At 45.0% G+C, this 72,089-nt stretch overlaps 2 protein-coding genes and 1 long non-coding RNA gene across 7 annotated transcripts; 2 read left to right on the forward strand and 1 right to left on the reverse strand.

Annotated features, from left to right (window-relative positions):
- Positions 1 to 417: 417 nt before the first annotated feature.
- Positions 418 to 23,014, reverse strand: LOC118212972 (cytosolic purine 5'-nucleotidase-like). 4 transcript variants are annotated; one of them, XM_035391549.1, is made up of 18 exons: positions 22,670 to 23,013; positions 18,952 to 19,025; positions 15,604 to 15,721; positions 13,922 to 14,017; positions 12,003 to 12,094; positions 11,462 to 11,519; positions 9,199 to 9,292; positions 8,942 to 8,995; positions 8,641 to 8,724; positions 7,663 to 7,704; positions 7,428 to 7,535; positions 7,045 to 7,111; positions 6,130 to 6,300; positions 5,122 to 5,173; positions 4,667 to 4,727; positions 3,674 to 3,850; positions 3,083 to 3,178; positions 418 to 2,515 (listed from the first exon to the last, which is right to left on the reverse strand). In XM_035391549.1, exons 1-18 carry the CDS (start codon positions 22,807 to 22,809, stop codon positions 2,486 to 2,488), a joined length of 1,614 nt encoding a protein of 537 aa, XP_035247440.1. In that variant the 5' UTR covers positions 22,810 to 23,013; the 3' UTR covers positions 418 to 2,485. The 4 variants fall into 4 exon arrangements, with proteins under 4 accessions (XP_035247440.1, XP_035247441.1, XP_035247442.1 ...); XM_035391550.1 differs by lacking the exon at positions 6,130 to 6,300 and having other exon boundaries at positions 22,670 to 23,014; XM_035391551.1 differs by lacking the exon at positions 18,952 to 19,025 and having other exon boundaries at positions 22,670 to 22,756.
- A 1,593-nt stretch (positions 23,015 to 24,607) lies between these two features.
- On the forward strand, positions 24,608 to 41,981 carry btc (betacellulin, epidermal growth factor family member). Of its 2 annotated transcripts, none has more exons than XM_035389851.1 (6): positions 24,608 to 24,943; positions 34,730 to 34,834; positions 37,678 to 37,795; positions 38,873 to 39,019; positions 39,655 to 39,794; positions 41,596 to 41,981. In XM_035389851.1, the coding sequence occupies exons 1-5, from the start codon at positions 24,898 to 24,900 to the stop codon at positions 39,788 to 39,790; spliced, it is 552 nt and encodes a 183-aa protein (XP_035245742.1). In that variant the 5' UTR covers positions 24,608 to 24,897; the 3' UTR covers positions 39,791 to 39,794; positions 41,596 to 41,981. The 2 variants fall into 2 exon arrangements, with proteins under 2 accessions (XP_035245742.1, XP_035245741.1); XM_035389850.1 differs by lacking the exon at positions 24,608 to 24,943 and adding an exon at positions 30,432 to 30,959.
- A 2,655-nt stretch (positions 41,982 to 44,636) lies between these two features.
- Positions 44,637 to 46,170, forward strand: LOC118212189. The gene is made up of 3 exons (XR_004762183.1): positions 44,637 to 44,805; positions 45,001 to 45,064; positions 45,302 to 46,170. It is a non-coding gene; the product is annotated as an uncharacterized LOC118212189 (long non-coding RNA).
- The last annotated feature ends 25,919 nt before the right edge of the window (positions 46,171 to 72,089 follow it).

A 72,089-nucleotide genomic window follows, 5' to 3' on the forward strand; every position in this document is an offset into this window, starting at 1 on the left:
TATACTCCATAATTTGATCTTCCATTTGACCTGGACCATTCTCTGAAAAATGCTTTGTCATATAGCGTGCTACATAACAGTAAGACCACAGCCCAACGGTTAGAGAGAGGAGCAGAACATGCCCTCTTGAACACTTCACAGCAAAGTTATAGGAACAATGCAGGATCAATAAAAAAATCACTCTTCTAAAAGTCACAATTACTTACCAAATATCATAAAAAACAATCTCCCCATCACTCCCCAAATTAAGCCAAAAGCTTATATATATAAAAATCTATATTATCTAATATCTATATAAAATATAGAAGATAATCAATGGGTACCTTCCTAATCTCTGTGAATGCAAACATAACCACTCCCCCAGATGACACATCTGTGACTGAGGCATGGACACACCAACCCACGGCGACAGGATCAGCATCCAATCATAACTGACACATCCACCCACAGCGACAGGATCAGCATCCAATCATAACTGACACATCCACCCACAGCGACAGAATCAGTATCCAATCTTAACTGACACACCCACCCACAGCGACAGAATCAGCATCCAATCATAACTGACACACCAACCCACAGTGACAGGATCAGCATCCAATCATAACTGACACACCAACCCACAGGGACAGGACAGCATCCAATCATAACTGCTGTAGTTAAAAAAGAAAATGTCCTCTAACAGAAACTTATTTCCTGTTTACTGCTTTGATAAACAACTGACATCTAAATGAACAATACAAACCTACAGTACCTACTGCACCACAAAAAATGCAAATGCTGCTTAACCACAATATGGCCACAATTTCAATGCACTCAGTCCACATATAATAAAGGCATTTAGGACAATGTGATATTAAAGGGAGATCTTCATGTTTTTAACTGATCTGCTTTTTCATCATAATATTGGTGGCCAGAACATTTTACCATCAGAAATCATTTAAATTCCTTAAATGACTGTGGAATGAGTAGCACGGCTTCTACATTTATGACGTTCTAATGCAGCTGCTTGAGTTTCTTTTGCACACAAACTGAAACTTAAAACAAGCCAGTCACAGGCAGCAGCTGTCACCACGGTAACCAAGGCACAGGGTCAAACGTTTCCGTTTTGACTGGCGTTTACCTTCAAAGGCTGTCGCGAAACGGTATGAATGGTTTCCGCCAAATGACTCATGCGCCACACTGAAGACCCCCTGATCTGGAGGAGAACAGCACATTCTAATCTACGGTTCCGCCCCCAAACTAATGCGCTGCCAAACTACCAATGAGTCAGCACCCCCACAACGTGCCGCCCACCACCCAACCAATCTTCACATGAGATGCCTCACAGAAGAAAACCAATCTGGGGGAATGGCTCATTTCATGAAAGGCAAAATAAATAAAAAAAACTATACTTTTAAACTGAAACTCCCACAGATAAAACGCACACACGCACTCACTAAATACTATGACGGGCGATGATGGTGGATGTGTGAATGGACTGTTAAAGGGAAATAAATATGTAACACTCCAACAGAATGCACACTTAACTGCAATGGAAGTGCCCAATAGAGAGTGTAGTGGTAGTGAGGACAAACATAACCTACATTACTGAACTATTTTACATTTTCATGAGTTTATGAACAACCCACATTAGGTCAGGAGTAGGCAAGAGAGAGGGTGGAATCTATTTCTGGGTTAACCCTAACCCTAACCCGAACCCTAACCCTAACCCTAACACAAACCCAATCATTTCTGTGACCTGACATCCTCATAAGGTCATGAAGAGCAGCCTGCTCGTGTCCCTGTACGGACAGGCTCTGATCTGAGGGTGAGGTGCTGCCATTGGTGCGCTGACGCACATGCGTGTGGGCTGGTCGTCACGCTCAGTATGACCTGAATGAGTGGGATGCATACACAGCATCGCCAAGGCAACAGGAAGAGGTCAATCTCTGACAATCAGCGACTCTTCTATGTATTCAAACCTCAGAATTATACATGAAGTTCGTTATTCACTAATGAACACACTTAAATCTGGCTAATGCTACACAGGTGAGTTCAGTCCCAAAACAGAGAAAAAAAAGATAATATTTGAGGCGATAGAACTGGCCAGACAGAAACGTAGCAACAAAATGTGGAACGACCATTTAAAAAAAAAAAAAGTATTGGTCACTATTTCAATTAATTTTAACTGAGTTATGCGTTGAAATCAAGCTACTCTATAAAAAAACCTGCGCATCGTGTGCACAGGCACCCGTACGTCCCCAGGGAAACGCAGGACATTATGGGCTGTGTGTACATCACCCCACCCCCCCCCCCCCCCCACACTCTGCACATTGCTGATGATGGAGACGATCTGTGGGATGCTGGAAAGCTGTCTTTCTCTCTCTCTCTCTCTCTCTCCCTCTCTCTCTCTCACACCCACAGTTTCATTCTGTTTCTGCAGACACAAACACACGCAGACACGGTCTACAGAACACTGATGGGCGCCACCTCCATGCTCGTGTCATTTCCTGTCACTGCTTTCTACTTCCTCCTGTGCAAAGACAGAAAAAAAGAAAGAGAAATTAAATCATCCAGGCTCTTCTCTGAACAAGTGCTAATAATATCTGCAATTTTCTCACAAAATACAGCTAAAATTATGTATAGTTCACATTCAGCAACTCATTTCCTACACAGCTAAGTTAGACATTTCAGTATTGGGTCGTTGGAAGACAATGCCCTGCATTTGACATGAATCTTTCAATTCAGTAAATATTTACAGGGATAGTCACTGAGACGCATCCTCAACCCACTGACACTGCTCAGCTCTAGCCATGTGACCAACTGTGCTAAACAAATGTTATTAGTTAAAATTAAGGATGAGCAGCCGATTGCCTACATTGTCTGTTTGCAAACCCTCAATAATTAAAGTCTCTTTTATGTTTCTCTTATAAAAAAAACTTTGTTAGAGGACCACAATGGAAATGAGCGTGCTGGCTTTCTTGTGTTTCTATCCTCGACAGTTTTTAAAGGATTACTGTCTCCTATGCAGTTTTATGAAATCTCGTTTTTAAATTATCAAATAAATTCATTCATTCATTCAACAGGAAAAATACGAAACCTTGGCATCTGTGACCTTCAGTACATGGTTGGCCACGGACAGTTCAGACAAGTTGAGGTCGAGCGGACAGTGTTCCAGAGCGGACTCATGGGGCATCTGTAGGGAACATCAGACCCAGACTGCTGTACTCTCATTCGCACCTTTACACCGCCAATCCTAATCCCTGTAGGTACTGAACTAATCCCCTAAAGGGTTTTGGGTACTGAACTAATCCCCTAAAGACTTTTGGGTACTGAACTAATCCTCTAAAGGCTTTTGGGTACTGAACTAATCCCCTAAAGGCTTTTGGGTACTGAACTAATCCCCTAAAGGCTTTTGGGTTATGAACTAATCCCCTAAAGGGTTTTGGGTACTGAACTAATCCCCTAAAGACTTTTGGGTACTGAACTAATCCCCTAAAGGCTTTTGGGTACTGAACTAATCCCCTAAAGGCTTTTGGGTTATGAACTAATTCCGAGGTACAGAGAGAGAGAGAGAGAGGGGGCGGGGCTCACCAGCATGGGCGGGGCTCTGAACAGGTAGTTGAAGGGGTAGTAGAGCAGGTTGAGAGAGAGAGAGAGAGAGAGAGAGAGACAGAGGGGCGGGGCTCACCAGCAGGGGCGGGGCTCTGAACAGGTAGTTGAAGGGGTAGTAGAGCAGGCTGAGGCAGGACTCGGTGTACAGGTCGGCGTAGCGCATCAGCTGACTGGCGAAGAGCGTCTGGCGCGAGCCGCAGCGCATCAGACTCCCCATCATTCCGTAGCACATGTCCATCCCCCGCGTGAGCTTCTGCACCGGGGGACGCACACACACACACACGCACACACACACACACACGCACACGCACACACACACGCACACACACACACACACACATGCACACACGCACGCATATACGCACGCACACGCACGCATATACGCAAGCACGCACACACACACGCACGCGCACACACACACACACACACACACACACACGCATGCACACACGCATGCACGCACGCACACACACACGCACGCACACACACATGCACACACAAACACGCGCATATACGCGCACACACGCACGCACGCACGCACACACAAACACGCGCATATACGCGCACACACGCACGCACGCACGCACACGCGCGCGCGCACGCACACATATACGCACGCACGCACAGGCACACACGCACGCACGCACACACACACATGCACGCACACACACACGCGCACGCACGCACATGCACACACACGAGCGTGCATATACGCACACACACGCACGCACGCACGCATATACGCACGCACGCACACACGCACGCACACACGCACGCACACACGCACGCACACACATACACGCACCCACACGCACGCACGCACGCACACACACACACACACACACGCACATCAAACACAGCGTCACCATCACAAGATATGCAGCATATACGAGATTCTGAAGGTCTGATGGTTTTCACCAGCAACTACACCCATCGCTGCAGTGGTAACTGGAGCTGTTGCTATGGCAACTAGATCATTATATCTATGATGATAACTAGCACATTAGCTATAACAGTAAGCAGTGCTATAGGTGTAACAGGTGTGTGTGTGTATATGGGGGGGGCATACCTTGATCTCTGCCTGGATGGTGTTGATGTCTGGACACACCTTGCTGCCACTGTCCAGGTGCCTGACAGGTGCATGGGGGGGGGGCAGTTATACATTAGCACGTTTTACAGAGTTTTGCTTGAGTACAGGGCTTAGCGGTACAGTGGCAGTGCTACAGCTGAAATTAGAACCCGCAGCCTCCACATGACACGCCCAGTTTCCTATTCCACCACCCGGCCACCCAGAAAAATGCAGGGACCCCCCACCCAGGCGCAAAGCCATCCAGGAAGCCCCCATCATGAGGTAAAAAGGGTTTCATATTTTGAAATATTTTCCAAAACCCATATATGGTCATTGCATTCATGGACCCCCCAGGGGTCTGCAGATTTTTGAAGACATCAAGAGATATGAAAATAAAAAATCAAACTTCAGAAGTGAAGAGGCTGCCGCAGCAGCAGGGGGCGCTGTGCACTTACTTGTACATCTTGGCTAAATAAATATCGAGGTTCTTCAGCTCCTCAAACAGATCTGTGAGGACACCGGGAGACAGACAGAGGGCAAAATGTCACACACCGCTCAAGAAAAGTCCCTTAATGCTTAAAGTAAACCTGTCATATTTTAATAACTTGTCATATTTAAAAAAAACTGCATTGTGCTAAAGTATGTTTAAAGAACATTTTTTCAACAGCCTTAATTGTTCATGAGGTTGGCTGGAACTAGAATCTAGCAACTAGAACCACAAACAGAGTCTGACAGCACAGTATGTCTGTGGGGGCCACAGGTATTTGGCTTTATTACTGGAACTTTTCTCCTGCTACAGGAGCTACTCGTGTGTGTGTTTATGATTAAGACACAAGCAGACACACAAGCCCTCTGACTCCTGTGGCCACTCACTCCCGTGGGTCCGCTTTCACAGACACAGATTAAGCCTAGTCCTGGACTAAATGGAGAACCTCCATACAGAATAAAATTTAGTTTCGGCTTAACCTCTGTCTGTGAGCCTCACTCATAAAGTCAGTGTCCAGTGATGAAAGAGGAAAATGGCGTCCGTGGGGATGAGCCCAGTACTGAGTGATGAAAGAGGAAAATGGCGTCCGTGGGGAGGAGCCCAGTACTGAGTGATGAAAGAGGAAAATGGCGTCCGTGGGGACGAGCCCAGTACTGAGTGATGAAAGAGGAAAATGGCGTCCGTGGGGAGGAGCCCAGTACTGAGTGATGAAAGAGGAAAATGGCGTCCGTGGGGATGAGCCCAGTACTGAGTGATGAAAGAGGAAAATGGCGTCCGTGGGGAGGAGCCCAGTACTGAGTGATGAAAGAGGAAAATGGGTCTGTGGGGATGAGCCCAGTACTGAGTGATGAAAGAGGAAAATGGGTCTGTGGGGATGAGCCCAGTACTGAGTGATGAAAGAGGAAAATGGGTCTGTGGGGATGAGCCCAGTACTGAGTGATGAAAGAGGAAAATGGGTCCGGTTAATGGGACTCACAGCTATTCTCCGTCCACACCTGCAGCTCCTTCGCCAGCTCTGGCACCACCAGGCACGTCTTCCAGCCCTGCCGCTTCTTCGACTTCAGGATGTCCCCGAAAATGTGGTCCCCCACGTACAGGATGTCCTTACCCTTCACGTCCAGGAGATCACACACCATGTCCGAGGAACCTTGAGCCAGGAGAGAGCCATGGGACAGGGACAGAGAGAACACGGACTATGAGTGTGTGACTGGCAGTGTGTATTCATAGAGTACACTAGGAGTGTGTGACTGGCAGTGTGTATTCATAGAGTACACTAAGAGTGTGTGACTGGCAGTGAGTACTTATAGAGTACACTAAGAGTGTGTGACTGGCAGTGTGTACTTATAGAATACACTAAGAGTGTGTGACTGGCAGTGTGTACTTATAGAATACACTAAGAGTGTGTGACTGGCAGTGTGTACTTATAGAGTACACTATGAGTGTGTGACTGGCAGTGAGTACTTATAGAATACACTAAGAGTGTGTGACTGGCAGTGTGTACTTATAGAATACACTAAGAGTGCGTGACTGGCAGTGTGTACTTACAGAATACACTAAGAGTGCGTGACTGGCAGTGTGTACTTATAGAATACACTAAGAGTGTGTGACTGGCAGTGTGTACTTATAGAGTACACTATGAGTGTGTGACTGGCAGTGAGTACTTATAGAGTACACTAAGAGTGTGTGACTGGCAGTGTGTACTTACAGAATACACTAAGAGTGTGTGACTGGCAGTGTGTACTTATAGAATACACTAAGAGTGTGTGACTGGCAGTGTGTACTTACAGAATACACTAAGAGTATGTGACTGGCAGTGTGTACTTATAGAATACACTAAGAGTGTGTGACTGGCAGTGTGTACTTATAGAATACACTAAGAGTGTGTCCTTACCTCCGGAGTACACTGTCCCGTGCTTTAGACCCCCTGTGTATGTCCCAATTCTCAGCTTCCCTGTGTCCTGGAGCCAAAAATACACACCTCGTTTAGTGATGGAAAATGAATGATTAACAGCACACAGGTGTTAGCCCCCAAAAAGCGAATTCATTTGGATTAATCTGTGAGCAGCAGGGTTACCCATACTGCCTTGCTCTTGTACAGAGCATCCCGTACGTGCAGGGCCTGGGATGGGTTCTTTATCAAATTAATGACATTTTTTGTGCAGAGTGGCCAGACACATTTTAGCGTGTTTACCCCCCCCCCCCATCTCTATCAATGCGCAACATTCTGTTGGCACGGTGGGCGGGGTCAGCCAGAAATCGACCAATCAGCCTTACCGTGTCCACCTGCCTCAGCACAGTCCCACCAGCAAAGAACAAAGGCTTCCTGGTATCCACGACGATCAGGTCGAAGTAGGAGCGCCAAGAGCGCTTGGGTGTCCCGGGCTGTTCAAGATCGAAATACAGAAATGGGGTTTATTATTATTATTATTATTTGTATGTGATATCTTTTTTGTGTCCGTCCCTGAAATAGCAGACCCTCAGGTTTAAAGTGATACGCTCTGTCGCTTACCTTGTGGAACTGAGGGAAGTCTAACAGGTATTCCATGATGGCCTGGCAAAAAAAAAAAAAAAAGAGTGAGACTGGAAAGCTAAAATGGCCTCTGAACCACAGCGGAACAGTTTTAACAAGGCTGGACAAATGGACAAATAAAAGATATTCACTACTTTCACTGATCGCATTGGCAGTGACACCAACACCCTTTTCAACTTAACATACAGCAGGCTCTTCCCAGTACTGTATGCACTCTCTAAGCAATCAAAAAACATGATCAGATATGTTCTGTCCTACCCTCAGAATGATTGGTGTATATGATTAGATCTGTATTTTATGTAGAAATCTAATCTTTCATCTGAATCTACAAAAGACGTATCTGGTTTACACACTGTAACTAACAGAAGCATTAGAAGTTGGTAATCCTTTCCACTAGCAAGTGAAAAGCTCAGCCACCAGGGGGCACCAAACCCATGCAACATAATTTAGAGCAGTGGTGTCCGATCATGTGCCATGGAGGGCTGAGAGCATGCAGGTTTCCATTCCAACCAATCACTGCACCTGCTGATTTCACTAATGGGTGAAATCAGCAGGTGCAGTGATTGGATCAGAAAGCCAACCTTCTGAAGGAGTCTGTACCTCGAACCCTGGAGAGGTCTGCTAGTTTTTCTTTTCCCCTAAAATCAGAAACCAATTCAAACCCCAGAAAGCAGGTCAAAATGAGTGTCATCAGTAGCTTAGGGAAACAAAGAGGACCTGGGTTACAGCTCCTGAGTAAAGACACCTGTTCTGAGGCTTTAGTTAATAATTTGACAAGTAAAATACAAAAGCACTGCCTACATGTAAGTGCAGAGTAGCCAGCAGGGGGTGCCAAATCACTACAGGTTCTGTTGGTCACTAGCGCCTGTAATGTTACAAGTGGAACTTTCCCACGTACATTTACACAACTACAACACACACGCACACACACACACACACACACACACAGCAGCTCACCTCTGTGTAGCTGTAGTCACTGTTGGTAGCCAGGAACACTTTGGCCACCTCTTTGATTCGACTGAGGAGGAGCGGGAGACGTTCCTGAGAGAGAGAAGAGGGAACTCATTACATCACATTACAATACATTACATCACATCACATTACATTAAAATACATTACATTATTTATATAGCATGGAATCCTGCTCACACGAAAGGGATGCAGTAACACTAGAGTCCAATGTTCTGAATGTGTGATTGAACTTTACAAACATGTGACAGTCAATGAGGACCCATGTGATAATGAAACCGTATCTTACATCTCTGACAATGTACTTCTCCATGTTCCGCAGCGTCTTCTCCTTCAAAGTGCCCTGCAGGACGAGCAAAAGGCCAAAATGCTTCAGTCCGGATCAGGATCAGTCAAAAGCATGTTTACGAGCAGAATAAAAACTCAGCATTCTGCAGCTCCCGGGTATTAATGGATCATACGGGGAGCAACATCAACACAGCCCTGAAAACCCCTAATGAGGATCATATTTAATAATCAAACTGAATGTGTTGAACTGAAACTCACGGTCTCGTGCATGTAGTCCATGGCGTCACGCACGTCCTGGAACATGCTTTTGAAGGACATGAAGAGGTCGCCGTGTTTGTATCCCGTCTGCCAGCTGCACACAGAAACACAGAGAGATGCCGAGTTTGTGCTGGACCAGCAGCACTGAGCTCACTGTGAGGCCCCAGCACTGAGCTCACTGTGAGGCCCCAGCACTGAGCTCACTGTGAGTCCCCAGCACTGAGCTCACTGTGAGGCCCCCAGCACTGAGCTCACTGTGAGGCCCCCAGCACTGAGCTCACTGTGAGTCCCCAGCACTGAGCTCACCGTGAGGGCCCCAGCACTGAGCTCACCGTGAGGGCCCCAGCACTGAGCTCACCGTGAGGGCCCCAGCACTGAGCTCACTGTGAGTCCCCAGCACTGAGCTCACTGTGAGGCCCCCAGCACTGAGCTCACTGTGAGTCCCCAGCACTGAGCTCACCGTGAGGGCCCCAGCACTGAGCTCACCGTGAGGGCCCCAGCACTGAGCTCACTGTGAGGCCCCCAGCACTGAGCTCACTGTGAGTCCCCAGCACTGAGCTCACCGTGAGGGCCCCAGCACTGAGCTCACCGTGAGGGCCCCAGCACTGAGCTCACTGTGAGGCCCCCAGCACTGAGCTCACTGTGAGTCCCCAGCACTGAGCTCACCGTGAGGGCCCCAGCACTGAGCTCACCGTGAGGGCCCCAGCACTGAGCTCACTGTGAGTCCCCAGCACTGAGCTCACTGTGAGGCCCCCAGCACTGAGCTCACTGTGAGGCCCCCAGCACTGAGCTCACTGTGAGTCCCCAGCACTGAGCTCACCGTGAGGGCCCCAGCACTGAGCTCACCGTGAGGGCCCCAGCACTGAGCTCACTGTGAGGCCCCCAGCACTGAGCTCACTGTGAGGCCCCCAGCACTGAGCTCACTGTGAGGCCCCAGCACTGAGCTCACTGTGAGGCCCCAGCACTGAGCTCACTGTGAGGCCCCCAGCACTGAGCTCACTGTGAGGCCCCCAGCACTGAGCTCACTGTGAGGCCCCCAGCACTGAGCTCACTGTGAGGCCCCCAGCACTGAGCTCACTGTGAGGCCCCAGCACTGAGCTCACTGTGAGGCCCCCAGCACTGAGCTCACTGTGAGGCCCCAGCACTGAGCTCACTGTGAGGCCCCAGCACTGAGCTCACTGTGAGGCCCCAGCACTGAGCTCACTGTGAGGCCCCCAGCACTGAGCTCACTGTGTGGCCCCTATATTACACACTGGGGCTGCTGACGGAGAGGAAACCACAGATTCTACGGCTCTCCAGGACTGGAGTTAGACAGCCCTGCCGCACAGCCTCCAGCCTGCACTCTGGTTCCCAAAGTCAAGATCATGAATTCAATAAACCATCCATCCATCCATTATTTATACCGGCTTATCCTGAGCAGGGTCGCGGGGAGTGCTGGAGCCTATCCCAGCATGCATTGGACCAGAGGCAGGAATACACCCTGGACAGGCCGTCAATCTATCGCAGGGCACACTAACCATTCACTCACACACTCATACCTATGGGCAATTTGGAGTCCAGTTAGCCTTCTTGCATGTCTTTGGACTGTGGGAGGAAGTACGCGGACATGGGGAGAACATGCCAACTCCACACAGAAAGGCCCCAAGCCGAGATTCAAACCCACAACCTTCTTCCTGTGAGGTGACAGTGCTACCCACTGCAGCACCGTGCCACAAATTCAATAATACAAATGCAAAATAATATGTTTGAGTTCATGTTTTCCCTGAAAAAAATATGCATATATTTTACATCTTTTTATGGTCATAGGTACCCATGCTACTAGAGAAAGATTTTGGCACGTCCAAAATCAGAAACAAATCCATGTCCTAACCGTTCTTCAAGCTGCAGAACACAGCCGTGAACTCGCCTTAACCCTCAGACTTACCGTTTTCCTAACCCTAACCCTAACCCTAACCCTAGTTTGAGCCCTTAACCCTAATTGAAGCCACCCAAACCCTAATACTCCATTTATACTCAAACACTACGCTGAGCACCTTCCAGACGTGCCGGTAATCTTTAAGAACTCTCATTGGCTCGTGTGCCCAGAAGGCGGATCATTTAAGTCAGCAAATCATATTACACTGTATTCTCTGACTCTGGTAACTTGGGAACATCTTTGAGCAACATCTACACTCCTACTTTTAACTCAAACTGAAACCTTGTGAACCAGAGAAGGGAAATTGTTTCATTTAGTGTGTCAGGGAATAAGGAACAATGAACTTACTTTACATATCTGGAGCAGTTGGTGAAAAAGTCAACGAGACAGGCGTACAGGTAGGTTTCTGCAACAGAAAGATGTCACTTTTAAACCTGAAAAATCAACACTGTGCTTCAGTGCTCTTTTCTCGACAGAAAGAAACTGTCATGATCTTACATTGTGTGTGGTTTCTGGTAATGTGTTTCTCTTTTGAATAAAGAATTTTTTTGAAGTCTAATAAATGCAATTTTCACTATTCACCTTGGCGAACCGGGTAATTTGGATAGTAGAAGATGCATTATTTGGCTTTAGCCTGCAGTGCAAAAAAAGCATTTAACAGCAAGACAAAAACAATTTGCAGAGCATATCAAGGTCATCTGCAGTCTATTCAAGTTCAACTTTGAAAAAGTGAAAAAATGGCCTATCCATAGGCAAAAAAAAGAAACGATAGGAAACGATAGGACTTATTTAGGCAACGTGCTTTCATTTGTGGCGATGTGTCAGGGCATGAAAAGGTGGTTTAAAACACAGAGAGCTGGAATAAAGGTGCACACAGCAGTTAGGATACCTGAGAGGTTGAAGAGTGTGTTGAGGATATAGAATCGTTCAGTGTTGTATCTCTGGATGAACCTGTTCGGGTAATAGTCCTCGATCTGCTCTCTGAGGGAGACAGGACGTTAATGACATCACTGCTGGCTTTAAAAGACCCATGTGCATGAACACACTGAGAGGCCAACAAGCTCTACCTTCAATGGGATCCCCATCCATCCATCCATCCATCCATCTATTCATCCATCCATCCGTATATCCATCATCCATCTATTCATCCATTCATCCGGCTGTCCATCCATCTGTCCATCCATCCGTCCATCCATCCATATATCCATCCATCCTTCCATCCATCTGTCCATCCATCCATATATCCATTCATTCATCTATCCATTATCTACACCTGTCTTACCTATCTACCTGTCTTTTTCCTGGGCAGGGTTACAGAAAGTGCTAGAGCCTATCCCAGCATGCATTGAAGACAGGCAGGAATACACTCTGGACAGTTCACCACTACATCGCAGGGCACACACCTTTCACACATATTCACACCCTAGGGTCATTTAAACTAATGGGATCCCCAGCATCTCTTAAACTACCCACCTGAGTCTAAGGGTTACAGGAACCGAGATATTTTATAAATAGAGCACGCCACGCAGCCCTTTCATAAGACCTGGGCTTCATCATCCAGCTTAGCTCAACACCACTCGTGTCAGTCATAACACGAGGATGAGCCGGTGGAGCCAAGATGGTGGACTTTTCCACGCTCCACTTTCTGAGGGTGTTGATCTAAGGAGTGGCGAGGCAGATAATCTGAGGATCGACTCTTAAGCTTCAGAATCGCTTCGTTCTATTTTTGGTTTAATGGCAGTTGTCTGTGTGTGTGTCTGTCTGTGTGTGTGTGTGCGTGCGCGTGCACAGGGGGGGCAGGAGGTTCATAAATAAAACAGGACAATGATGTAAAAAATAAAAGTAAAAAGGGGGATGAGGTCAGAGCTGAAATGTTGATCCACGCTCGGTGGTCCTCACCAAAACTGTAATCTCATAACTACAGGGTGTCCTGCGGAGCTCTCCAATGCGCTCACACCCCACAGGAGCCTGCTTTTGTGCCTCAATCCACAACACCAGGTGCTGGATATAAATACACGTAAATATTTGCCAGCTGAATAGGCTGTCCGCTTTAAGCTGAGAGGCAGCTCGCGGGCGCAGACGGCTACTCCACATTCTGCCTCTCGCCTGCTGAAAAATGAACGAGTGCACTTCTTTCACCATTCAGCCTTCTTTCTTCCCCCGTTCCTAAATGCCTCTCGCACCCCGACTCCCTCAGACCGCGCCTCCTCCCCTCGTCTTTCACACAGAACGGACAGCAATGAGAACTCCAGGGAAAGCAAACCCCCAAAAAGACAGAAGGTACGCTTATTAGTGCTGCTGCTGATTTAATAGTGGTTTGGAAAGCAGCACAAATTGCTTAAGGATAGACCTCCCTCTGCATTACGTTCTGAGAAGCACATCACATGTCTGGAGATAACCAGAGCACCAAACAATTCTACAGGTAAAAAACAAACAAAAACAATAACAACAAATAAATAAGTAGAAAGGTACCAACAACACAAACGGGCCTAGTTTCACAGGCATCAGCAGAAACAACAATAACTTCATAACGTAATCCCATAATGCATAAAGCTGCATGAAGGGAATTGTATTTCCCATATTTGACCAAAAGACAACATTAATCAAGCACACAAATCTTTTAAGAAAATCCCCATTACTGTAAAATTACTGAGTGCATCTGAGCACATTTGAGTGCATTTGAGAGCATTTGAGCACATTTGAGCACATTTGTAAGCAGTTGAGCACATTTGAGAGCATTTGAGTGCATTTGTGCGTATTTGAGCACAGCTGTAACACGCTCCAGTTGGCAGCGTGTTGCTCACTCACCCTTTGAGAAATCTGAACCCGTGCACACAGATTAGGATGTTGCCATGGGAGTCCACCTTCAGCAGGTTACCGAAGGAGTTGTCGAACACCAGGCCGCTGGGAGGGCAGGAGAAGAGAGTCAGTCATGAGCGGCCATTTTAGGCCACCCTGGTCCTCTGCCTCACTATGTCTGCTGGTCTTACATTACATTACATTACATTACAGGCATTTGGCAAACGCTCTTATCCAGAGCGACGTACAACAAAGTGTATAACATAACATTACATTCAGCCTGAAGTTGCAATTCCAAGCATATACAACTGGTCGTTTTTTTCCACTTCTGTCAGAAACTGCTTGTCACTTTACAGAGATTGAACATTATCCATATTCATTTTAACGCTTTTAACCAGACCAGTTCTCAGGCAAACATCCCTGATGGCTGCTTAAGTGGATTATATGAAAAAAACACAGAAAAACGTGTAAGTATTTTGTACTTGCTTCTGCTTTTATAAACTACAATATAGTCTATAGTATATGTCTGATATCATCAGTTTGACACTAATACTAGCCCCATTAATGTATGGTGCACATCTTGTTGGTTCCATATGTGAAAAAGTATGTTCTTTGCTTTAGACACCCAGGAAGGCAGGGAGGGTGGGAGAGAGGGAGAGAGAGAGAGAGAGAGAGGGAAAGAAGGAGGGAGGGAGAGAGAGAGAGACAGAGAGAGAGGGACAGAAGGAGGGAGGGAGAGAGAGAGAGACAGAGAGAGAGGGACAGAAGGAGGGAGGGAGAGTCGTCCTTGAAGGCAGCCACAACTAGAGTTTATACTGTGTGTCACTGTGCACCCTGTTCCCAAAATCTGAGCAAAGCAACAGGCCAGCAACCACCCCCCCCCCCCCCAGCTATAGTGCTATTTTTCACCCAAGGAAGACCCTTATGGCCTTTTGAGAAATTACCTACAAAAATCCAGACATTATTCAGAAAAATAATGGAGTATGTCTCAAAAAGGTTTAAAATGAACAAACTGTCATTGAACAAAAACTATTTGTTTTATTTTATATATTTGTTTATTTGTGTGTGAGTGTGTGTATGAGCGTGTTTGTGCATGTGTGTGCCTGTATGTGTGTGTTTGTGTGTGTGCGTGTGCGTGTGTGTGTGTGTGTGTGTGTACATAACCCTGCTCTATGGCACATTTAAAACTCTACCCTCACTTTAATTTGCCACTTAAAGCACTTTTCCTCATTATCTCCTGCTCCTGCCACAGCAGTTAAAGTTATGTTGTTGACAGAACAGGTGACAGTAAGAACGTTTTAATAATGCTGGAAATGTCACACAGAGTTCCAGCATTATCCCTCTCTGAGAACCAGTCTCTGGCTGTTCAGAGGGGTCTGATGCTAAGATTTAAAAAGGGAGAACTGCACTACAGTTTTAGCCTGGCTATAGAATTCAACCACTTTACATAAAATATAGGTGAAGTATATAGGATACATTCAAACACAACCAACAGAATGTATTATTCATTTAAAAGTTACAACACACTGATATAAGTGGACCAGGACTCCATATACTCAAATGTATTATTTAATGCACTGTCGTATATTGATCAGTATGTGTGTAACTGCTGAGATGTTAGCACTGATCAGGCCAGGCCACAGGCCAGTCAGAGGTCAGGGGTCACAGGTCAGGGGTCAGGGGTCGCTCACCGTGTTGGGAAGCTGGGGTTGTACTTGTACTGCAGCAGCTCGTGGGGGTAGCCGATGCTCACCAGCCGTTCCATCAGCAGCTCGTATCCCAGCTCCTCGTAGTCCGGGGACTTGTACACTGCGCAGGACATACACGGGATTAGCATACCGGACACACGCGGGACTGTTAGCATGCTGGACACACGCGGGACTGTTAGCATGCTGGACACACGTGGGACTGTGAGCATACCGGACACACGCGGGTTTGTTAGCGTACCGGACACACGCAGGTTTGTTAGCATACTGGAGACGTGGGTTTTTTAGCATACCAGACACACACGGGTAAAACTCAACAATTCATAGGACTGCTTTTTTTCTTTTAAAACACAGAGCAGGCACACTGCACACTTCAGAGGGAAAAGCAGAGAGGGTCACGGATACAATCGCAGTACAGAAAGTGCCATCGTGGAGAATCGAACCCCCGACCACACATCGCACGGGTTTCAGAAGTCATCAGACCTCCAGTCACTATCGGCAGGCGCGCTGCCAGACGGTTATGGTAAATGGTAAATGGACTGCATTTATATAGCACTTTTATCCAAAGCGCTTTTATCCAAAATGTATGCATCTCATTCACCCATTCACACACACACTCACACACCAACGGTGAAAGGCTGCCATGCAAGGTATCAATCAGCTCGTTGGGAGCAATTAGGGGTTAGGTGTCTTGCTCAGGGACACCTCGACACTCCCAGGGCGGGGGATCGAACCGGTACCCCTCCGACTGCCAGACAACCACTCTTACCTCCTGAGCTATGTCAGTTATAAAAAAATGTCAAGCATCTGGTTGGGACATAACTCGGGTTCAGAAACTGGACCACGGTAACGTTCCACAGGCCAAAGGCACACAAGCTCTCACAGAAAGGGCTTCAGAGGAAGCCACGGAGGGCGCAGCCACTGGAGATAAGCACCTATCACATGTCAAGGATGAACTCAAGGTCTTCCAAAACAGACTGACTGACAACAGAGGGCATCGAATCTGCAGCCAATCAATGGAACAAGATCGACTGTCTGGGAAAAAATCAATGACCCGCAACTCGCAGTGCCTAAGCCTGGAAACCAAGCAGACGTCTACAGAGCTCGGAGCGCATGAGTTAGCTCAAGCGACAACTGAAGACTCACCTCTTCAGGCTGCACCTCTCCCCGTCCCTCCCTACCCCCCTGTAATCTCTAAATCAACTGTTGGGTTGTAACCAGGTAGCTGTTTCGTAGGTGACTTAGTTAATGCACTCGTCTTATCTACTACTTGTATTTTTGCGTAGACTGCGTTGTTGCTGTTCTTGTTTGTGTTGGTATTATTCACTTTATCCTTCAGGGTCCAAGTTGAACTATGCGGTTGTTCCCTGCACTTGGAACAGTACTTCTCTCTAGGGTTTTCGACACACTTGTTCCTGGTTATGGTTATACACTTTGTTGTACGTCGCTCTGGATAAGAGCGTCTGCCAAATGCCTGTAATGTAATGTAATATTCAAGCCACCAGAATGCCACAATCATGGATCATGGTTTCCTATTTACTGATTTACTGTAAATTTGAATGACAATCTGTGACATTCAGTTGAAATCATGAATTGAAAATATCATTGTCTATGTAGATGATGGTAGTTGAGGGCTGCCAGTTTGGAATTTACATTTTTAGAGGCAGGGCCAGTTTCAAGTGGAGGTCAGAGCGATACAACCGGCCTTGTCACATATAATATTTTTTGAAGATGGAGACTGCACTACTGGCTGGACTAAACAATTATTGCCAGCAACCATCACCTCTGTTAAAAGCAAAAGCAAACTTCCATTTCTGAAGCGGTAATCAGTAGCTGAGCTGAGCTTACCTCCTAACATGCTTGTGTTTGGTCTCGTTAGAAAGAAACTAACATCACGGAGCTTAGCCCTGCTTCCAGCAACGTGAGGTTACCTTGATAAGTAAATTTGTCAGCTTTGTGATAAGCCAGTCCTCGCCTGACCCCCCTTCTACCCCGTAACTTGGCCCCATCCAGTCAGGCCCAAACACCCTTCCCTGATCACCCAATCCATATCCATGGGCCAGGAGAAGAGGCTTAGGGGTAGGGTTAGGGTTACGTAGCTCGTCTATCAAAAACATAAAACTTTCTTTTGGCTGCCATCTGGGGGATCTTGTATCTGGGTCTGGTGTTTTTTTGGGGTCCGCTCTTGCGTGGGGTCTTGTGTTCTTGGTTCTTGGTCTTACGGCTTATCTGGCATTTCACATGTCCTCCCTAGCTGCTCTCTTTTGGTCTCTGAACTTTGGTCTTGGCTTTCTTGGGATTAACTTCTGAGGACCAAGCTGTGGTTTGTCATTACAGGCATTTGGCAGACGCTCTTGTCATCTTCTTTCATTCATTTCTTCTGTGACTGTAACTTGTCTATGTCTGCTACATTCATTGTTTAAGTCAAACCTTCATCTTTAGATTAGACATTGACAATTTATTGTCATTTCATAATTCTCTTCACTGTAATCTGGTTGTGTGTTGTACATTTTGATGAAGGTTAATCCAACATGTTCCTCTGCCTATCAACAAATTAGTTGATTTAATAGAAGATTTATATCTTCTAAAATAATAACCAAGTTAAATCTAATAAATACATTTTACACACTGGATGAAGTGAAGAGTTTTTAACATTCATGCACTTGTGTACTGCATTCAGAGTGCCAAACATTAAAGGAGGGGGCTAGCTGTTAAAACTGCTGGATTTGGACTTATTGTCATCTGATCCTCACTGCCCCTACATCACACAACTGCCCTGCACTGTGATGATACTGTCAAATCAGGAAGTACCAACAGTATCAGGAGCTCTGGGGATATTGGCAGTTGATGGAAAATGGATATGACATGGAACAAGTAGATATCTGCTAAAAACAAACAAATTAATATGATAATAATGGCAATTAATATGATTGGGGCTCCATATTTTCTCTAATCTTCAAACTAAGAAAGACAAAGTAACATTAAATTGTGCAACACTGGTACACTATGTGATTTCTTCTATTATCACATTGACTGCACAAACAGATAAAATGAAGCCTGTTTAATGTGGTAATTAATGTATATATTTGAATGGCATGGAAAACCAAACTGTTCAATACCCATGATCATGATCCCAATGCATCATGGTATTGCAGTGGTGCATTGTGATCTGATTAATTCATGTCAAGTTTATTAAAATTAACTGAATTTCTGGTAGAAATGAAAAAAGCAGCACTTCAATGGACAGATTTCAGTATCGCTGTTGTAAAGTATCAGGTCTAAATTTGGAGGATTACCCGGTATGACTAAAATATAACCAAGGCTAATACTTACTGGCCAGAGTGTAGTCCATGTCAAAGCCATAGCATCTGATATTTTCCAAAGTTAGACTCCGGTTGACAAAAACCCTGCAGTAACCAAGGATGGGAAAGGATAATTAGACATGTATGAAGCATTAGTTGGCTTGTTTACTTAATTGTTTAGATAATTGCACATAATTGTTTCTGTACATCTTATAATTTTAGCTTAATGAATTAATGAATTGGGCATTGGGCTACAGTTACTAGATAAAGTAATTGGACTTACATTAGTACAATGGTATTGACTCCTGACTATGACTATGTTTGTAATGGTCACAGTTGTTGTTTAACAGGCAGAAAGTGTTTTTTCAGTCTGGATGATCTACTTCAGCAGGTTAGAAGTGTGCAGTGGAATCTTACATCTTACCCACTACCAACAGCCCCGCCCCCTACTGCCCTGCTGTCTATAGCCCCGCCCCCTACAGCCCCGCTACCTACAGCCCCGCTCCCAACAGCTCTGCCACCAACAGCCCCGCCCCCAACAGCCCTGATGTAAAACCCCTCACACTGAGACAGTCACAGCCAAAAGGTCGATGGTGAAAATGAGCATTTACCTCTGTGGAAACATGAGATGCCTCTCATGTGCTGTGCTCCTGTGATGGAAATGCCCTCTCAACTGTTACTGAGCCACACCTGGCAGCCTGCAACCTTAACTTATCCATCGCCACCCCCAGCCTTAGCAACGGTATTGCAATAGGCATTATCCGCCAAAGGAACCAGCCAATCAATCAGAGACTTTAACCTGAGCACACAGCCTGAGCCATAATGGCTCCCTGAAGGACATTTATTGTTTCCTCTCAATCTGCTGAAAACTGATCACCCAGAAACCAGCGGTAGTCAAAATATGAAAACCATTAAAACAAGGCTTTGGTAGGGAGATGTTTCCGTTTGTTCCCAAAGAGATCCGCCATGAATACAGCATCACAACCCAGGCAGTCTGATCCCCACAAACCCAAGTCTCTCCTGTCTTGCTCTCGAGGAACAGAAATGACTTCAGCAGCAACAAGCTACACTAGGGAGGTGACAGCTTAGAGCAGGGCTGCCCAACCCTGTTCCTGGAGAGCTACTTCCCTGTGGGTTTTCACTTTTTAAACCTACGAATCAGGAATTTAGGAAATTAACTTTGCTATTTGTCACAATCCTTTCTTTCCAAAGCTTCTCCCAAATTTGATAAAGTAAGGAGTCAGTACGCAGAGGATAAAAAAATGCATTTAATCAGCCAAAGGAAATTGACTCAATAATGCTTTTAAGAAAACACAGTCTGTCATGCTATCCTTTCTGACATTTCTATGCACATGAGGTAACTGGTGATAAACTAAGGAGAAGACAGATATCATCACAATCTACTGAGGTAACTATCTATGGTTACTGAGGTAACTATCTGTGGTTTCCTATGCAAACTTTAAAGAGCTTAAAACAACATCAGAACTTCAGCAACCAGCACAGTGCCCTGGAAGATAAGAGGCTTTAGCACTAATGACTCCAGGCATGCCCCACATCCCAGGCCTGCTACGGTCAATTCCTCTTTGTCTTAAACACACAGGGCTACCGTCAAACACTCACAACATGGCTTCCACATCTGCCCCTTCAGAGCAGAACACATGCAGGAGCACCCAGGGTGCACAGGGTAGGCAGGCATTGCCCTCCTTTAACAGAGAACAGGTTTGCTTTCATATCTAAACAGTTCCCTCCGCAATTATTCACACCCATGACCAATAAGAGCAAAGCCAGCTATACACAGTATATAAAATACTGTGTAGATAAATCAGCTGGAACATATTCCCATAAAATGGTGAACTTATATTATTTTCCTTTATACTAACGCAGTTTCTCAGAGAAAATTATTGTGCAAAACAAGTAGTATCTGTATCTGTGCTGGGCAGATAAACTCTCTGTTAGAGCTGAATTAACACTGAAGGCTTCACTCTGTGCACAGTGCTTCAACTGCAGTGTTCTACTGAGGGCATCAGATGGTCTTCCATTCCCAACATTATGTGCTGCTTTGAGGGCGACGTCTGTGTTTTACTGTTTGTGTATCTGCTCTTATGTGTCTGACTGTGTTTTACTGTGTGTGTATCTGCTCTTATGTGTCTGACTGTGTTTCACTGTGTGTATATCTGCTCTTATGTGTCTGACTGTGTTTTACTGTTTGTGTATCTGCTCTTATGTGTCTGACTGTGTTTTACTGTTTGTGTATCTGCTCTTATGTGCTTGACTGTGTTTTACTGTTTGTGTATCTGCTCTTATGTGTCTGACTGTTTTACTGTTTGTGTATCTGCTCTTATGTGTCTGACTGTGTTTTACTGTTTGTGTATCTGCTCTTATGTGTCTGACTGTGTTTTACTGTTTGTGTATCTGCTCTTATGTGCTTGACTGTGTTTTACTGTTTGTGTATCTACTCTTATGTGTCTGACTGTGTTTTACTGCGTGTGTATCTACTCTTATGTGTCTGACTGTGTTTTACTGCGTGTGTATCTACTCTTATGTGTCTGACTGCGTTTTACTGTTTGTGTATCTGCTCTTATGTGCTTGACTGTGTTTTACTGTGTGTGTATCTGCTCTTATGTGTTTGACTGTGTTTTACTGTGTGTGTATCATGTGTTTGGGCTTACAGAGGGCAGCAGGTCCAGCGTGTATCAGTACCCATGCACCTGTGCAGGTGTGTCATTTGCCCGCTGTGTGCGAGTCAGTACCTGAGTACCTGTGCAGGTGTGTCATTCGCCCACCGTGTGTGAGTCAGTACCTGAGTACCTGTGCAGGTGTGTCATTCGCCCACTGTGTGCGAGTCAGTACCTGAGTACCTGTTACCAAGATAAATGTGACCATTCAAATATGTATAGTTTTCATGATAATATTCTAAAATGTTTCAGTCACACTCAGACAGTTTGCAATAGAATTATCGGTGTTTACTTAACGCTAATAGAGTCTATACTCGTTAAAAAGGGATCGAAGGCACACTCCCAGTAAAATACTCTTTCAGAGTTTAACGCAACGTTTTCGCTGTACAGTTTCCCTCTGAAACATATCCGGTAAAACTCCGAGAATGTTTGTTTCACTTAAATGTGAGAATTTTTCAAATTAAAGTTAATATTCCAAAATGACCGAGAAATTGTTTAGAAAGTGCTAGATTGTGTTTTCATCATACCTCCAATTTATGTGAGATTATAGATTTTTCTGAAAACCGCAAATGGTGTATACAAACGCAAAACTATTCTTTTGTAAATAGGACCATGTGTGGTGTTGTTTTAGAAGTACACAGACAAAGAACAATATTAGAGAAATATTTTTCACCAAGTGGAAAATTATGAATTGCGCTTCTACGTGTATTATTGTTGAATGGCTGACTCTGCATTTTCTGATTCCAGAACTTAAAATTCATAGCTAATAATTAATTATTGCAGTGTAATAGTAGCGACTCCTAGCTGATGAGGTATGAATAGGAGGTGCTCCAATAAATCAGACAGTGAAACTATGCGCCTTCATATCAACAGCTTTTTCCAACTTAAAATATCCATCCAAAATGAAATCGGTATCTTAAATAAGTTCATGCGAAGTCTGTCCTTCTTTTAGAAAGTGTGTGTCCAGAGCTTGCTTTGCAACGGACTAAAGTTAACTCTTTGGCATGTTCCTGAAAGCCGCATTTATCGCAATCACTGTGGCGAAGCTAAATTACGGTATCACTGTCCCCTCACCTGTGGTGGTAATCTCGTTTTACAGAGCGGACCTCGAGATGGTTCGGTTCGGCTCCTGGCTTAAAACTCGGTAGAGCTTCTTGCCAGCCCAGCGCCGGCTCCCCCGTAGTGGCTGTTGTTTCAACAGAAATGCTCCCCATTGTTGATCACGCTTCCCCGCGCGCTCTTGCTCTCCAGTCAGCAACCGTGACTGCCGTTTGCAGCGGTGAACTGTTTTCCAAAACCAAAAAGACCTGTTAAGTGTTCTACGTGCCTAACTTTTCGCTTTCGTCAGTAAACAACCCCTCCTAGAAGCTCCCCCGGTCAATGTACGTAAGAAGGGGGGCGTGAGCCCTCCAGTAGACACGCACCCCCGAGCTTGTCTAAAAACTTTGGTCTGCACGCGGAGTCAGAAACCCACTTCGAGCGCTAAGATTATGTTATCAAGGATGGACACGCGCAGCATCTGGGAGCGCACTCCCCTCTCGTGTGCGCTCACCGTGGCTTCTGCGCACGCTGGCTCCTGCTTATCTCTGAAACACCAAAGATTCCACGCTAAATAAACTGCGTGGAGAAATAATGGTCAAGATCTTAGTGAAGACTTCGTATTTGAAGAAAGAAAAAAAGTTTGAGTGTGAAAGATGCCCCCAAAAGTATTAATATGTGCATTTCCAGTGTCAATTCAACTCTTAACGTATAGCCTATCATTTGGTTTCACTCTGGAAATTGGGACCAAATCTCAACTGTTTAAAGTAGAATTAACATTGTTATAGTTGAATTAACACATTTTACCGAGTTTCGATATCGCGCGACCCCAAATGCTATCCACCCCTCGGCACAGACTTCCAAGGAAATTCTGACTTCAACGACAATATATTTTACAAGTACCGTTTGCAAGCATGGTTTACGAGACAAATGAACTTAGCTATTAATACTATTTCTGGATTTTTACTTTGTTTTCCAGTAAAACGTTCGTGCTGCGATGGAAGCATTGTTTCAAACACTCTCTTTAACCCACAAGTGCTCTAATCTCTGCCCAAGGCAAATGCAGATCTGTTTCGCTTAACCTCGTTACGGCTACCACAGGGCCACTTATTCCAAACAATTTGCACAAATACACATTTATGCTTCCAAACCCAGAAGCCTATTGCCAATACTCTTTTATTTGTCTCGCCAAGTTCAGTTAATAGGATCTTCAGGCTTTACATGCGCGTAATCTATTAGAACTTATTTAAAGCGCTATGAAAATGTTACATATCTTGTATGGTACGGCGGTCACACCCCTAAATGTTCGCCAGTCCTCCAAAAACAATGTTTTTTTCTAGCACGTGCATGCTGCCAGTGCCACATCATCCAGGAACCTGAAACTGTTTTTGCTTGTAGTAAACATTATGGGTTACAAAATTGCCTAATATAGCACATACGGTTTGGTGGTCATGCTTAGCTACTAACATTTGGCATTAGAATTTCAACGTTTTCAGTACACAGAAAAATGTCATTGTTAAAAAGTTATTACAGAGTACCAGTCTGCTAGTTAAATGTAATGCATAAGATCCCAACTGGACTTATATGTAGGCCTACACTGTAAGAGTTGAATTAACACCGGACATTTTACAGTGCAGCTCAATTTACTACTCACGCCTAGATAGGCCTAGCCTTTAAATGGCACACAGCCGTACAAGACACAATTCACCCTAGCATAGCCTACTTGCGCGTGTGTTCACAAAAAAGGTTAATTAACCACAGAATCAAGAAGGCAATGACCATCCCAATCCCCGGACCTAGACGCCACTGTAGACACTGTGAGAGGGCGCTGCTGGTTGGCTCTTTTGCTTAAGGCACCGCGCTCACTCCTCGGATCAAATCCGAACTGTGTCGGTGCCGACGCCCCGGCAGTTCCGTCACCCTATGAGGGGGTTCTGTGAGCTAGGGCACTGAGTCCATCGCAATCCCCGGCGGTCGATCGGGCACCCGTGGACTGCATGCCAAAGTCGTATTTGAAAAGGGCGAGCTTGGCATTAGAGTACGATGTGTTAACAAGCAGCGGGTGACACTTCGGAGGAGAACAGTGTCTGCGCTGTGCCGAACTGGCAGTTGGGTTCGTGCATTCACGTTTGAGCACATTGAACATTCCAAATTAGAATTTGAATTGGATGCGTGCGGGCGCAGGTTGGGTGCCAAAAAGAAGAAGAAGAAAAAAAGAACAAAACACTGAGAGGTGAGCTGAAGAGGACAGCCCCCAGGCGAAGATGAAGGACTATGACGCATCTGGAGAGATTCTGCACGGAGGAACAGGTTCAGACCTCGCGATGTTTTCTCCCACCTCCACAGACAGACATAGTGCTAATAATTGCGACACAACCTGTGTCTGTCTCGGAATTAAAGTAATTTTTGTTTAAAGATTTTTTTTACTTTGAGCAATGGCATCGTAGCAATATTATAGTTAGTTTTCTCATGTTACTAAGCCTATATGACAAAATGTTCAGTGTTAAATCGACTCTTACAGAGTAGAAAACATTTGACATACAAAGTGAATTTTATCCCGTATTGTTATTCATATTAATTGAGGGTGCGCTAATTTTGGATGGCACTTTGTGTGTATGTACGTTTTCTTATATTCAAATATTTTCTTTTGTTTCTAGCCTCCCTGATACTACTAGAGTCCTCTTTGCCTTAGAAAATATGCAATAAGACCTACCCGGTTGGTCCTGTTGTGACCCCAAATGTAATTTTAACGGCACCCTTGGTTATTGGCCAGTATTTATTTTAACTGAATCACCAGGCCTGCACCCCTCTTGGCTACTGTGGACCGAATAAATATCTATGTTCCTGTATTGCCAATACCATCTCACCAGACGCTTCTACCATCCGGTTTAAAATAAAATAAAGTTTGTAAACAGCCTTGACAAACGTCTTCATAGCTGTGGTAGATCAACACTGCCCTCCTGCGTACAGTTACAGCAACTGCATTCCCCGTTGCTTCTTGTATCATTTTTTCCCTCCTACAGACGGTCCCGTCACGGAACGGAAACCAATTACCTTAAGCTTACATTTTAACACCGCAAAAACTGCAAGCATAAACATTACTTCAGAAAAACGGATCCTAACATTTTTTAGTTTGTATATATTACGATTGTTGCTGCAAACATATTAAAAAAAAAAAAAAAAAATATATATATATATACAAGAATGACTCGGTTAGAGATTCATTTTTTACTGGCCATGAAACGTACACGGAAAATAATATTTTACGGTGTGTGACCGTGTAATATGAACTAATAAGAAGATTGTGACGGGGAGAGCGCAGGGTACACGATTTATGAGGAGAAATACCAGAAGGTGGTCGTATGAAACGGCAGAAAGTCTGAGGTTACAGATACTGGCCGAGAAGAAGAAAGGGGGTAAAACAACGCGTTGGTAGAACGCTGGTCTGAGAACTTCAGTTGGGAGACCCAGCAAGCAGAGAAGGCCACTGGCATACACACTCTAACAGCCATTTAGGGAGACAACCATCCCTGGGCCACACAATTGAAGATTATTTTTAATTTATTATAATTTATTTTATTTTATTTTTTTTTACAGTTTTGGGCCACAGCATACTTGTTTAGGGCTATCAAAACCTTAGAGGTCATATAGTTGACATACATCATGATAAAAGTGCAGTAAAGCTTAAATAACAGGCAAAAGACACAGAGTGTTTGACTTCGAGCCATCCTATAAGTTTTCATTTGTTGGTCTAGGTTTAGTTTTATTTCTCTGGGTCTGGATGTAGGCCTACATGTTTAAGGTCCAGCCATGTTTACTTGCCTACCCCACCTGGCTGTAGTTTTGGGAATTACATGAGAGTGGGAGGGGCCAGTTTCCATTCAGGTGTGCAGGTGAGGCCTGCTGCTCAGGTTAGGAGGTGAGGCCTAGATGTTAATTTGTGGGGGGGTAATGGCACCCTCTAGCGGCTGTGACTTGAGATTGAATTCCTCAGTTGGTCTCAGCAGGAGGAGAAGCAGCGTGCTGCCAAAGGTATGTCCAGCTAAACTTCAGGTAACGTGAGACAAGGTGCTCTTGAAGGGAGTGTGCTTATACAGTTTCAGGAAGAGCAGCTGTAAAAATATAGAAAATTCAACTTACCTGAAACTTCATACATGTGTGAAGGAAAGTGTTTAATAATCCTTTATTGTAGCAGCATATTTTTTAACCAGCATTAATCCAGCATCAGTAGATATGCTGATAAAGGCAAACCACAGGAATTGATAATTTATTTTAATGTATTATAAATTCTGAAACTTCACAGAGCACACGCTGGAGTACTGTGCAGAAATGTATTGTATGGTCACACGCCTGTCTTCATTGCTGAGCGTCTGTATTACTGTAAAGCACAAAAACTTTCCTTTCCACAAAGTCAGGTTCTGTGGAAATATAACCCTGTTAATGTCACAACCCTGAGGTGTTATCACCTGATCAGGAAGTTGGCACCATTTCACATTGCCCTTCACAGCTGAATGACTTTTTCTCACAAAGTCAATAAAAGTATCCTCTGCGACTGAACTGGGGTTCGTACATTACATTACATTACATTTATTTGGAAGACGCTTTTATCCAAAGCGACGTACAAAAAGTGCATTTCATGGTCATAGACAACTGCTAAACACAGGTTCAGTAAGGTACAATACGTATTTTGTACAGCTATTTCAAGTCAAGAACACAGTTTAGTTCACACAGTGAACACTATTCAGACCTAACCTCTGCAAAGCCAACTAGGGAGAAGAATAAGCTACAGTATTAGAACAAATACAAATTACCAAAAAGTGCTGGGATGGGGCAACATGTAACAAGTGTCATGAAAAAGGGGGGGGGGGGGGGGGGGATTTAGAGTGAAATATACAGCGTGGTGGTGGTTAGTCTAGGTATAGTCTGAAGAGATGAGTCTTCAGGCCATGGCGGAAGATGGGTAGTGAGGGGGAGGTTCGGAGAGGGACAGGGAGTTCGTTCCACCACTGGGGAGCTAGGGTGGAGAAGCTCTGTGATCCCTTTGGGCGGGTGGGAGGGGTTACAAGGCGCCCTGCTGCCGCAGAGTGGAGTGATCGAGCAGGCACATAGAATAGAGTCATGTCCTGCAAGTAGATGGGGGCTGTCCTGTTGGCAGCAGTGTAGGCAAGGGTCAGTGCTTTAAACCGGATCCTGGCAGCAACCGGTAGCCAGTGGAGTGATCGCAGCAGAGGAGTGACGTGGGAGAATTTGGGAAGGTTGTAGATGAGTCATTTATTTTTATAGAAGCAAGAAAAATGTTCAGTTAAAAAAAATGTATATTTGATGGTGTGAATATGGCCAGTTTTAACTGCCTGTATGAGTTTATATGAGGTTTGTCTGTATAAACTCATACAGGCGGTTAAAAATGGCCTCATTATCAGATCAGCTGAAGTGGTGTCCACCGTTATAGAATGAGAAGTGCATGTACCTGTCCTTCTTACCTGTCCTTCTTACAGCCTAATGCAGGCTGCTTTAATGGATGCAAGACCAGACCGTACTGTGCACAATGGGCTCTTATTCCCAAATGCCATATTCACACCATCAAATATAAAAAAATTTTAACTGAACATTTTTCTTGCTTCTAAAAAAATGAATGAATAAATAAATAATAATCCTCACACAGGTAGAATAGAGCCATCAAATTCATCCTGCATGCAGCACGTCATGCTGGAGACAGCAGGTACCTGTAGAGTCAATGCTGTTGTTTGTAGTATACCTGTAAAGTCAATGTTATTGTTTTTAGTACACCTGTAGATTCAATGCTGTTGGTTTTAGTACACCTGTAAATCCAATGCTGTTGTTTTTAGTACACCTGTAGATTCAGTGCTGTTGTTTGAGGTACACCTGTAGATTCAATGCTGTTGTTTGTAGTACACCTGTAGATTCAATGGTGTTGTGTGTAGTACACCTGTAGATTTAATGCTGTTGTTTTTAGTACACCTGTAGATTCAATGCTGTTGTTTGTAGTACACATGTAGCTTTAATGCTGTTGTTTTTAGTACACCTGCAGAGTCAATGCTGTTGTTTGTAGTATACCTGTAGAGTCAATGCTGTTGTTTGTAGGATTTCACTTACTATCTACAAACAACAGTCAAAATAGTAATGGCGTTGCAGCAGGATGCAGTAGAGAAAACCATGAAACAGAGGCAAGCACCGTGTATTACGTGTGAAATGCACGTGCGCATGCCTGTGTGCGTTTGTAATGTTGCCTGCTCCTGGCCACCTGTTCCCCATTGACATACGATGCGCCTTGCGGTAAGTTAAACAGCGTAATCCAGCTCGGACCACAGCTGAGGAGTACGCGGTTGTGGTGGTGACCTTTGTAAGGAGTGGCCTACTGACAGATGCTCTGCAAGCCGCACAAAGAGTCACTACATGACGATACATTTTTCTGTTTAATAACGCATGATACTCCACTGCATAATAATTCATAATACTCCCGTGCATAATAAATCCATTCGATAATAATGAAAGCAGACGTGGTGAGAATAGTATACAAATGGTTATAGCAACTATTGGCTATAGTATTCTTTTATAAAATAATTTCAGCAGATATTAGACTTGTTACAATGTGACAGTAAATCTACATTCACCCCAGAGATCTATTATAATGGCTTCCTTAATGTGATAGCTGTGTCTTTAAAGCAGTTTCTAAAGCTTTTCCCCTGGTTACATGACAGGACGGTCTTCCTTCACACTTGTCACCGCTCTTGTCATTGATCTGAACTTCATTATAAAATAGCGTCGAAGAAAATCGCCGTCCTCACGCAGAACTACAACACCTGCTTGGGTCAGTTATGCCGCGAGTGCTCTGCGTATCCCTTCTCCTAAATCCCAGAGGGAACTGTGACCCTGGTTTTGTTCAGGTAATTTAACCTGAACCGCTCCTTGAAATAGCCCCCTCTCAAATTGCTATTATTGAATAACAAATTGTAAGCTACACAAGTCTTCTGTTGTATCGGTATGTGTCATTTTACTAGATAAGAAGGAGAGAAGTATTTAAATAAATAATAATATTTAAAAAAAAACTGTAAACGTTTTACATTAATTTAAGTTCTACAGAAGTTCAATGTGTCGTTAAAATTATAATTGAGTGTGTATCTCTTCAGGGCTTTTACAGTCATTTTATAAGTAGGATTTTGTTTTGATTTTTTAAAATAGCTACCATACCTGACACTTCCTTTGATATATTGCGTGATTTACAGCCACTCGGTGTAATGCCGACAACGTGTGATTTTTATACACCTCGCTTTTATTGCAACTGTCATTTGCATGTGTGTTTTTTTCTAGCTATAACCCACATAATCAGAATCAGAATCAAACAGGTTTTTTGCCAAGTATGTTTTCACGTACAAGGAATTTGCTTTGGTCTGATGATGCATAACAATAAACATAAATAAAATAAAATAAACAATAAACATAGTGCAAGGATAAACATAGTGCAAGGGGAAAAGTGTTATAAGAATAAGTACCAAGTCTATTTGGTGTCCGTGGGGGTCAGGATAACAGAGTGTCAGTGGGGGTCCTGGGCCTTGTTGATGAGGCCAGCTGCAGTCGGGAAGAAACTGTTCTTGTGTCGTGAGGTTTTGGTCCTGCAGCCTCCTGCCGGAGGGGAGTGGTAAGCAGTTACGAGCAGCAGCATTACACATGTATAAGGTCACCGCAGAGCAAGCCGTCCGTAGAGGGCTCCATACGCACACATTGTCCTATGAATGTAGCCTTAGACCTTAGCTTAAGCACGAAGCGCTCATAAAGTTCGGGGAATTACCCAAACCACCTGAGCGAAGCCATTCACGGAGATAAATTATCGTAATGAGCCTCGCCATTCAGAGCCGGGGAATGTGATAACGTTCATTCAAGGCGAGTGATTCAGGTTTGACAGTCACCACCCTTTTTAGCCAAAGGAGGGCAGCGTTCCTGACAGTCGGTAGATATCAGTTTACAGGTTAGTTGTGTGGGATGAAGACGACACTGAGAAGTTTATTTTCTGCGAGTTGCGTAGGAAACTTAACTGCGCTCTAAAAGAGCCTAATCAAGCTGTTTGAATAATTTCCCTCGGTGTGGATAAAGCAACAGCCTACGGGAAATCTATCCATGCCGCTTTGGAACGGTTTTAAGTATGCGGGGAGCGGATTTTAAATCTGACAATATCCTACATCAATTCAGAAAGCAAAAGAACAAGCGGTAGTTGGAAACTGTAAGTCCACCGATAAGATACAAAAATAACCCCGAATGGGACCCGCGATGGAAAAGGCGTACATTTGCCGAATGATCGCGATCTTTACAGGTAAGATCCACCAATTTAATAATTTAATACTGCGAGAGAAGCTACGAACCGTAGGATAATTTATATACGAGTCGACCTCTAAATAGGAAGAGATACTTCAAAGAAACTTTTCGACGCCAGTTCAAAAGACTCGGCTCAGCAGACTCGCGTATATTCAGTTTTAACAGGGCTGCAACCTGGCGTGTACTCACCGTAGTGTCGCGAATTACATTATTACAGTAGCTGTACACTACAGTACACTACAGTTTCTGTTATGACGTAGCGTACTGTTAAATAAGATAAGCATTTTGAAGGTAGCCTGTAGGCCTCTCACATTTGTTTTTATGCAAATTATTTGCTTTTAAACGCCCTAAGACAATGAATAAATGCCATGATATATTTAGAAAATATTATCCTTATTGATTGAGTGATTTGCCTTATTCCACCAATAGATCCATTTTAATTTCTTCCTTTTGCCTCTTGATAATGCTATTACACACAGCTGGTGTTATGTGAAATTTAATCGTTATTCTATAGTTTTTTTATTTTTTAAATAAGAGGCCATATTAACGAACCGGGGTATGCAGACACCGGCGGGTTAAAGTATGTACTGCTCAAATATCACCTTTTGACTGAGCTATCTGTATGTGGGGTACTAAATTCTAATGATGTATTTGCCCTTAATAGCGTTGACTTGGTCCTATAGGCATCCATCGTGCCTGTCAGTGTCAGTTAGCGCGTCAGTGTCTCATTTGCGCAGTAACGCTCAGACGGCTGGGGACTGGAGCCACGTGAAGGCCTTCTTATATGCGCGCTACACCCCTCACCGGGACAGTGTACAGTATTTAAATTGATAAAGACGTGGGTTGGCGGGTGCGTTTCTCGCGGTCCGTTTTCATCACTGTCTCCACATCGTCTGCGTTACTTAATAAAGTTAATTATCTGTGTAGTACATCAAAGCACTTTCAGTCTTAGACCACAGTGGCGCGTGCCATTTATGGACCCACAAAACAGTCTTCAGCTGCCATTAATGAGTCTGTAAAGTAAATCTGGCATAAGTGTCAGATCATGCAAATTATGAAATAATTTAGAGCGTGAGAAGTTTTTTATTTTTATTTTTTAACTAAGAGCATAAAGTGGATTGGAATCCAGAAAAGCATATAACAATAATCCTCTTTGTCCACACCTGAGTTTGCTAGGGCGAGAAGTATTGAGTATAAATAATTGGTGGTTCTGTTAATATACTTTTCTGAATTAGCCTGTCATTCTATAACCTGTGTTTTTAACAGGGGGTTTGCTGACCCCAGGGGGTCATTGACGATACAGAAAGGGGTCCCTGGCCAGACTTCATATGCAAAGACTTTAAAACAGATCTGAGAAAATATTTGTTAAAATATATTAAAATTTTTATATTTGTATCAAAATATAAAATAGAAGCATTTTAACTCATGATGGGGGTCCCCTGGATGCCTTTGAGTCTGGGTGGGGGTCCCCTGGATCAGAAAAGACTGAATACCCCTGTTCTATGAGGACATAACGGTCCTCTCTACAAGGGTAAGGGTTCTTCTCACACATTCCACAGACAGACTATAAGTACTTCTCTATATTCTCAGGAAGGGGGACCGAAGGCCTTTAAAAGGTGTCATTATCATCTTAAAGCTGTTTGAGAACTGTGAGCAAGACCGGAAAGCCTGGGCAGAAATAAGTGATGGAAAATTATACGTTGGAATTATTTGTCACACGTGGAGTTACTCATGTATAAGATCGCTTTTTTTTTGTTGCAAAAAAATAACTAAATTTTTTCAGGTATGAAATTAAAAAGTGACCAAAAAACAAAACAAAACGTAAATACACTTTAAATTTTGATTTCTTAGAATTTAATAAGGTAAAGATGAAAAATATTTGAAAAATTCAAAATAATAAATATCAATCACCTACTGCATGGAGATCTTGTTTCATTTATCCCCCCATGCATTCATTGTAGTGGATTTTTATATAACATCTTTTTTGCAAACATGGATGACACTTCCATCATTGAATGTAATCTAACAGTGGTAAATAAATGAATATTGAATAATTATACATATATTGTTAGGCAAAGTGGGGACTATGTGAAATTTGTATAATTTTTGTATGAATTTGTGTAAATTTTAATAGCCAACACCCTCGTTTAATGTCCAGCACTCTGAATACCAACCACAAGTGCATCAGCCGTTAAAACACCTCACTTATCGGACATGTGAAATACATTGATTTCCCAGGTGCTAATGAATAAAGAGAAATCACGGGTTAATTGATAACAGATCTCAGGGGTTAATAGATAAACAAAACTCAGGGGTTAATTGATTAAGAGAATTCAGGGGTTAATACATAAAGAGAACTCGGGTTAATAAATAAAGAGAACTCGGGGGTTAATACATAAAGAGAACTCAGGGGTTAATAAAAAAGGGAATTCAGGGGTTAATACATAAGAGAACTCAGGGGTTAATTGATTAAGAGAATTCAGGGGTTAATACATAAGAGAATTCAGGGGTTAATAGATAAACAGAACTCAGGGGTTAATTGATTAAGAGAATTCAGGGGTTAATACATAAAGAGAACTCAGGGGTTAATTGATTAAGAGAATTCAGGGGTTAATACATAAGAGAACTCAGGGGTTAATTGATTAAGAGAATTCAGGGGTTAATACATAAGATAATTCAGGGGTTAATACATAAGAGAACTCAGGGGTTAATTGATTAAGAGAATTCAGGGGTTAATACATAAGAGAACTCGGGTTAATTGATTAAGAGAATTCGGGGGTTAATACATAAGAGAATTCAGGGGTTAATACATAAGAGAACTCAGGGGTTAATTGATTAAGAGAATTCAGGGGTTAATACATAAGAGAATTCAGGGGTTAATTGATTAAGAGAATTCAGGGGTTAATACATAAGAGAATTCAGGGGTTAATACATAAGAGAATTCAGGGGTTAATACATAAGAGAACTCAGGGGTTAATGTGCTGAACAGCTTGATGGGTTTTAGTAGAAGCAAAGGTCCTCAGGGTGTTCAAGCCCAGACTTGACTTTACTTTGTTCCTTTCGTTCGTTTGCATCTGGGGAAATGCTTTGCACAATCATTTGTCATGAGCTTGTAGAGCTCTCCAAAACACAATTAAAATTATTTTGCTCAATTTGAGTTATTTAACCTGTATTTCTATTTGGAACTTCAATTCCAGCTTTTCAGGAAAATGTCCCTTCACAGTGAAGTGTTCAATGTGTAAATGAAATCTTACAGAGTACATATGGTCCCAGTCTGTCTGATATGTGCTCTGTCAGTGTTAAATTAACACTGGGCATTTTAATGTGCTTGTGTCTGCCTGTGAAGTCCTGCCCTTACCCAGCATGCTCTGGCTGTGCTGCATTAGAGATATCTCAGGGCCACCCTTAAGTGCCCTTTTAATGGGAATCCACTGGGGGAAAGCATGCAGTTTGCCGGATCCAAAGGTTGTTGCTGTGAGTCTTTCAATTTCATCAATGAGTTCACATGCAGCTGATTTCTGACCTTTCCTTGCGTTGCCATTTTTGTTGCAGGAAATGAAATGTGTAATAATCCAGACTGTTTGGCCAGATTCACCCTGGCTGTGCAGTGGAACTGCAGGCCAAGCAGCACAAGTTTTGATTAGGCCTAGAATTTAAAATCAGTCTTTGCTTTCCCTGACCATTCTCTTACAAATCAGACAGGTGTGTGGAACTGCTCTTATATTTGCGCAGTATGTGACTGGAGATTTGTTTGTTTTGCTGCTGTAGTTTTAGCCCTATGCAAACACTCTTTGGCCGACTGGAATGTGACACTGCAGCCAGCCAACAGAAATGTGTCCTGTGGTCCCCACGGCAACAGCAGCAACTGCACAGGTAAGGAGGCGGTGCCCGTTTCTCCCTTTGATCTTTCACTGCTCCAGAGGTCCAGGGAAGCGTAGCGGTGAGAGGAATTTGTGCCCAAGTGAGGTGTGTTTGTGCTGTTTCCTGCTCGTGTTAGGGTTAGGGTTAGGGTTGAGGTGTATTTGTGCTGTTTCCTGCTTGTGTTAGGGTTAGGGTTGAGGTGTGTTAGTGCTGTTCCTTGCTCGTGTTAGGGTTAGGGTTAGCGCTTGCTGGCTGCCAGTCACTGCCATCCTCTCCCCCCCCCCCCCCCCCCCCCCCCCGCTGCATGACTCGCGCACATGCTTGTGCGTTCGGGGTCATTTAAAGGGCGGCCTGCCGGTGACGTGGAGCTGCTGTTTACAGCGCCTCGCGCGGCCCAGGTCTCCGCGCCTTCGCAGATATTAAATTAAACCGCCGTAAAGCGTCTCCGTGGAAACGGAGATCCTCTCTCTGTGCACGATGGGGATGGGTCAGGCTCCTGCGTCTCTCTGCGAGGCTGCGACTTCAAAGGCAATCCGTCTGGAGTTCCTCAACCGTGAATCTCTCTCTTTAGACCAGGGACACTGAGGGAGAGGTCTTTGACTGGTCTGACACACTATACTTTAATTATGCTCACTGTAGCGTAGCTGTTGCCACACACAGATAATTACAGGACCCCATCAAGATATGGTGTAGCGGCAGTGTACATTGCTACATTGCTGATGCAGTATATGTGCAGAATGGGTTAGTACTGTTAATGAACTATTTAATGCAGCACATTTCTTATTTCCCCGTCCCTGTCAGGGCACCCAGAGGCCAGAGTACCGCTGGTCTCCCATCCTGGGCCTGCCCATGTCTCCCCTGCTTAGCTTCCGTGTGTCCTTCCTTACCTGTCACACGTGCGTCTGGTTGTTTAGCTTGTTCCCTTGTTACTTGTTCCATTATTGTTTTATTGGTTGATTCGTTTTGCTCACCTGTTTGTCGTTAGTCATTAGTATCACCTGATTTTGCTCTGTATTTAAGTTTGCTGTGTTTGCTCTTTCTTTGCTTGGTTTTCGTTGCTTCCTTAAGAATCCTCAGCCTTGTTTCTTGCTTCTGTATTTTGCGTCTCCCGGGTTATTTTCTCCTGTGTTTGTTGGCTTTCTTCTGTGTCCCAGTGTTAGTCCCTCCTGTTCCTTCCTGTTTGTTATTTAGTTTTTTTTCTTTATGAAAGTTTTCTGGTTCACTTTTCCCCCGTCTGGAGTCTTCCACTTGGGTTCACCTTGCTTCACAGCATCTAAGCCTCATGACAGTACAGGAAAGCATGATGAAGATAAACCCCCTAGACCTGTCCGACAGATCAGAAACACTCTTCAGGAGGCAGGCGTGGATGTGTCAGAGACTACTGTTCTCAGAAGACTTAAACTACAGAGGCTAGACTGCTAGTTGCAAACCTCTAGAAAAAATTAAGTTTGAAACTGTAAACAAAAATTTTAGGGGCTGTTGAGCTCACAGAATTTTTTTTTTTTTGTTATGTATTGAGGTGGATTTATTATTATTGCAGTGCACATCCCCTAATTAATATTTGTCAAATTTAAATAAATATATGAAAAAATGTTTGTACACACAAGTGCAGTGGTGAGAAAAAAATATCTTTTATTTATGTGGGACATAAACAATGTCTTGATGCTAGTCTGGTAGCAGGCACTGGATGACTCTAACTCGAGTGAGAATAGCAGGATTTTGACCGTCGGCTGTTAAACTCAAAGGCCCAGTGATCAGAGTGCTGGGTCAGCAGGACAGAAAGTTCCAGAAGCCTCCTCTCTACCTGCCAGGCGTCTCTGGCTGCCTTGTGCCGACCAGGGCAACCGCAGAGTTTTAAACTTGCAAACTCTGTTCTGTCTAGACAGAGAGTGGGAGTCTCAGCAGTGTCCGGCCTATCATCACTCTCTTACTTTCTGAAAGTAGCATTTTACCAGACGAAGGCTTGGGAAAATCCAGCAGGAAGTCGAGGAGGATTTTTTCAATGTGAGAGACAAGCACGTTTTTCAGGACGTGTGTGATAAGAGGTGGTATGTGGTAGCAGTCTTTTCAAAAGCCTTCCTGCTGGCTTCACTGCTATTAAATTAATTGGGACTGAACATTTTACCCACAAAAGCCCCTTTGGACTTGCTCATGCAGGACTTGCCTGAGTTGTTGACCTTCTGTAATGACAGGTCTCATCAGAGAATGGTAACTTTGTTCATCTTTTCAATAAACATTTCTTATGGCAGTACTATTTGTTGCAGTTGTTTACATGTGTTTATTAAGCATTTCTCTTGCAGGACTAATCAGTATTGTAATATAATATGAATACCCAGGATACTTCCATGAAATTCAATGGTCTTAGGAGTGCAGTAGCCTCACCAGTTTGTAAACTCTGAGTCTGACCAGGTTATGCTTATAGTACTCTGAGCCTGACCAGGTTATGCTTATAGTACTCTGAGCCTGACCAGGTTATGCTTATAGTACTCTGAGCCTGACCAGGTTATGCTTATAGTACTCTGAGCCTGACCAGGTTATGCTTATGGTACTCTGAGCCTGACCAGGTTATGCTTATGGTACTCTGAGCCTGACCAGGTTATGCTGATAGTACTCTGAGCCCGACCAGGTTATGCTTATAGTACTCTGAGCCTGACCAGGTTATGCTTATAGTACTCTGAGCCTGACCAGGTTATGCTTATAGTACTCTGAGCCTGACTAGGTTATGCTTATAGTACTCTGAGCCTGACTAGGTTATGCTTATAGTACTCTGAGCCTGACCAGGTTATGCTTATAGTACTCTGAGCCTGACCAGGTTATGCTTATAGTACTCTGTTGTTGTTTTTTTTCTGGGAAAGAAACAGTAGAGACCGCCAAGTGGAGCGGTCACTTCACAAAGTGTCCGAAGGATTACAGACACTACTGCATCCACGGGAAGTGCCGCTTCGTCAAGGAACAGAATACTCCTTCCTGCATGTGAGTGTGCTGCAGATTTACACTGCAGAATCATGCATGTGATTGTGCTGCAGATTTACACTGCAGGATCATGTATGTGAGTGTTATATAGATTTACACTGTAGAATCATACATGTGAGTGTGCTGCAGATTTACACTGCAGAATCATGCATGTGTGTGTGCATGATTTACACTGCAGAATCATGCATGTGAGTGATATAGATTTACACTGCAGAATCATGCATGTGAGTGATATAGATTTACACTGCAGAATCATGCATGTGAGTGATATAGATTTACACTGCAGAATCATGCATGTGAGTGATATAGATTTACACTGCAGAATCATGCATGTGTGTGTGCATGATTTACACTGCAGAATCATGCATGTGAGTGTAATACAGATTTACACTGCAGAATCATGCATGTGAGTGTTATATAGATTTACACTGCAGAATCATACATGTGAGTGTGCTACAGATTTACACTGCAGAATCATGCATGTGAGTGTGCTACAGATTTACACTGCAGAATCATGCATGTGAGTGTTATATAGATTTACACTGTAGAATCATACATGTGAGTGTGATATATATTTGCACTGCAGAATCATGCATGTGAGTGTGCTACAGATTTACACTGCAGAATCATGCATGTGAGTGTGATATAGATTTACACTGCAGAATCATGCATGTGAGTGATATAGATTTACACTGCAGAATCATGCATGTGAGTGTAATACAGATTTACACTGCAGAATCATACATGTGAGTGTGATATAGATTTACACTGCAGAATCATGCATGTGAGTGATATAGATTTACACTGCATAATCATGCATGCGAGTGTGCATGATTTACACTGCAGGATCATGCATGTGAGTGTGCATGATTTACACTGCAGAATCATGCATGTGAGTGTGCATGATTTACACTGCAGAATCATGCATGTGAGTGTGCATGATTTACACTGCAGGATCATGCATGTGAGATTGATAAAGATTTACACTGCAGAATCGTGCTTGTGAGTGTGTGACACGCTTATCTGATCTGAACTGTACCCAGAGGTTATTGCCCAACATTTTTGTCTTTTTTGCAGATGTCCAAGGGGATACACTGGATCCAGATGTGAATATATAGATTTTGACACACAAGTGGGAGACCAGAAGCAGATCATCATCGCCTGTGTGATTGCAACGCTGGTCTTTCTCATATTCTTAATAGTCTTCATTTTCATCTGTGCGCAGTAAGTACAAAAATCAGTGTTGAGCCATTTGAAACTTTTTTTGTGAAAGCACTGCTAGAACACTGTGAAAACACTGCTAGAACACTGTTAGAGCACTACTGGAACACTGTGAAAGCACTGCTAAAACACTGTGAAAGCACTACTGGAACACTGTGAAAGCACTGCTAAAACACTGTGAAAGCACTGCTAGAACACTGTGAAAGCACTGCTAGAACACTGTGAAAGCACTGCTAGAACACTGTGAAAGCACTGCTAGAACACTATTAGAGCACTGCTAGAACACTGTGAAAGCACTGCTAGAACACTGTGAAAGCACTGCTAGAACACTGTGAAAGCACTGCTAGAACACTATTAGAGCACTGCTAGAACACTGTGAAAGCACTGCTAAAACACTGTGAAAGCACTGCTAGAACACTGTTAGAGCACTACTGGAACACTGTGAAAGCACTGCTAAAACACTGTGAAAGCACTGCTAGAACACTGTGAAAGCACTACTAGAACACTGTGAAAGCACTGCTAAAACACTGTGAAAGCACTGCTAGAACACTGTGAAAGCACTGCTAGAACACTGTGAAAGCACTACTGGAACACTGTTAGAGCACTACTGGAACACTGCCGCCTGTTTTTTTTTCCAGTCGGAAAAACCTGTGCAGAAGGAAGAAAAGAAAGGATGAAAAAATGGAGGAAAAACTGAACATGATGAGCAGCACGAGAGAAGCCAGAGAGAGTCTACCAGCCACCGTTGAAACTTCAGAAACAAACGCGGTGTGACCAGGTATGTACAATGTGATCAGGTACCTACAGTACATACTGTGTGATCAGGTATGTACAGTACATACTGTGTGATCAGGTACCTACAGTGCATACTGTGTGATCAGGTATGTACAGTACATACTGTGTGATCAGGTACCTACAGTACATACTGTGTGATCAGGTACGTACAGTACATACTGTGTGATCAGGTAAGTACAGTACATACTGTGTGATCAGGTACCTACAGTACATACTGTGTGATCAGGTATGTACAGTACATACTGTGTGATCAGGTATGTACAGTACATACTGTGTGATCAGGTATGTACAGTACATACTGTGTGATCAGGTATGTACAGTACATACTGTGTGATCAGGTATGTACAGTACATACTGTGTGATCAGGTACCTACAGTGCATACTGTGTGATCAGGTATGTACAGTACATACTGTGTGATCAGGTACCTACAGTACATACTGTGTGATCAGGTATGTACAGTACATACTGTGTGATCAGGTATGTACAGTACATACTGTGTGATCAGGTACCTACAGTACATACTGTGTGATCAGGTACCTACAGTACATACTGTGTTAATACAGCATGACTTAACCATGTGACCTTTGACCCTCCTGTTTCATCATCAGAGCGCTGGAGTTTGTGAGAGCTCGGCCCTTTGATGTGTAACGGGGGGGGGGCGGGGGCGGTGGGGGGGCGGGGTCGGCCCCATGCTGCAGCTCCCTTTGATCAGAGGCGGGTTAGCGGGGGTTTGAGGGTCTGGGCGATCTCTCCGTCTCTCTCCTGTTTGTGAAACAGAGCAGCAAAGCCACGCGAAGCCGCTGTAAATCAGCACAGATAAATTAGGCCTCTGCGCCGCAGGCTTGCAGCCCTGTTTCCACTCCCTATATAGCCTGGCTGGACCCTGGCACCATGCGGCTGAGGGGAGGGGGGGGGGGGGGGGCGGGGTTCCACTTCACAGACAGACAGACATTTAAACAGAGTCTGGGCACGATCGGCTTAAACCACGAATCAAGATCAAAGGGTACAGGAGGGTCAGCTGAGGTTATGGCACCTGTGAGCTGACCGACAGGCCCCAGATGTGTCCATTAAACCCAGCTTTACAAGCAGGCCCCAAATATGTCCATTAAACCGAGCTTTACAAGCAGACCCCAGATGTGTCCATTAAACCCAGCTTTACAAGTAGGCCCCAGATGTGTCCATTAAACCCAGCTGTACAAGTAGGCCCCAGATGTGTCCATTAAACCGAGCTTTACAAGCAGGCCCGAAAAGTGTCCATTATACCCAGCTGTACAAGCAGGCCCGAAATATGTCCATTAAACCGAGCTTTACAAGCAGGCCCCAGATGTGTCCATTAAACCCAGCTTTACAAGCAGGCCCCAAATATGTCCATTAAACCGAGCTTTACAAGCAGGCCCCAGATGTGTCCATTAAACCCAGCTTTACAAGCAGGCCCCAAATGTGTCCATTAAACCCAGCTTTACAAGCAGGCCCCAGATGCGCCCATTAAACCCAGCTTTACAAGCAGGCCCCAGATGTGTCCATTAAACCGAGCTTTACAAGCAGGCCCCAAATGTGTCCATTAAACCCAGCTTTACAAGCAGGCAACAAATGTGTCCCTTAAACCCAGCTTTACAAGCAGGCCCCAAATGTGTCCATTTAGCAGTGTCAGTTTGAATGTGTTCAACAGAAGATGTTTAGCAGTGTTAGTTTGTCTTATCCGTGTGAGAGGTTGGTGATGAAGTGGTGGTCTTTCCTGCTGAAGTGAAAGGTTCATCCGTCGCCTGCTTGTTCTGTGTTTCAGTGAGGTGCATCATGGGAGCTGCTCACTGCTGGTCATCATCGTGGGCCCGCCTATGACCGAACACCCCATTTTGTCAGCTTCGATCGCCCTGCGTACACAGAGCTTCCCCTGCCTGCTACCCCCCACACCCCCACCCCCCATGAACCCCCGCCCCCCCCACCATGCCCACGACTCGGCAGAAAGACTGAAAAAACAAAACAAACTAAACCTGCTTTTCACAGCAGTTAGCTTTCGCACAGAGCACTTTGGAGAGGTGAGTGACATCATCACTCCGCGACGCTTGCCTGGTGGTGTGGGCGATCTGAACTGTGGATTTCTCAGTGTGAAGGCTCACAGACAAGGCTCCAGAGAGAGAAGGCTCACAGACAAGGCTCCAGAGAGGCTCCAGAGAGGCTCCAGAGAGAGAAGGCTCACAGACAAGGCTCCAGAGAGGCTCCAGAGAGAGAAGGCTCACAGACAAGGCTCCAGAGAGGCTCCAGAGAGAGAAGGCTCACAGACAAGGCTCCAGAGAGGCTCCAGAGAGAGAAGGCTCACAGACAAGGCTCCAGAGAGGCTCCAGAGAGAGAAGGCTCGCAGACAAGGCTCCAGAGAGAGCAGGCTCGCCCCGCTGCAGGACAGTGCTGACCCTTTTACCCCCGCTCCTAATTTATTACAGACATTCCACGGCCTGCAGTGGCAGGCGACGTTTGTGAAGGAAACGCGCGCTGGTTTATGAAGCTGTGACTTTTTATAGGATGGTAGTGCGGAGTTAAACTGCCGTGAGCCTTTAAGGTCGTCTTCAAAATCTGTGCATCCAGTGACTTATCAAGGTAAATGCTCAAGCTTATTGTAAATAAATGGTACTGATACTGATTCACTGGTACTGATAGTGTCTTTTACGGTAACTATGCCATGAAAGAAGCAAATCAAGTCATCACAAAAAAGAAAAACATTCTTGAAAAAGATCCTTCTGAATCGGTGGTTCCCAAACTGCGCTCCGGGCCTGTGCAGGCTATTGGGAGGGATCATAAGAGGGTGTGAGGTTAAAAATACATTCCAGTTACACCCACAGCCGAACAACACTCTACACCTTTTGCATGCATTGTGTTAACGACTGATTTAATGTCTGTTAATAGCATTCATTTCATATTTGAACACAAGTTAGGCTACATTTTAACTAGGGGTGGGTCACAGGGAATTAATTAGCTCATCAGCGGTCCGTGGGACCCAGGATATTTGGGAACGCTTGAAACATGGAATGAGAATATTTCACCCCCATATTTCACGCCTCGTACAAGTGCTTCAGAACTCAATTATTCACAAATTATCTGCTGAACCCTTTCTGTCTGATTACTTTACAGCTTTTGTCAGTTAATTTAGTTTTCAACATTTAAATGAATCCATTTAAGTATTCCCCTCCCAAGGAGATTGAAGTGCTTCGGCACTTTTGCAAATAGGCTAGCCAGGAGACTGAAAACTCTTTTTGAGTTAAGTTACTTAAATGCTGTAATTGAACTATGCAGCAGAGTTTTGATGTTTAAAACAGCCAAAGTAATGGAAGGGCTTGGTGGTGCATCTGTAATATTTACCAATACGAAAGGCCAGATTGTTTTTTTTTTACTTCGTACATTACAGCAGTGCTTTTTGCTGTGTTGAATGGGAAGACACTATCATATGCAGCTCTGCTTCTCAACCCTGTTCCTTGAGATCTACAATCCTGTAGGTTTTCATTCTAACCCTAATAAAGCACACCCTATTCCACAGCTACGGGTCTCACTGAGCTGCTAATTAGCAGAGTCAGGTGTGCCAAATTACGACTGAAACAGAAACATACAGGATGGCAGATCTCCAGGAACAAGTTATACACTGATATACAATGTATGTGGTGCTTTCTACCAAAACTGACATGATTTCCAGAATGGCTTGCAGGTCATAGGCATTTCTCAGAGTGCTCTGTAGGCTATAAATATTTCTCAGATTGCATTTCAGGCAGCTGTAAACATTTCCCTCTTGGGACACTTAGATCAATTGTCTCTTCAGCTCCTCCTGGGAAAAATGAAGTTACTGTGCTCTGTTCATTCCGAGCTCATTGAATCTCGGAGGCATTTTAAAAATGTGCTTTGGCAATATGATATTCAGCTCATTGGTCTACATCCTGCTCTCTGCGTGAGTCATTGCATGAGCTCATCAGTTCAGGCCAGGAATGGGGCATTGGATCGCTCACTGGAGAATGGCATTTTGATTACGTACAAGTAAAGCAGCAGTGTATTAGTGTACAAAACATCATGGACACCTACACTTTCCATGGCTGCCCGAGTTGGACACCATGGACCCTTCTGGATTTAACTAAAAATGCACTTCAGTGTAGATGATGGGCAGCAGGCTGGTGGAAGAGGGGTTTTAAGCCTCGGGGTCACTGGGGCATGGGGTGTGTTTGTGTGCCCTTCAGAGGTAGATGCACAAGACAAAAAAACGAAAGGGCCTTCGAGTGGGGTGTGGTAGCAGGTGGTTTTTTGTTGAATCCGTACAGAAATAAAACATACTACAACATACAGTAAATATGTGGACTTTATGAAACATTTGATTATACATTTATTTTATTGATGTTACAATATTTATCTAAATGTGGAAACTTTGTAAATTCTCTCATTGCAATATAGTATAGCAAGTATTGCAATATATTGGCAATCTTTTAGATTTAAATGCAGTGTGTGTTTCATTTCCGTACCAGTCAACTGTACTAAGAGGCTCTTTACCTGAAGGTGTACCGTTACACACTACAGGTAATGTACAGAGCAGGGTTACTCACAGCTGGCCCTCGAGGCCAGCAATGCTGCTGGTTTTCTTTTCTACCTGATAATTATTTTTTTTTTTTTTAGGGCTTTTTCAGCTTTATTTGATAGGAAAGAGACAGGAAGAATTAGGAGGAGAGAGAGGGAGAGACGTGCAACAAAGATTGGCGATCGGATTCGAACCGCCGACGTCGCGGCTCGCATTGAGCATGCGGTTAGCGCTCTACAGGCTGCGCCACTAGAGGCCCCCTTCTACCTGATAATTGATTGATTAATGCCACTGATTGGCCATCAATTGAAATCACCTGGTGTCCCAGCTTTAAATCAGTCCTGATTATAGGGGAAGAAGGAGAACCAGCAGCAGTACAGGGCTGGATTTGAGCTTCACAGGTTTGGAGTACAACCAAAGGCAGATGTCCCAGCTAAGGAGTTCTGCAAAGTAAGTACAGACGCAATCCTTGTTAGCGGGGCTGGGTCTAGGCGTAGGCAACGTTGGCAGCCGTCTTGGGGTGTCTCGTGCAGGTGCGGTATGCGTACAGCAGGGCGGGGCGCCATGGTGCACGTTCACCGAAGGCCTCTCATGGCCGCGCTAGGTTCCGTGCGCTAATAACCCCTCTCTCTCTGGTGCTGGCAGCACGCTGCGGAATGACAGGCAGTTTAAAGGGACGTCCACATCCACACGCGACTTGGAGATGAACGTGTGTATATTTAATCACCGGTGGTCTTGGAGATGAATGTGTATATATGTAATCACTGGAGGTCTTACAGCCAAATTACATTTGTTTTCATGCCAGTTTTCAGAAGGTGCCTATGAACCACGTCTTGTCACCAAAACATGGCGGAACTTGAAATTCGATACGTTTCACATATTTAGGTAAAACACTGTACTCATGAAATTGAAAGCTTGTAAAATATGCTTTTGTTCCCTTTGTCAGGCTGCAGTTGAAAGGCTTTTGCTGAATGAACGGGGCCTTTCCAGATTCCACACGCCCATACCTGCTGATAGCTTCTTAAAGTCCAAACAAAGGTGTACAGATAAAATTTCACCTACCAAGATCTTGTTTCTGAGAATAATAGCCTTCCTGCCAGCGAATGGCTCTTTGTTTAGAAGCAGAACTGAGCCCGTGCTGGGCGGGGCCCCTGACGGAACCTCTGATCAACTGTAAACACCGCTGATAACTGAAACTTTGAAATCCCACCGTTTGTTAGTTTTTATTGCCCTGTAGATTTGAGAGGCCCCGGGCGGCGCTCCTGCCAACAGAAACTGGGCCGTGCGACGGGCCGCTGAGATCTGCGTGTTTAGCCCGAGCCATAAATAGTTTGCCTTGGCCTTGTGTCAGAGATCAAAGAACGCCAGGAATCCAGGGCCTTCCTGGGACTGAGCATGTGATGCGTGCATGTTACACTGTTGCCATGGTGAGGATCTCCTGGGTTCCATCTGGGGGCACTCATCTGAAGAATTATATATTTTTTGAAAATACTGAATTGAATTGCTTTTAAGATTATTTGTCTTGCAAATATGGATGTATATAAGCCATGCATCTTTTTCATTTGAGATAAGTAGACACTTTAAAAATGTATAAATATTTATTTTGTATTCACCAGCCCAGCATTTGTCCACATTTATCCAAATTGGAAGTGAGTGACTATTTTGGTTTTCCTTACAGTTGGTTTTAAATATGATACTTTGATAATAGGTGATAAACCTAAGAAGCACACTAACTTCACAGCAACTATTTTTTTTGTGGCAAATGTAACTGTGGTTTTGAAATACAGATTTGTTATATTGTACTGGCTATTCATGATGTGCTAGAGTGTCAATAATTGCACAGGTATTACATCACTGAGGAGAGGAGGTGCCAGTGCAGGTAACATGACCCATTTTAACCTTCCTATGAGGACTGATGCAGGTTAACAGGTTAGATAACTTCATAGCCAGTGTCCAAACACCTCTCTCTCTCTCTCTCTCACTCTCACTCTCTCTCTCACTCTCTCTCTCTTTCACACACTCACTCATACACGCTGAAGTTTGTGTATACAGCTTTGATCAGCCTATCACAGTCACATTCATCATTAATTAATCAAACTGACGTCAAAATCAAGCTGTATACAAAATCCAGATGCTGTGCATACTTTGACATATCTGGCACTGATATAGCCGTGCACCTCTTCTGATTCCCAGTTTTATAAATAGCTCCTGTATATCAGCCCTTAAGTAAATATTTGAGAGAGGAGGCACCTTCCTGTGATGTGGGGTTTATTAAACACGGTCCAGTCTGGGGCCCTGTGCAGGAACACCGCAGTACATTTCCACCGCGCCCGCCTGGCCCTCGGGCTCCATGTCCCGACAAACGCTTAGCAGACTGTGCTGGAGCCCGAGAAGCGCTCTGTATGGGACAGGAGTCAGAGACGTGCTTAATGTGGGACAGGAGTCAGAGACGCGCTCTGTATGGGACAGGAGTCAGAGACACGCTCTGTATGGGACAGGAGTCAGAGACACGCTCTCTGTGGGACAGGAGTCAGAGACGCGCTTAATGTGGGACAGGAGTCAGAGACATGCTTAATGTGGGACAGGAGTCAGAGACGCGCTCTGTATGGGACAGGAGTCAGAGACACGCTCTGTATGGGACAGGAGTCAGAGACACGCTCTGTATGGGACAGGAGTCAGAGACACGCTCTCTGTGGGACAGGAGTCAGAGACGCGCTTAATGTGGGACAGGAGTCAGAGACGCGCTCTGTGTGGGACAGGAGTCAGAGACGCGCTTAATGTGGGACAGGAGTCAGAGACGCGCTTAATGTGGGACAGGAGTCAGAGACGTTCTCTGTGTGGGACAGGAGTCAGAGACGCACTCTGTGTGGGACAGGAGTCAGAGGCACGCTCTGTGTGGGACAAGAGTCAGAGACGCGCTCTGTGTGTGACAGGAGTCAGAGACGCGCTTAATGTGGGACAGGAGTCAGAGATGCACTCTGTGTGGGACAGGAGTCAAAGGCGCACTCTGTGTGGGACAGGAGTCAGAGACACACTCTTTGTGGGACAGGAGCCAGAGACGCGCTTAATGTGGGACAGGAGCCAGAGACGCGCTTAATGTGGGACAGGAGTCAGAGACGCGCTTAATGTGGGACAGGAGTCAGAGACGCGCTTAATGTGGGACAGGAATCAGAGACGCGCTCTGTGTGGGACAGGAGTCAGAGACGCGCTCTGTGTGGGACAGGAGTCAGAGACGCGCTTAATGTGGGACAGGAGTCAGAGACGCGCTCTCTGTGGTACAGGAGTCAGAGACGCGCTTAATGTGGGACAGGAGTCAGAGACGCGCTTAATGTGGGACAGGAGTCAGAGACGCGCTCTGTGTGGGACAGGAGTCAGAGACACGCTCTGTGTGGGACAGGAGTCAGAGACGCGCTCTGTGTGGGACAGGAGTCAGAGACGCGCTTAATGTGGGACAGGAGTCAGAGACGCGCTTAATGTGGGACAGGAGTCAGAGATGGGCTTAATGTGGGACAGGAGTCAGAGACGTGCTTAATGTGGGACAGGAGTCAGAGACGCGCTCTGTGTGGGACAGGTGTCAGAGACGCGCTTAATGTGGGACAGGAGTCAGAGACGCGCTCTGTATGGGACAGGAGTCAGAGACACGCTCTGTATGGGACAGGAGTCAGAGACACGCTCTCTGTGGGACAGGAGTCAGAGACGCGCTTAATGTGGGACAGGAGTCAGAGACGCGCTTAATGTGGGACAGGAGTCAGAGACGCGCTTAATGTGGGACAGGAGCCAGAGACGCGCTTCATGTGGGACAGGAGTCAGAGACGTGCTCTGTGTGGGACAGGAGTCAGAGACGCACTCTGTGTGGGACAGGAGTCAGAGGCGCGCTCTGTGTGGGACAAGAGTCAGAGACGCGCTCTGTGTGTGACAGGAGTCAGAGACGCGCTTAATGTGGGACAGGAGTCAGAGACGCACTCTGTGTGGGACAGGAGTCAAAGGCGCACTCTGTGTGGGACAGGAGTCAGAGACACACTCTTTGTGGGACTGGAGCCAGAGACGCGCTTAATGTGGGACAGGAGCCAGAGACGCGCTTAATGTGGGACAGGAGTCAGAGACGCGCTTAATGTGGGACAGGAGTCAGAGATGCGCTTAATGTGGGACAGGAGTCAGAGACGCGCTTAATTACATTACATTACATTATAGGCATTTAGCTGACGCTCTTATCCAGAGCGACTTACTACAGTGTAACCAAACTCAGGATCAAGTCCACTTAAGTCCATTGAACAAAATGCAGATAAAAAGCCTTTACTATGATAGCATACATTAAGGAGAAACAAGATAGTCTGGGACAGGAGTCAGAGACGGGTCTCTGTGTGGGACAGGAGTCAGAGACGGGTCTCTGTGTGGGACAGGAGTCAGAGACGCGCTCTGTGTGGGACACGAGTCAGAGACGCGCTTAATGTGGGACAGGAGTCAGAGACGCGCTCTGTGTGGTACAGGAGTCAGAGACGCGCTTAATGTGGGACAGGAGTCAGAGACGCGCTCTGTGTGGGACAGGAGTCAGAGACACGCTCTGTGTGGGACAGGAGTCAGAGACGCGCTCTGTGTGGGACAGGAGTCAGAGACGCGCTTAATGTGGGACAGGAGTCAGAGACGTGCTTAATGTGGGACAGGAGTCAGAGACGCGCTCTGTGTGGGACAGGAGTCAGAGATGGGCTTAATGTGGGACAGGAGTCAGAGACGTGCTTAATGTGGGACAGGAGTCAGAGACGCGCTCTGTGTGGGACAGGAGTCAGAGACGCGCTTAATGTGGGACAGGAGTCAGAGACGTGCTTAATGTGGGACAGGAGTCAGAGACGCGCTCTGTGTGGGACAGGAGTCAGAGATGGGCTTAATGTGGGACAGGAGTCAGAGACGTGCTTAATGTGGGACAGGAGTCAGAGACGCGCTCTGTGTGGGACAGGTGTCAGAGACGCGCTTAATGTGGGACAGGAGTCAGAGACGCGCTCTGTGTGGGACAGGAGTCAGAGACGAGCTCTGTGTGGGACAAGAGTCAGAGACGCGCTCTGTGTGTGACAGGAGTCAGAGACGCGCTTAATGTGGGACAGGAGTCAGAGACGCACTCTGTGTGGGACAGGAGTCAAAGGCGCACTCTGTGTGGGACAGGAGTCAGAGACACACTCTTTGTGGGACAAGAGTCAGAGACGCGCTCTGTGTGGGACAGGAGTCAGAGACGCGCTTAATGTGGGACAGGAGTCAGAGACGCGCTTAATGTGGGACAGGAGTCAGAGACGCGCTCTGTGTGGGACAGGAGTCAGAGATGGGCTTAATGTGGGACAGGAGTCAGAGACGTGCTTAATGTGGGACAGGTGTCAGAGACGCGCTTAATGTGGGACAGGAGTCAGAGATGCGCTCTGTGTGGGACAGGAGTCAGAGACGCGCTCTGTGGGACAGAACGGGAACCTTTGGCTCATGCCAGTTTCGGCGTTGTTAAGGGAGACTACGGAGCAGCTGTGGAATGCAGAGCTCTCATATTTTCCAGGTGTATCCTGGGAAACTCTGGAGAGATGTGATCACGGATCACGGATCTCGCACATGAACTGACACCTTTGCATTCTGAAATGTGGACAGGACACTACCCTTAAAGACCAGATACAATTCATCAACCGCATGAAGTCTGAATCTATAACTCTGCACTTCTCAAGAGTTCAGAATGTCAATAAACCTTTAATCAGGACAGTAATTTTCTGAGAATGGCAATTTGAGATTTTTTGCTATGGAGATGATGCCACCTAGAGCTTCCATAGCATACTGGAGTGTTATTGCAGACACCTCCTGTGGACACACAGGAATTTTCACTTTAGTTCTGTTTTGTTTGTGTAGGCAGATACATAGCTGTCGCTATGCAACAACAAAAATAGATTGTGAGGTAATTTAGCTGGCTAGCAGGTCTATTATACATCAAAAGAAACACTCTCCGAAAGGTAGATTTGTGAGGTGCACCAGAAGTTGGGTTTTATCCCTTTTAATGATGTTCAGTCTTTATGTTCAAGTTATAATGAGAGAAGGTCAGTGTGTGAAACACTGTGTGAAACTCAAGTGTTTTTTTGGCAGTTAGCTTCTCAGAGTATACATTTCTACTGCTTTCCACTTAACAGCCCCTTGAACAAGAGAAGAAAAATCAAGAATAGCTTGCTGATTACTGTTTTAAATCATGAAATAACGGTTTGCAGGTGTAATCCAATCATGGTAATATATAATTATGGCAGTTGTACTTACATTTAAATGGTACCTATAATGGATTCCTGTAATTACTGAAACGTAAAAAAAAAATCTTCCCACCAGGATTATAATTTGTCCATTTTTTGTCCAAGTTCATTCAGATCTGCAATTGGACCCTTGGATTTTAGTTTAGAATTTAGCCATACCTGTAAATTCTGTTGTCATTTTCTTTTCACCAAAATAACTGCTGGAAGCATTTTACAAGGCATTATCAAGTCCAGATTTAAGATTTGTTCATCCTTGGAAAGAGAAGAATCTAATATTTGAATCCTGGTGGTAATGGCCTGAAAAACGTCCTGATGCAGGTATGGGCTCCTGATGCGGGTTTGGGTTCCTGACGCAGGTATGGGCTCCTGACGCAGGTATGAGTTCCTGATGCAGGTATGGGTTCCTGACGCGGGTTTGGGTTCCCGATGAGGGTTTGGGTTTCTGACGCAGGTTTGGGTTCCTGACGCAGGTTTGGGTTTCTGACGCAGGTTTTGGCTCCTGTCGCGGGTTTGGGTTCCTGATGCAGGTATGGCTTCCTGATGCAGGTTTGGGTTCCCGATGCAGGTTTGGGTTTCTGACGCAGGTATGGGTTCCTGACGCGGGTTTGGGTTCCGGACCATGAACGCGCCAGTGGCACTACAGGGAGACTCGACTGGCACATTACACACCAGTGCCCCCTGCTGGCTAGTCCAGTACCTGCCAGCCTGTTGATTGTTAAGCTGCACACAGACTCTCTTCCTCCAGCCCTTGTCTGTGCGGCTTGTGGTCATGTGCTCATCCGCGCGGGTTTCAGAATTGAGTGCTGATGGGGGGCTTAAAGTATTTACACTGGGAGTGGGTCATCATTTCGTATAAAGACTGAAACCCTAAAAAGCACAGGGGGGTGAGCCGTGCTGCTGCAGTGTGCGGGACAGCGACTGCCCGCCCTTCTTCCAGTCCCCTGCTTGGCTGCAGGTTCGATCCCCAGCCAAAACACATTCTGCACCGTGATCCATTCCAAATAAAGCAGAGCTATCCTCCTAAGACCCCGCAGTTCATGTCTGTCCCTGCAGGGGGCATGAGTCTCTGCTCGTAATCTCAAGAACCAGATATTCTACTGCGCTGAAACCCACACCACAAGGGACGCTCAATATGAAATGAAATAAGTAATATTTTTAAAAATGTTCTTGCTGCAACAAGTTTTTGTCAGCTGGGACACTTTGTATTTAAATTGTATGACGGGGGCATCGTGTCATACAATTTAAATACTTAAGCTTACTTTCCTGCTGGGTCTCTGGCAGATGTGACAGGAGGACAGACTGTCAGGTCTCTTTAGAAAGAATCTCGGAGGATGAAGAGGAGAGGTAGAGGAGAGCGAGCCGTTGTTTGGCTGTCAGGGCTGCAAGGCGGCTCATCCGGGTGTCAGATTAAACGCACTGTTTAAAACCTCTGCATTAATCTGCATTAATCTGCATTAATCTGGAGCCTTGTATCTTAATAAGGACTGCTCTGCTCGCAGCCCTGCGGTATCTCAGTGTGGTTTCTGCCAATGAAAATTTGTTTTCATCAAGCAGCTGACTCTCATGGCTATGGTTGACCGCTCTTTAAAATACCCACGGGTTTGTGTTTGGATTCCATTACTCATGCAGGTTAATAAATGCTTTCATGTCTGGAAAGCTGTTCTGTTGATGGCAGACATGTACCTGAACCCGTTCAGGGGATGTCCCTATGGATATCTGTAGTAGTGAGGTTTGGTCGGGTTTATTCGGAACAATACAGTTCAACAACCAATCAGAATTCTGTACTTCTGTCGAGCCCAATTTAGTGAAATAACATAAACAATGGTTGGGAAAAAAATTATATATATTCATTGGCTATGACAATGAATATGTGAATAGGCTAACCAAAATCAATAAATTGCATAATATGATGAATAATATTATACCATTCTAATCCGAGGAAACGATAATTCTGCAATGGTGAAACAAAGGTTAACAGTACTAGCATTTAACAAAGGTTCATTCGTGTTGTGAGTTTATGACACGCGACCCTATAATACATGGTTAGTTTGTTTAATCAGACTCTTCACATGATGTTTTAACAATGTAAAACAACAAGTTGCGTGATGTCAGCTCGTCAGCTCGTCCAAGGACCCTGGCAGGTGTGCAGGAACTCAGGAAACCTTTTCTTTGAGGTTGGGGTCAAGGCAGGCTCCAGTCAAGATGACTTCGGTCTGGGCCACAAGGAGGATACGAAGGAACAGTCTGTTGATACTTGTTCCTCAAAACAGCTGTCGATGGGGAATAGACCAGGCTGGCTTATTTTGCGGGTGGTGGAAGGCCATCTCGGGCAGTTCTCGATGATCAGATGAGATGCTTGTTGAGGCACGCAGAGAAGCCTGTCAATTTCCTCAGGGTGCCTGTTCGGGTAGAAAGGGCCTTAACCCTCAGAGAAAAGTTGTAAAGTTTTGGTGAGTTTTTATGCTTACAGAAAAGCATGATGCAAAGGAATCCCATGTGTGACCCCCGTAACGTGCTTGGTGTGTTATGTATTTCCAGGTCAGTGTTGTAAATGAGAATTTGTTCTCAATCACTTTTACCTGGTTAAATAAAGGTTAAATAAATAAATTAATTATTTTGGGCACAAAAACTATTAGCTTTGTGGTATTGGAGTGGGCAATGAAGCATGGATAGATAAAACATTTTGTTTAACCTGTTAAATCAGCCTCCCAATTCCTTCCTAAAAGTGGGTGCTCCTTGCCCCAAGCTGATGCCTAATTGATCAAGCAGAGAGTGTATTGCAGGGTCACCAGAGGAAGGGGACAGGCACGTCATTACTCCTAGGTTAACCAGAAAAAGGTAACGTGAACCTGACTCAGCAGAGGGCCAGTCCCGTGGTCAGGAAGCCAGAGGCCACAAACGCTCCTGTATGTAGTTATATATCGTTACACAGTTCTGTGGCCAAAACCTGACCTTGTCTTTGTTCTCTTCCTCACTGTGACACCCAGCATTGATTTATAGCGTCACGCTATCGTTTCTCCACTCAAACAGCCCACACGGTGAGATTTAAGAGCCTGCTGTAGGCAGGGCTGAGATAGAATTTCTGGGGCATTGTACCTGTATGGTCACGGGTGATAAAAACGTCCAGTGTTAAATCCCTACAGCTGCTACATGGCAGCCATTCATCAGATATCACATGTCAGCTATCTTAAAGGGACAATGCCTTGTGCATTTGAGGTGCAATTGCAGTGTTCCGATCCTGTCACTGCAATAGCTGAATTCCTGATGTTTTAAGAAAATTTGCTACAGCATTTATTAAGAATTCTCAAACACGTGGTTAATCAATCGGCCATTAGAGAGGGAGTTTTGGGACACAATGTGACACATCCTGTAAGGAGGACATTCTATTCATTAATGTGCACGATATGTAAGATTAAATCTCAAATGAAAATTAACAAACATGGGAAAAAACATGAGATTCCATTCAGTGAGTGCACACAGCCCCATACTTTTAATTACACCCACACAACCCTGCAAATTGAATTGCGACCACATACCCCGGCCTGGCTCGGCTCAATTAGAGCAGACCTGGTCATTCTGCGCTCGTGCCGCAGGGCGAGCTTCACATTCCCGTGGTGTGTAAACTCTTTCCGGCCTTGTGAGGACGTGTGAGTGAAATACTGAGCGCTGCAGCAGAATTGAAGGATTCTGCACGCATGCGCTGCCTCAGACGAGACCCTGGCACTGTCTCTGCACGCATGCGCTGCCTCAGACCAGACCCTGGCACTGTCTCTGCACGCATGCGCTGCCTCAGACGAGACCCTGACCCTGGCACTGTCTCTGCACGCATGCGCTGCCTCAGACGAGACCCTGACACTGTCTCTGCACGCATGCGCTGCCTCAGACGAGACCCTGACCCTGGCACTGTCTCTGCACGCATGCGCTGCCTCAGACAAGACCCTGGCACTGTCTCTGCATGCATGCGCTGCCTCAGACGAGACCCTGGCACTGTCTCTGCACGCATGCGCTGCCTCAGACCAGACCCTGACCCTGGCGCTGTCTCTGCACGCATGCGCTGCCTCAAACCAGACCCTGGCGCTGTCTCTGCACGCATGCGCTGCCTCAGACCAGACCCTGGCACTGTCTCTGCACGCATGCGCTGCCTCAGACCAGACCCTGACCCTGGCACTGTCTCTGCACGCATGCGCTGCCTCAGACCAGACCCTGGCACTGTCTCTGCACGCATGCGCTGCCTCAGACGAGACCCTGGCACTGTCTCTGCAGGCATGCGCTGCCTCAGACAAGACCCTGGCACTGTCTCTGCACGCATGCGCTGCCTCAGACCAGACCCTGACCCTGGCACTGTCTCTGCACGCATGCGCTGCCTCAGACAAGACCCTGGCACTGTCTCTGCATGCATGCGCTGCCTCAGACGAGACCCTGGCACTGTCTCTGCACGCATGCGCTGCCTCAGACCAGACCCTGACCCTGGCGCTGTCTCTGCACGCATGCGCTGCCTCAAACCAGACCCTGGCGCTGTCTCTGCACGCATGCGCTGCCTCAGACCAGACCCTGGCACTGTCTCTGCACGCATGCGCTGCCTCAGACCAGACCCTGGCCCTGTCTCTGCCGGAACGCCACAAAAATGCCATTTTCTGCACTTCTCAGACTGGCCTGTGGGGGGAGCTCTTGCTCTGTTTCAAGGCTCCCACTGTGCTGACTACGGGAGGCCAGCTACCTGGGGAGCTAATGCTCTGTGACAGGTGTAAAATCAAACAAAATTGGGCGTGAAATGTTTTGTCAGATATTTGGTCAAATTGGTTTCTACATAATTACATAATGGAGAGAAAGGAGAAGATACAAGTTTATGCAGCATATCATTTAATCTCTTTTAGCAAAAAAAAAGTGTGTGGGAGACTGTATGAAAGTGTGTGTGTGTGTGTGAGATTGTCTGAGTGTGTTTGAGCGTGTGCGAGTGTGTGAAAGTGTGTGTGAGTGTGTTTGAGTGTGTCTGAGTGTGTTTGAGAGCATGTGTGTGTGAGTGTGTTTGAGTGTGCCTGAGTGTGTTTGAGCCTGTGAGAGTGTGTGAGTGTGTCTGAGTGTGTTTGAGCGTGTGAGAGTGTGTGAAAGTGTGTCTGAGTGTGTCTGAGTGTGTTTGAGCGTGTGAGAGTATGCCTGAGTGTGTTTGAGAGCGTGTATGTGTGTGAGTGTGTTTGTGTGTGCCTGAGTGTGTTTGAGCCTGTGAGAGTGTGTGAGTATGCCTGAGTGTGTTTGAGAGCGTGTATGTGTGTGAGTGTGTTTGAGTGTGCCCTGAGTGTGTGTGAGTGTGTGTGAGTGTGTGAGAGTGTGTGCGAGTGTGTGAGTGTGTGTGAGTGTGTGAGTGTGTGAGTGTGTTTGTGTGTGCCCTATCTCTCCCTCCCTCTGTAGCCATGGAAACCTGCTGTAAAGGGCTCTAGTGATGTACACAATCCCTGCAGCTCTGCTGGAAATAAGCACCATAAACCAGGAGTCATGCCATAAACACATAAACCCACCTGATCACAGCAATAGTGCGCGTGAGCATGGAAAGACCAAGTTTATCGCGCCATCCTGACTCAAATCTCTCAAACCTTTATTGCCTTTTTTTCCCCCACCGAGTGAAAATACATCTCCGCTTTCAGTGTGTTACTTTTCCAGTTACATTTGTTCATTTTGTCCTTTAAGCCTTCTGAGAACACGTGATGTTGTGAACACGCTGCTGGACTGATACACTTTCCTGGCGGCTCACAGAGTTATCTATGAAACGCGAGAGAGTCTGACACAGACCACTGGCAGCGCACCAGCCCTGCGGGCCCAGGGGGAGTTCTCACAGAGGCAGCCGTTAGGTTTGGCCCCGAACGCGTGAGTGGCTGAAAGAGGAGTTCAATGTGAAGGCTAGTTTTACGCCTGGGACACTGACATGACGGGTAGAGTTTGTGCCTAAACGCAGTATCTTCTCCAAAGATCAGCAACTACACACACGGCTGTGCTGTGTAACTCTGGTTCTTCTACATTATGGAACTCAACTAGTATCTATGGTTCTTGATTAATTCAGGGATGTTTTCAGAAATCAGAAATTTAAACATTTTTTTACATTTTAAAGTAGGCAAATTAGGTACTTAATCATTAAATATGCACATTATGGTGATTACCATTTATGCTCAGTGAATGAAGTTAGATTTTTCTCGTGTTATTGTGATAAATAACTCAGTAGTTGGCAATCTACTTATGAATATTGCTATTTTAACATGAATATTCAAAAACTAATTTAGTGGCTGTATCTACTTTTATAGTTGAGAGAAACTCTTAGAGAAAATGGCTGTTAAAGATAACTATGTGCTTTGCACAGATGGTGGAGCTGGTAAATAATCATTGGAAATAACGATGAATATTTAGTACGTTTTATTAAACTAGCGTAGTAATAAATGTAAGACATCAGAATATCTCAAAAAATATATGGAAACCAAAACCTCTCATTTCTACCTTACATTTAAACATTCAAGCAAGGCAAGTCAATAAAAATGTAACATTCAAGCAAAGCAAGTCAACATGCCATTTGATGCAAGGCGACAAAAAGCACACAGGTCTGCCTTCCTTTCTAGGAAAACTGCTCACTGATGCCCCCAAGAGGTCTGGCTTAAAGTCACAATGCTGTTCATCTAATTATATTCTGTTTTATCAGTATCAATATTTTATACATGTTCCAAAGTTCACATTAACGACACAGACACCGGGTTGTGGGTAACACTGTACATGCTACACAGTTCACCTTAACGATACAGACACGGGGTGGTGGGTTATGCTGTACATATTACACAGTTAAGGTATGCAATAAGCAGTTTTAAATTAAGTGTCATTTGCCTTTTTTTGGACAGATGGGGAGAAAGGTAAAAGTAATGGGAGGGAAGGTGATTAAATTGTTAAATTGTTCCCAGAATTTCTGTGTGTGTGTGTGAACTTGTAAAACTATCTTTGTCGGGACCAAATGTCCCCACAAGGATAGAAAGATGAGGAAAATTATGCTTTGTGGGAACCTTTTGCTGGTCCCCACAAGGTCAAGAGGCTGTTTTAGGGTTAGGACTTAGGGTTAGGGTTAGGATTACAATTAGGTTAAGGTTAGGGTTAAGGTTAGGCATGTAGTTGTTGGGGTAAGGGTTAGGGTTAGAGGTTACGGAATGAATGTAGTCAATGGGAAGTCCCCACAAGGATAGCAGTACGGGACTCTGTGTGTGTGTGTGTGTGTGTGTGTGTGTGTGTGTCTACCTGTCTGTCTGCCTTTTTAACTGACTTAAAGAACTGCCAATGTTGTGAGAGCAATCTATATGTCATGCTGTGAAACAAGCCATGGTGATACAGTATAAGCAATATATTCCATTACTTAAATTATATATTTTATTTACGTATTTTATTAATGTAGAAACATACAACAAGAATCAGTTCACAATGAAGAAACTTTAAAAAAAGAACACACATTTCCGGTTGTTTAAATTTCCCTAAGGAAGGTATTTGGTTGAAAATCTTAAAGATTGTGCTAAATTAAACGACATCTGTTGAAAGGCCCGCAATTGGATTAGTTATTATACCTGAAATAAATTTATACATTTCAGCCAGTTAAAATATTGATATTTAACCAAATTTGTATATGGAGGGTGGGGAGGGTTTGCTTTTTTTGTTTTTGTCATTCTGAAATGAATCAAACAAACATGACACCCAAGTGAACATAAAAATGTTAAAATATTCTTTTTTATTTGTTGACATTTACTCTCCTCAGAAAACCCAGTCTGTGTTTGGACGGAATGCATCCAGAGGAATACTCCTGAGATGGAAATCTTCTGTAAGGGAGTCCCTTCTGAGAGCTAACTGAGGAGAACATTATTATCTGATAGGCTGGTCAGGTTTTGCACACAATGTTCCCATTAAAAACAAAAAAACAAACAACAACAAAAACACTATCCATTAGCTATTGGTAGCTATGTGCTTGTGGGCAGGTGTATACATTAATGCCATTATGTAATGTGCTGTATGTCAGCACATCCAAGAGCACAAGAGCATTTAGAGTTTTTTTTGAGCTGGGAGGCATGTTAAAAGAGTGATGCTGCCTTTTCTTTCGGTAAATGGAAGAGAGAGAGAGAGAGAGAGAGAGAGAGAGAGAGAGAGGAAGTGGAATAGCGTTTCTCCACATGTACTGCAGCATTAATATTCAGATCATGATTCAGACCAGGTTCCCATTCTAAGGGGTATTAGGTTTTGTTAAAATGCAAATAGCTTCACGGGTTCATTAGAGGTTAAAATAAACCATTTCTGAGACCCAGTGGGACATGCTCACATTCATTCACTGTTTGAAATGAGTGGGTGAAAACACACTCATTCATTCATTAGTAGTTCTGGAACCCTTTATTTCCCACAGAATACAAGCCGAACCGGTTTAGCATGCTTTAATGGAGATTTAAACATGTTCATTTTCATGGTGAAACGTGGTCTGCTGTTGTGCATCGGTGTGAACATCTTCCTCTCATTGGGCTGATAGACTTGAGCTGTTCTGTCCATCTCCCATCATCAATTATCACTATCACCACTATCATCCATTATAATCATCCATCATCCATCATCATGATCATTGCCATCATTAATCATCCATTATCAACTACATCATCAATTTGGATCCTTTGCTGTTAAGTTTTCATCTGGAGAAGTAGAACTGCAACCTTTAACACACACACACACACACACACACACACACACACTGCTTAACTCCTATATTATAACATTCTAACACACATCCCAGGCAGGAATACTGAAGTGTGGGCCTTGGGGCCAGTGGTGCTGCTGGTATTCCAGTCCTGATTAGAGGGGAAGAATGAACATCAGCAGCACTACTGGCTGTGAGGGCTGGATTTGAGTATCCATGATCTTAGGCTAGTCTCTAATTCTTGTTAGAGTGAGATTCTTGCTTTAGATTCTTGACAGGGTGAGAGACTTGTATTAGATTCTTGTTAGGGTGAGAGACTTGCTTTAGATTCTTGTTAGGGTGAGAGACTTGCTTTAGATTCTTGTTAGGGTGAGAGACTTGCATTAGATTCTAACAAGAATCTCTCTCCCTAACAAGAATCTGAGGCAAATTTCAGGTGGGGTGGGTTTGATATCTTAGCTTAATTGTTTTATTGTACTCTGACATGACAATGTTTTTCTTTTTATTTACCACTCAAACTAGCACTGCATTTATTTACTTTAATTGCTTTTTTATCAGACAAACTCACACGCAAAATTGGGTGGTGACTCAGCTCACTCACTCATGCTCTCTGCTTAATAATGTACGCAAGTCAAAACATTTTGTTCTACAGATAAACTTTACATTACATTTTTACCTCATACATTGTCTGTGCTTATCTACTTTGTCTGAGAACATTTCCTGGGTTGAAGTTTACATTTGTGTTATAATGTGAAATGGGGTTGTGTCAATTCTGAATCAATATGTATAGTACTTTTCACAGAGACTCTGTCATTAAGACACTTAACATGAAAAAAAATTAATGAATTAATTAAAGGTAGAGTGAGACCACCTTCGTTCGACAGACAGGAAAACGTAAACTGATTTGCGACTATATATGAAATAGGCGAAATATTGGTAACAACCTGTACCTAGTTATGTAGGAAAAAATGTCCTCCATATAAATCAATAGAACTTGACATAAATTTGCTAGCATACTGTTTAAGTGTTCTGTCTTGCGTATTTGAGATTAATATGAGAAAGGGTGGTCCCTATCAGCACGTCTAGGAATCTGATATTCACAGTTGTAAGCCAACTCGCAGGATGCAAAATAGCCGTTAGGAAAGCAGTTTGAAATTATGAAGCAACGTCTGCGCCATTGGATTTAATGGGTCGCAATGAGATAATTCCATTTGTTGCATGTCTTTAAGTTGATATAGTAAATAAGGCTGTAATAATATAACTAAATGTATATGTATGAAGTTTTTTATTTAAAAAAAATTTTTTTTTTTTTTACATGTAGACAATTTATTATGTATTTTTACAGGACATACATTTTCATAGGTAACGATGTTGCTGGGAAAGCGGAGACGTATACAGATGTATACAGTGACGTAATGACGTGGCTCTCTAGCCCGTGGAAAAGCAAACCGGATCTTTGAAGGTTCGCAAGTTGACCCAACTGCGAACCGGCACTAGCACCAGCCCAGAACCAGAACTAGCACCAGCCCAGAACCGCGTTGGTGGAAAAGAGGTGTCAGTGCTGTGGGCCTGGTTCATTAATCAGCACAAATAGTGCTGCAGGAGCTCAGCGTTTAATATGAATATGAGCCTACAGAACACAAAACGAAATGTGAAAAGGAGAACCCTCGCCCTAACCCTCATCAGCGAAATGCTGCAGTATCCTGATGGCTTGTATGCCTGAGAGTGCAGCATTAGCACAGGTGCACAAGCTAATTAGGGAGGAACTATCAATCATAGCCTCTATTTTCGGCTAGGTCAGGCTAAGGAACACTCTGGGCTGTTTCTTGGTAAGATGAGACTAAAATAGTCTTTTGAACTGCTTTCTTTGTGTTTGCTGAAAACCTTGAGTGTGGAACCAAAACGTAATGGGCGGAAATGAAAGCACGGTCCATTTCTATTTAAAACCTCCAGGAGAGATCTTATTTTTAAAAGGAACAGTTGCCGGTTCAGTTTATTATTACATTTCATATCGGGTAGGGGAGCAAGTTCAAAACATGAATTATGCGTCTAGCTCAGTATGCTCTCAAAAATATGAGAATTGAAAATTAATTACATAATTAATGTGTAAATCTTCGTGGTATTTCTTTGTATATTATAATAAATTATAATGTCTGAGGAAATGATATGTTTCCAAGGATTTCCAAATGTGAAAAAGGAAAAATAAATACTATCGAAAGAGTTTTGTGGGGGAGATGTTGTGGACATAGTGCAACTCCCAAGCTAGAAGGGCTTGGAATGTACACAAATTGTACATAGTTTTATATTTATATTTGGAGTAGTTATATTTCAACAAAACTTGGAGACCACAGAGTTTTAAAAAACATGACAAGGAATGAAGTAGCGCAATTCAGAATTATGGATACATATTGACTTTAAATGTGTTTTTTTTAATATCAATGAAATCTAATACTTCAGAACTACAGCTGTTTGATTAATATGACATTCCACGCTTAAGTTGTTTATTTTTCCAAATACATTTTTTGACATTTTTTGTGATGGATAGGTCATACTGTCAGAGCCTCCAGGGATTTTGGGTCTCATAAAAAAGACCTCAGGCCCCATCACCCAAGGCCTCTCCACAAAATCCTGAGAGTCCATGTCAGTCAGGGTCCTTGGACTGAACCGAACTGAACTGACAGTGTTCAGTGTATTACCAACTTGATCTTTGTTGTTGTTTATCATCTGAGATTTTAATTTGCTTTCCAAATATGGAGATACTTTTTAGATAAGGTTATTTATTTTTGTATTTTTATTAAATTTGTTTACAGTATTCATAAAGAGTAGTTCCACAACCAAAATGGATGAAAATGCAGACATTTGGCATCCCTATTAAACACCTTCGTGAATATTGAATATTGAACTTTTTCTCATAGATACGTTTTTCTACTTTACTGTTTAAGGCTTTTAAGTGACATTTTATGTAGTCTATGTTGACTACAAAAAAAATTATACACAGTTTTGAAATACTTCGTTTCTTCATTCTTAGAAGCTTAGTATACAAATAGATATTATCGAAATCATCAAAGTGTGACCACCACATAACCTTGTAAGTGTTGGGTACATTACAACATTGTGAGGACCTCCGCCACATCACTGTGTAAGTATTGGGGGCATTATAAGGACATTGTAAGGACCTCCACCACACCACTGTGTAAGTATTGGTTGCATTATAAGGACATCGTAAGGACCTCTACCCCAGTATCTTGAAAATTCCTGCTCTGCCCAGGAGTCTCACACAAAGCTTTTGAGAGGCTTTAATGGAAATAAAATTCTTCGACGTGGTGTTTAAACTCTGCAGAATCTAATTTTCTTTCCCTCCATTTATTTCTTATTATTGTCTCTGCCTGTACAGTTTCTCTCAAGTCAATCTGTTCTTCTAGCACACAATGTACGACAGTTTTCCACCCGTGCAGTTATAATGTTATAATTGGTCTCCTCTTTCTACCCCCACCCCACTTAAAAAAAAAAAAAGTTTCCCACAAACTTTTATTAAACTCCTATCACGACTTTTGATCATTTTAGATGTGAATTTCTTGTCTCTTGCTGTCTTTGTTTTGCTGTTGTCTAATGATGAATTGAACAGAGCCAATTATATCACTTGGTATACTGTGACCAAGTGAATGCAGCTCCACGCTGTTGTCATTAATCAATTTTATGGATGCTCTTGACACATCCATGCTAGACCTTGTCGATAATTCCCTTTGACTGCATAATAATATTGATTTATTCTGACAAGTCTTTTCTAGTTAATCTTTGATGGTATAATTGGTGATGCCTGTGCTGTTAACTACGAAATGATTTAATAGGTTAGAGAGCCAGTAGTGGTGTGAGCGTTGGCGGCCCGGGTTCGTTTCCCGGCCAACGCTCCAACCCAGCCACTGAGGTTGCGCAAGCCAGTGCATTCTGAGCGCCGGTCCCAAGCCCAGATAAATGGGAGGGCTGCGTCAGGAAGGGCATCCGGCGTACAACATGTGCCAAATCAAATATGCTGTGGTGATCCCTAACAGGAATAGCTGAAAGAGAGAGAGAGAGAGAGAGAGAGAGAGAGAGAGAGAGAGAGAAATGGTGCCTTCACAGGGAGGACAGGTGACACAGGTGACAGGCGAATTTCACCCGGCCTTAATCGTGACTGAAGAGGATTTTAAACCAGCATGCATTGCTCCAGTGATTACAGAAGGACAGTAAACCTATTAAAATTCTTTGATTAAACGATGTCTGTTCATCCATCTTTCTTGACGTGCTTGTTTGACTCTAATTGGCTTGTAATGAACAGAATCCAAGAGCGCTTACAGACTCGTACATAAATGTCTTTCTAATGCGCCGGGAAGGCAGGGAACCTCCTGTTATCTTTAGAAAACTTCATAATGGCATTTTTAAAAACCAATTTGGCAAAACTTACGTTCCAACAAGGTCATTAGTGTTTTGTTTAATTTGCTACAAAAACGTATGGCTCGACGCTGGCCTACGTGAAAAAAGAGTAGCGTGTTCTCATTAGTTCTTATTAGTATTCTATTGGAATATACTTAGCAGTATTCATCGGTATTCTTTAGGAACGCACTTATTAGTATTCTTTTGGGATGCACTCTTTAGTATTCTTCTGGGATGCACTTATTAGAATTCTTTTGGGACATCCTTATCCTTATCAGCATTACTTTACTAGGATTTGTAATGCTGCTTTTAAATAGAACTCCTCTGCAATCATAGCCAGTAAATGTGTTTGAGCCATCGTCTTCCTCTAAAGATGAAGGAGATTAAAGTTACGTGTCTACGGCTCACACGGGAAGCAGACAATCTTTTGGCTGGCATCACACGGTCCTGCCTCTCCACTCTGCGGTCCTGGGTCATTTTGCTGTCCATAGCAGTGATAGGTATTCGTTCAGCAATGCTCGTCATGCTCTGTGGCTTAGGAATGATTTCCACTTGGCTACTTCAAACAGTGAAACCATTACTAATATTAAAAGCACTTTCCTAGCTGTACTGTTGCTGTGGAAGTTCCTTGCAGAGTGTTGCATTTGTACTTTCTTTTATTCTCTATTCTATGGTCATATTTCGCGGGGTACAGGAGGCTTCCTCGGGTGAAAAATTCCCTCCTGGGGAGGGGGGGTGGGTTGGGGGTGGTGGTGGGGGGCTGGTGCTGTCGAGCTGTTGCTCTGCTCTGAGTTTGGAAACAGGGTGCACAGGGACACGTATCAGCTGGAAACAGGGTGCACAGGGACACGTATCAGCTGGAAACAGGGTGCACAGGGACACGTATCAGCTGGAAACAGGGTGCACAGGGACATGTATCAGCTGGAAACAGGGTGCACAGTGACACGTATCAGCTGGAAACAGGGTGCACAGGGACATGTATCAGGTGGAAACAGGGTGCACAGTGACACGTATCAGCTGGAAACAGGGTGCACAGTGACACGTATCAGCTGGAAACAGGGTGCACAGGGACACGTATCAGCTGGAAACAGGGTGCACAGCGACACGTATCAGCTGGAAACAGGGTGCACAGTGACACGCATCAGCTGGAAACAGGGTGCACAGGGACACGCATCAGCTGGAAACAGGGTGCACAGGGACACGCATCAGCTGGAAACAGGGTGCACAGGGACACGTATCAGCTGGAAACAGGGTGCACAGTGACACGTATCAGCTGGAAACAGGGTGCACAGGGACATGTATCAGCTGGAAACAGGGTGCACAGGGACACGTATCAGCTGGAAACAGGGTGCACAGGGACACGTATCAGCTGGAAACAGGGTGCACAGGGACACGTATCAGCTGGAAACAGGGTGCACAGGGACATGTATCAGCTGGAAACAGGGTGCACAGTGACACGTATCAGCTGGAAACAGGGTGCACAGGGACACGTATCAGCTGGAAACAGGGTGCACAGTGACACGTATCAGCTGGAAACAGGGTGCACAGGGACACGCATCAGCTGGAAACAGGGTGCACAGGGACACGTATCAGCTGGAAACAGGGTGCACAGGGACACGTATCAGCTGGAAACAGGGTGCACAGGGACACGTATCAGCTGGAAACAGGGTGCACAGTGACACGTATCAGCTGGAAACAGGGTGCACAGGGACACGTATCAGCTGGAAACAGGGTGCACAGGGACACGTATCAGCTGGAAACAGGGTGCACAGGGACACGTATCAGCTGGAAACAGGGTGCACAGTGACATGTATCAGCTGGAAACAGGGTGCACAGTGACATGTATCAGCTGGAAACAGGGTGCACAGGGACACGTATCAGCTGGAAACAGGGTGCACAGTGACACGTATCAGCTGGAAACAGGGTGCACAGGGACACGCATCAGCTGGAAACAGGGTGCACAGTGACACGCATCAGCTGGAAACAGGGTGCACAGGGACACGTATCAGCTGGAAACAGGGTGCACAGGGACATGTATCAGCTGGAAACAGGGTGCACAGGGACACGTATCAGCTGGAAACAGGGTGCACAGGGACACGTATCAGCTGGAAACAGGGTGCACAGGGACACGTATCAGCTGGAAACAGGGTGCACAGGGACACGTATCAGCTGGAAACAGGGTGCACAGGGACACGCATCAGCTGGAAACAGGGTGCACAGTGACATGTATCAGCTGGAAACAGGGTGCACAGGGACACGTATCAGCTGGAAACAGGGTGCACAGGGACACGTATCAGCTGGAAACAGGGTGCACAGGGACACGTATCAGCTGGAAACAGGGTGCACAGGGACACGCATCAGCTGGAAACAGGGTGCACAGGGACACGTATCAGCTGGAAACAGGGTGCACAGTGACACGTATCAGCTGGAAACAGGGTGCACAGGGACACGTATCAGCTGGAAACAGGGTGCACAGGGACACGTATCAGCTGGAAACAGGGTGCACAGGGACACGTATCAGCTGGAAACAGGGTGCACAGGGACACGTATCAGCTGGAAACAGGGTGCACAGGGACACGTATCAGCTGGAAACAGGGTGCACAGGGACACGTATCAGCTGGAAACAGGGTGCACAGGGACACGTATCAGCTGGAAACAGGGTGCACAGTGACATGTATCAGCTGGAAACAGGGTGCACAGTGACATGTATCAGCTGGAAACAGGGTGCACAGGGACACGTATCAGCTGGAAACAGGGTGCACAGGGACACGTATCAGCTGGAAACAGGGTGCACAGGGACACGTATCAGCTGGAAACAGGGTGCACAGGGACACGTATCAGCTGGAAACAGGGTGCACAGGGACACGTATCAGCTGGAAACAGGGTGCACAGGGACACGTATCAGCTGGAAACAGGGTGCACAGGGACACGTATCAGCTGGAAACAGGGTGCACAGGGACACGTATCAGCTGGAAACAGGGTGCACAGGGACACGTATCAGCTGTAGTTGTGGCTGCCTCTCAATAGAAAGATTTATTTATTTATAGATTTATTCAGAGCCATTTTTACTGTATATTTGGCATGCTATAGTGGCCTATCAAACAAATACAGATTATACAAATTATCTGATACTATGATACATTCCTCATTTCCTCTCAGAACACACATTGGGGTTGTTGAATTCCTACAGGTAGGCCTGTTCCCAGTGGAGCAAAGACTAGACTCACTGAAATTCAACCATATGTTTAACATCATAAAGGGCAGTGTCCCCGTATTACAAGAAAGCAAGTATTGCTGTTTAACATCTTTTCTGGCTGTGTCCCAGATTGCAATGAATCACAGATCAATGGAACAATCCACAACCGGCACAAATACAACACAAGTGTACTGTCACATTCAGAACACAGAGTAAAGGACACAGAGTTCATTATTTACACTGGCATCTGTCTTTGGCGGAGCGTCTTTGTACTAAGCGATGACACAGCAAATATTTAAAAAATCAAGGAAGGTGTATGGAAACTCAATCTTTAGGAAATGGGAGCAAAAAAAGGTCTACTTTTATGCTGCTGTAACTAAGTGCATCATGTGCATTTTTTATTTTCAACAGCTGGGGTATTAATTAAGTATTTTTACTAAATCATTTTGTGGCGATAAAGTGGTTTTACTTTTCTGTATGGCTAAATCATGTTGTGGTGATTACGTGGGTACTTTTCTGTTGTTAAGTCATGCTGCTCTGGTCTATATGTGCTCAGGGTTTAACTTGTGCCAGTGTTGTCTGATAGGCCTTCTCACTCTGAGCTGAAACGTACTTGGCATCTTTTAGAAAGCAATGACATTTTTAATATAATTCCGTCGAATCCAATGTTTGTACAGCTTTTTCATCATTACTTTTATGTTTCAGCTGAATTTCTGCTGAAATACTGTTTAGTTAATTACTGTTCAGTAATGAGTTTATGACAGAATGTACCTGGTGTGCTTGGTTTAGGCATCTGGCAGACACCCTAGACTGATTAGGAGCAAGCCTTTGATGTTATAAAAAGGACAGCAGCCCTCCCACTCTTACTGTTGCCAATCAGTGGGTCTAAATGTTCTGTGTAAACTGCATTACACAAAGAAGTTACACAAAACATACTTTCTGGAGGTCTACCTGGCAGCCAACAGTGCTCTGGAGTTTTATAAACTAGCAAAGCCCTTCAATGTCTTCCATTTGACTTCATGAACCCTTCATAAATGTGATACCCATAGATGACTCAGCATGCCTGACTCAACATGCCTGTTTATTGCCCCTGGAACATGCCGTCCAGGGGCAATAAACGAGCACCTATCTGTAATACTGTCAACTGTGAATGTCAAACCCTGCTCCTCTTGCAGAGAGTGAATTTATTCTTCTATTAATAAATCCGATCACTGTCCAGTTCGACCTGTCCAACCACAGCCTAATATAAACCGTTTCTTCATAAGTTTCTCACTGTCTATATTTGGCCTGTAAACCATAAATAATTGCTCATGCCGATGGAGAAATGTGACAGTCAGGTATTTGTTATTTGTTCTTGCATGACAATAAAAAGCTCCTGCACTAGAGGGGCCATTATTCCCTATGTCCCTTATCTGTGACTTCCTTAAAGTCAAATCTTCTTGGAATTAAACTTTGTTCACATGACCAGAAAAAGACTCTTATGTCCGTTTGTTCGACAGAAACTTAACTAAGGGGACAAACCCTGAGAAAAGGACCCAGAGAAATTATTATAAGCAAAGAACTGTAGAAATGCCTGAGCTCCGACAGCAGACAACACTCACCCGTAGAGTCCTGGAGAAACTCACGGCCTCAGCAAACAGTCTAAACTTGGGCACCACCGTACATGACCTGGCTACAGGATATCAGTCACTGAATTTGGGGGGGGTGGGAGTTTGGAATGCCACATTTGGAGAAGCATTGGGGAAACTCATTCATCAAATCTAGGCTTATCAACCAGTTGGAATAGCAGAGGTGCTGCAGACTGGCCTTGATTGCTGCCAGGGTTTGATTGTTCTGGTGTTCTTAAAACTGGGCCCAATGTGATTAAATCAGCACCATGCTGGGGTCCAATGAAAATCCACTCAGCTCCAGCTGTTCAGTGTCTGTCCATTCGTTATCTACTCACAATTAACACTTTAACTTTGGCCAATTACTGGTATTGATTAAAAAGAACATGTCATTCTAAATTGTAAAACACGCTCAGTTATACAACTACACATAAAGACAAATCGGTGTGGTTAAAGTGAAGGCTTTCTCAGAGCAGAGGGTACCCTCCTTAGTGAGTATCTGTTTAGGTTACCCCACACACCACTTTACTTTACTTAGACACTCTAATCCAGAGCGGTTAAGTACCCTGCTCAAGGGTACAACGGCAGTGTCCTGCCTGGGAATCGAACCTGTGACCAGTTCCTTACCCATTTTACCGCACTGCCACAGCTGAAGATGAGGGATGGTAGAGCCATGGCGTACCAGACTGTCCCACTCAGGGCTGTGCAGAGACCTTTGGAGGGGCAGGAAAGGGTACACCAACCCAGAAAAACACTGCTTTATGACACCCAGTTATTTTATTGTGCAGAATATATTCTACTAAAAGGAATTTATGACAGCAACAACAATAACACAAAAATATGGATTTTATGGATGAAGTCAAATGGGCACATTGGGCTTTTGGCATGTACACAGACTAACTCTTAAATCTGTTTTGATTGAGCACATTTCATGTTAGAAAGTGGGTCTAAGCAGCAGACATAACGGCCGACTGAAGTATAATTTAAGATGCTGACATCAGAAGGCTCGTCACACGGTGTACATCATCCTCAGACACAGCATTCCATTACCGAGCTGTCAGCACCCCAGGAAACTGGCCTCAGGTGTAACGGCTATTAGTGATGTTCTTTCATAGCTTTTTCATTGGCTGCCTCATCCCATCTTTAAGTGCACCCCCCCCACACACACACAGACAGACACACCACACACGAACACACACATACACGCACATATACTTACACGTGTGTGTGCTTGCTTGTGTGCGTGTCTGTGTGTGTGTGTAAGTGTGTGTGTGGTGTGTTTGTCTGTGGGGGGGGGTTGGGGGGGGTGCATTAGAGTGCTTTTATGTTGTTTATGTTGTTAATGTTGCTCACAATGTTAAAATTGGACACACTTTGTCCAGCACATATTCACAGTAGCAGGGTGGCTGTCCATTGATTCAGAGAAAGGCTTCAGGTCGAAAAAACCTGTGCTTCTCTGACTCCGTGGCACCTGCGGCCTTCGGATGCACATTAGCCCTGCTACCGGCAGCCAGGCTGGGTTGTGTAGCGGATTAGCCCTGCTACCGGCAGCCAGGCTGGGTTGTGTAGCGGATTAGCCCTGCTACCGGCACCCAGGCTGGGCTGTGCAGCGGATTAGCCCTGCTACCGGCAGCGAGGCTCGGCTCGGCTGTGCAGCGGATTAGCCCTGCTACCGGCAGCGAGGCTCGGCTCGGCTGTGCAGCGGATTAGCCCTGCTACCGGCAGCGAGGCTTGTCTCGGCTGTGCAGAGGATTAGCCCTGCTACCGGCAGCGAGGCTCGGCTGTGCAGCGGATTAGCCCTGCTACCGGCAGCCAGGCTGGGTTGTGTAGCGGATTAGCCCTGCTACCGGCAGCGAGGCTCGGCTCGGCTGTGCAGCGGATTAGCCCTGCTACCGGCAGCCAGGCTGGGCTGTGCAGCGGATTAGCCCTGCTACCGGCAGCGAGGCTGGGCTGTGCAGCGGATTAGCCCTGCTACCGGCAGCCAGGCTGGGCTGTGCAGCGGATTAGCCCTGCTACCGGCAGCCAGGCTGGGCTGTGTAGCGGATTAGCCCTGCTACCGGCAGCCAGGCTGGGCTGTGCAGCGGATTAGCCCTGCTACCGGCAGCCAGGCTGGGCTGTGCAGCGGATTAGCCCTGCTACCGGCAGCCAGGCTGGGTTGTGTAGCGGATTAGCCCTGCTACCGGCAGCCAGGCCAGGCTCGGCTGTGCAGCGGATTAGCCCTGCTACCGGCAGCCAGGCTGGGTTGTGTAGCGGATTAGCCCTGCTACCGGCAGCGAGGCTCGGCTCGGCTGTGCAGCGGATTAGCCCTGCTACCGGCAGCCAGGCTGGGCTGTGCAGCGGATTAGCCCTGCTACCGGCAGCGAGGCTGGGCTGTGCAGCGGATTAGCCCTGCTACCGGCAGCCAGGCTGGGCTGTGCAGCGGATTAGCCCTGCTACCGGCAGCCAGGCTGGGCTGTGTAGCGGATTAGCCCTGCTACCGGCAGCCAGGCTGGGCTGTGCAGCGGATTAGCCCTGCTACCGGCAGCCAGGCTGGGCTGTGCAGCGGATTAGCCCTGCTACCGGCAGCCAGGCTGGGTTGTGTAGCGGATTAGCCCTGCTACCGGCAGCCAGGCCAGGCTGGGCTGTGCAGCGGATTAGCCCTGCTACCGGCAGCCAGGCTCGGCTGTGCAGAACACATTTACCTCTGGGCAGGCCAGAACGAACCAGACCCAGAGGAGACCAATCAGAATCCACCCTTCTGCCAGTGGCGATTCAGCACTAATAACCATACACTCTCTGTGTGGATTAATCCCAAGCTTTGCGGGAAGACCATTCCAGTTTTACTACATGCGTATGTGTAGAGTTCACTGGGATATTTACATTCTACTTCAAACACTTTGCTCTGGGCCAGAGAGTGCTCTTCACTTATAAAATTTTCATAGAGAAGAGGAGAGTACTCTTTACACATATAAAGGATGTACAGAGAAGAGGAGAGAGACTACAGCACATTTTTGAATGGTAGCTTCCCTTTCCTGTAGGCTTATAGCCATAATCAGCAGGTGCGATCTTAAATTAGTTTGAGGCAAGTCCAGCAGAGCTTCCTAATCACTGGATGAAGTGACAGGTAATTAAGCTTTCTGCTCTCTTCACTGAGCAGATTTCACCTCTTTTCTTTTTTCAGTCTTTCTGACTTCTTTACTTTTCCCCTGTATTATTTCTCTTATTTCTGTGCTTAATCAGAGCCTAGTGCTTTTCTCTTCTTCAGTTCTCCATGACCTTTTCATTCTGTTGGGCATACAGCACCAAAATATTCCCACTTTCTACCAGTAAAGGACCGACTAAGAAGTTTAAAATCGGCAGAAAACTGGCCCTGAAGCTCCGCCATGCTTTGGATCAAATGGTCTGCGTGAGAAATGAAAGATCCGCAGTCAGAGATCTACTGGAGGTGACCGCGTCTTGGGGACACAAAGCAGGGGACAGCCCGAAAGCACCCATTAAACCTTCCCTGGAAGCAGGGAAAACCCACGCATGGGTTCACAAGGCACCCAAATCACAATGGGGCTATGTGCAGGACAGGTCCAATTCACAAAGATGATTGC

This window comes from Anguilla anguilla, chromosome 14 (genome assembly GCF_013347855.1).
Source record: "Anguilla anguilla isolate fAngAng1 chromosome 14, fAngAng1.pri, whole genome shotgun sequence".
Lineage (NCBI taxonomy): Eukaryota > Metazoa > Chordata > Actinopteri > Anguilliformes > Anguillidae > Anguilla > Anguilla anguilla.

Excerpts from the sequence above, each read along its gene's own strand:
- LOC118212972 (XM_035391549.1), bottom strand. The coding sequence starts at position 22,809 with ATGGGGAGCATTTCTGTTGAAACAACAGCCACTACGGGGGAGCCGGCG. Across the intron at positions 4,728-5,121 it reads TATTTAGCCAAGATGTACAA|GCACCTGGACAGTGGCAGCA; the intron begins GTAAGTGCACAG and ends TGCACCTGTCAG. Across the intron at positions 3,179-3,673 it reads TCAGAGCCCCGCCCCTGCTG|ATGCCCCATGAGTCCGCTCT; the intron begins GTGAGCCCCGCC and ends TGTTCCCTACAG.
- btc (XM_035389850.1), top strand. The coding sequence starts at position 30,905 with ATGGGACCCGCGATGGAAAAGGCGTACATTTGCCGAATGATCGCGATC. Across the intron at positions 34,835-37,677 it reads CAACAGCAGCAACTGCACAG|AAACAGTAGAGACCGCCAAG; the intron begins GTAAGGAGGCGG and ends TTTCTGGGAAAG. Across the intron at positions 37,796-38,872 it reads CAGAATACTCCTTCCTGCAT|ATGTCCAAGGGGATACACTG; the intron begins GTGAGTGTGCTG and ends TCTTTTTTGCAG.